Source organism: Chelon labrosus, assembly GCF_963514085.1.
Source record: "Chelon labrosus genome assembly, chromosome: 15".
In the NCBI taxonomy this organism is placed as follows: Eukaryota; Metazoa; Chordata; class Actinopteri; order Mugiliformes; family Mugilidae; genus Chelon; species Chelon labrosus.
In genome coordinates, this window is record NC_140348.1 from 21,805,554 (window position 1) to 21,871,139 (window position 65,586).

General features: G+C 43.4%; 3 protein-coding genes across 3 annotated transcripts; 2 read left to right on the forward strand and 1 right to left on the reverse strand.

Annotated features, from left to right (window-relative positions):
- The first annotated feature begins 9,968 nt into the window (after window positions 1-9,968).
- On the forward strand, window positions 9,969-14,839 carry dact2 (dishevelled-binding antagonist of beta-catenin 2). The gene is made up of 4 exons (XM_084561990.1): window positions 9,969-10,422; window positions 11,728-11,860; window positions 11,984-12,274; window positions 12,447-14,839. Exons 1-4 carry the CDS (start codon window positions 10,150-10,152, stop codon window positions 14,327-14,329), a joined length of 2,580 nt encoding a protein of 859 aa, XP_084418116.1. The 5' UTR covers window positions 9,969-10,149; the 3' UTR covers window positions 14,330-14,839.
- Window positions 14,840-31,834: 16,995 nt separating this feature from the next.
- On the forward strand, window positions 31,835-51,423 carry lrrfip2 (leucine rich repeat (in FLII) interacting protein 2). The gene is given in 29 exon segments (XM_084561661.1): window positions 31,835-32,370; window positions 33,788-33,948; window positions 38,769-38,855; window positions 39,188-39,247; window positions 39,809-39,868; window positions 40,014-40,052; window positions 40,249-40,320; window positions 40,932-41,018; window positions 41,021-41,071; window positions 41,073-41,075; window positions 41,079-41,156; window positions 41,387-41,476; window positions 41,864-41,920; window positions 42,298-42,351; window positions 42,521-42,577; window positions 43,068-43,139; window positions 43,375-43,488; window positions 43,929-43,970; window positions 44,525-44,656; window positions 45,048-45,119; window positions 45,936-46,106; window positions 46,234-46,326; window positions 46,749-46,841; window positions 47,529-47,630; window positions 48,500-48,632; window positions 49,173-49,343; window positions 49,440-49,519; window positions 49,631-49,735; window positions 50,583-51,423. Coding segments are annotated over 28 exon segments (2,376 nt in total). The 5' UTR covers window positions 31,835-32,370; window positions 33,788-33,858; the 3' UTR covers window positions 50,694-51,423.
- Window positions 51,424-53,089: 1,666 nt separating this feature from the next.
- Window positions 53,090-60,631, reverse strand: mlh1 (mutL homolog 1, colon cancer, nonpolyposis type 2 (E. coli)). Its single transcript, XM_084561523.1, has 19 exons — window positions 60,405-60,631; window positions 60,120-60,210; window positions 59,027-59,125; window positions 58,099-58,172; window positions 57,914-57,986; window positions 57,741-57,832; window positions 57,610-57,652; window positions 57,410-57,498; window positions 57,198-57,310; window positions 57,022-57,115; window positions 56,788-56,941; window positions 56,352-56,689; window positions 55,420-55,565; window positions 54,798-54,906; window positions 54,642-54,705; window positions 54,405-54,569; window positions 54,240-54,332; window positions 54,034-54,144; window positions 53,090-53,955 (listed from the first exon to the last, which is right to left on the reverse strand). Exons 1-19 carry the CDS (start codon window positions 60,509-60,511, stop codon window positions 53,800-53,802), a joined length of 2,211 nt encoding a protein of 736 aa, XP_084417649.1. The 5' UTR covers window positions 60,512-60,631; the 3' UTR covers window positions 53,090-53,799.
- Window positions 60,632-65,586: the final 4,955 nt, after the last annotated feature.

The window sequence follows — 65,586 nt, forward strand, 5'->3', positions numbered from 1 at the left end:
AACAATTTAATACAGAACGTGTGTTGCTACAGCAGCTGCTTACCAGACCCTTGTACAATGTTTAAACGCTACGACACACATGGAAACAATGACAGCTTTCTATAACATTACTCTCAGAAATCCGCGGGGCCGAGCACATTTGGCAGCTCACGTCTTCAGTTGATTGTATGATTGGTAGCTGTATTGTTCAGCCTGGAACTTCATTAAAAGAATAGTTTTTAAAAGACATGTTTGGGGGGAAAAAATGCTTATTAACTTTCTTGCCAAGAATTAGACCAGGAGAAGATTGATAGCGCTCTTCACCTACCTCTGAACCCAGCAGTCTGTATAGGAATAGAACCAGTTAGCTTAGGAGAAAGCTATAGAGTACAGTACAACCACATATAGGCCTTTTTACAAATACATTTACACTGCCTTGATTTTTTTAAGTACCTGACCAGTTCAATAGTTTGACATTTTGGGAGAATTATAATAATCTGGACATACTGTATATATCATGTGAGCCACTGAGCTTTAGGGGTACTGGCATGTGTCCACATCAAGCTAGCTGTTCCCCCTTTTTCCAATCTCCAAGCTAAAATAAACTGACCAGACAGAAATTAAACTGGTATCAATCTCACTTTCAACAACTTAAAGCAGGGACACACACTGAAATGAAAAACTGATGGCAACAAAGGCCGACTGTGTACTTGAGCACACTGCAAAGCCTGCAGCCAACTAGCATGTACAAGAGTGAGCCTCTTGAATCATGAAGAATTTCTTCATTCAAGATGGTCATGTTGGTATGAAAATATTTGCATTTTGCAATATTTAGATGAGCTTTGTCGTTGGTTTACTTTCGTAGGTTCCATTTTGCTTGCGTTTCTTGGTTTGCTGAGCTGAATTGGCTCGATCAGATGATCGCTGATTGAGCCAACATGGCCGACGGCTGACTCTCAGCTTGGTCGTTGACTTGGTGTGTCACAGCTCCTAAATAATAATCACTCTTCCTAAAACGTCATACTTTTCCATTGATGATGTTTATCGTGATTTGATTCATAGGCTTGTGTTGAGTTGTTCATTTGTAGAAAAGAATATGAAAACACGTTACAGTGATTTGTTAATGAAAACATAAATCAATTATTTCTGAATCAAACAGTTTCTTAAATCAGGGAGAGTTATAGCCTGAAAACATCTTTATGTGCAAAGCAAAATGTGCATGATGCTTCACAAATTAACAGAGTCAACATGTGGCTGTCGTGGGACGCTGTCAGTGACAGCACACACGGGTTTCCATGCGGTGCCGAGAGGTGACAGAGTTTCTGTGGTTGGCTCACCACACAGACCTGCTCTGTCCCAACCTGCCGAGCGTCGGGCTCCCTGCGTCAGACCTGGCCTTGGAGAGAAGGGCTATATTATGGGGCCTTGGCCCCTGCCTCTCCCCTGTAGTTCACAACTTTTTCAGCACAAGAAAATGTCAGGGATGGAGTTTTTTATTTCACCCGAAAAATTTCCCCTTCTGGTCACGTGTTTCGGCTCTTGGCTCGAGCGACTGGGAAACTCAGCACCCAGTCGTGTCCAGAAACACGTCCGTGCTATCAGCCACTCCATCAAATCTGTTTGCCATCCAAACACACAGCCATAAATTAATTCAGAACTGGGGCACTGATTTAAATAGTCGTTTGGCTGGAGCGTTACTCGGCCTGATATGTGATACTAGTGGGATTTACATAAATGCTTTGTAGGCCTTGTCAGGAGAACTACATGACCAATAAAGGCAGCACAGACATCCCTGCACATGACATCTCCAGCATCTCTCATGTCTTCCCGTCACACACACACACACACTGGTCTTGACTCTTTCCCCAACTTCCATAAACATATTGTGAGCTGAACCTTGAGAGCAGAAAGGACAAGCAGGGATAGAAGATTTAAGCCATCCAACAGATAAAAGTTTCCCACAGGCTCCACCAACCACTCTTTGACTTCTTATAAATGGCTCCATGTGCTCCACAGCTTGACCTTTGTCTTCCCCTATATAAGGTGTCAAGTCCTGGTCAAAGGAGGATATCATTCAGTAAAAAGGACTTTTAACTGTCTGCTAGTACAGTTTAGAACACTGACTCTTTAGATATGTGAGGAGTAATGCGGAGGAATTTGCAAACATTTGCTGCACATTATCTTGTTACAAACACTCCTAATCCTCACTCTTTGCCCGATAGGCAGGAAAGATAATTGCTCCTCCCCAGGGAGAGATTCATAGCAATTGTTTCTCTTGTTGTGCCGCTCTCCGTTTGCCAGATTCATTGTACCTCGTATAACAGACTAACTTGTTGATTTAATGTTTGTGAGTTGGCTTCTGAAATGAAAATACAGTAAAATTACAGTCTTGGGAAGCAAAATGCTCCGGAGTGGTCTTTCCTTCCCCGTATGGGCCCCCGTAGACGTCTGCTCACAATTTTAAAGACACGCTAGTTGCAAAGGTTGCAGGGAAACACCTCAGAAACACAAGGTACATTTTTCAGTGGACCCTCACTCTATGATGGCTCTGGGAAAGCAGCCCCAAGCTTTTGTTTGTGCAAAATCAAACTTTAATCTGGTGCTTTTGATAGATGTTGCCTTTTATTTCAACTGTTTATGGAAATACCCAACAACAGTCTTGTGTGGTCCTGCGTCTAATGAAACACACTCACGTACGCCTCTCGTAGCCATCAGATCACTGGCCAGCACACAATGTTCGTACTGAGGAGTGTGGTTTCCGAAGGGGCGAGCACATGGCGGGCATGGGGCAGTGGGTTTTCACCCTCTTCTGGGATCATCACATGTGTGAAAGAGTGTGCAAAGAGAGTCCCAATCCCGGCTCTCAACGGGCCAGCTGTGTTGGTGCTGTCAGCCTCATTGGCCTCTGGTCCATCTCCTCTGAGCTCCCATGGAGGGCTTCAGGAGGATTAGCACACCAGACGAGGGAGTGAAGGGTTCAGGAGCAAGTGTTCAGGGGTCACGCCGGGGTTTTTTCATTTGATCTCCTCAATTAATGTGCTCTGATGTATTAGTTTGATTGAACCTGCTTGCACTGATATGAGCATCAGTTCATTAACCTATCAAGTGCAATTCGCTCACATCCAGGCTCTCGCTGGGGCCTCTGCTTGTCCGAGGGGCACAACATCACCTGAGTCTGGTGTTTTTTCTTTCTAATGCAACCGACAAGGAGAGAGTTGCAGGTTGCTTTGGTCTGAGTTGACGGATCTGGGGTTGGGGGTGGTGGTCACAACTCTCGCAGCGCAATTGAGTTGTCATCATGTGCAGCAGCAATGCCTTGGAAGCAGGACCTCACTATTTTCTATGTCTGCGGAAGAGAAAGGGAAGAGGGCAGTCGGGTGCACATGTGATGAATGTGACAATTCTGTTTGGACAGATGTATTGTAAAGTCACCCTGGGGGCACGAGCAATTCTCTCACACTCCCCACAGGTGGAAAAACCTCAGGTGATTGTGCAAATAAAGAGGCCTCTTAAAACTGCACACCTGCACGGAGTCAGAGGCTGCAGAATTTCAGAACTGTATAGCCCGTGGTTATATTCCTACGAGGCCGACAACAGATCTCCAAGCAAACTGGTCACGCAGAGATCTGATGCCAGAATCAGATGCTGATCAGACATGAGGGAGGTTTAGACAGGGCAGGTTTGGTTCCTCCAGAGTTTGTGTTGCAACTTCATTGTGATGGCTAAGCGGATGTCTAAAGCCACGTCTGCTGGTGTTCCTGTGTGCAAGAAGAAACTTGCTCCGTCAAAATAGCTGCCCCTTTAAAGGAGGAGAGGAGAGGAGATTTAGTTGTTGCAGCCAGACCCAGCTTTCTTTTTTTTTTCTTTCCCCCTCTGTCACCATCTTGATAAACACGCATAAACAGTGTGCGCAGGACAAAGGACACAACAACGGACATTGTGTCGCAGTTCTCTGTATCTACAGAGCTTCCCTTTGCTGGATGATGATCACAGAAGCTGGCTTGGATAACACACATCCTCCCTACACGAGCATCTGTTTGTACGTAAGAGAAGGCGCGGGGATAAGGGACTGTTTATTTTAAATTCCTTCCTCTACACAAAGGTTAAGTTCAGTTCTTGATATTCTGTCGAGGCAGAGTAAAAGCACACGATACTGGTTTTGATTTGGAATTTATTCTGTCATAATTCATAAATCTGGCATCTGTACTTAGCATGTTGTTGAGACATTTCAATGTAAATCACTAATATGTACATTATGGCAGCGCAAGAGGAAAAAAATCAAGGGCTCATACTTTGGGCGCCATGAATATCTGCACCCCATTAAATGGCAATCCATCGTGTTTGCTGAGGCATTTCAGTCTGAACAAGAGCAGCGGACGGACCAACAGACCAAGTCACTGCTGGAGTCACGCCACCAGCATGGCTAATAACAGAAGCAATCCTGTCTTTAATACTGTAGCCCTTTATGTGCAGTTTCACAACACATGTCTTTGAGTAGCTCCTTTGAGCTGCAGTGAAATTTGCTGATTCAACCACTGTTGTACAATGAACGACCGACAGTAAGAAATGTCAGTGTGTGTGAAGAAATACGTCCCTCTTCATTACATGTGCTGCTCAAATCTGATCCAAATGTTAAAGAGCCGCTATAATAATAAAAATAATAATAAACCCTGACTGGTCTGCTCTGTTATTTGAGCAGAAACAGAGCAGACATGACAGTTTGGAAACCATAAGGGACCGGAGCAGTGTGTGGTCAGTCTAAAACTATTTCATCATTTAAATCTAATCAGCGCTGGAGTAAGAGCCCTGCTTTTATTAACCAATATGGAATTCGGGTTATTCCCTACTCTGTAGAAACTGGAAAGCAGCATGGGTCTCCAGGGCCCTGCAGACAGGGTCAGTTAAGTACGATGTCTAGGTCCTACGCTGCTGGTGTCCCTGCCTGTGAAAAGATACAGGTCATTTGAGACTCACCGTGATAAGTCTCCCTTGTATGGACTTTGACACTTTTACATTCATTCCTGAAATGCAGCCATCCCCAGGTAAATAGTGTCCTTCAGAGTCTAGTTTTTCTCCTTCAGAAGCTGGATACTGTACACACATAAGTTATCTCAGCCCTCTATAAAATTCTTGTGGGTGAAGCAGGTGTAAACATATAAATATGATAAAAACTTCACATCACATTCATGCTGATTGTGCGTGGCACACTGAGCCCCTTGACAAATCCTGTGGAGGTTACACAGAAAAAAAAAAAAGAAAAAGACATTTTCCAAACTGCTCTCCCAGCTTGTCACACAAGAGGTATAGACCATCCAGCGGGCCTTGGCTGAGAGCGGCACACTACATTCATAGGTAAGGCAATACTAAATCAGTTAATTTAGACTGAAGTCTTTATGATTTGCAGGAGTGCCGCATGAGAGCCAGTCTCCCCCACTTGCTGCACAAACAAAAATTTGTTCAGCTCAAATAAAATTTGATGAGGAGATAATTTTGCGAGCATGCAGCATAAAGGTCCCTCTCATGTGCGGGGGTGCTGCGCTCTGAGGGTAAATCAAATGAAAGTCTGAAGAGGTAGTTCAACGCACGGTGGACAAGATGATAGAGAGAGATACGGCTGGTCGGGGTTCACCACTGGGGACTGGCTCGCAAAACTAGTCTGCTGTCAAAGAGGCTTTTTGTACCTTTTAAAATTATCCAGTACTTCTTTTTAATCCGTTAGAATTTAACTAAATCTCATATGAGCTGCTGTACTTGAAGGAACCTGTTTTATTTTTAATGCAGATCCCACTTAATTATTTAATCAAATATCCTTGTTGCATTTAATAAAGTACCTTTAAGGATAATTTAACATTAAACAGGTCATGATCATGAGCAGCTCTCAGCTAAAACCTACAGAAGCGAAGCCTGTAATCTTGGATTTCATCATAAGATAAACCCTGGAGCTGCTCCACTGACAATGAATCGGAGACTGACATGGTGGGTTGTGCTGCCACTGTCTGAGCTCTTGCTCTCAAGTGTGTTTGACAGCAACTATATGCGCTACCAGTTATGAAGCAGAACATATCTCAAATACCTTGTAAAAACCCTGGGAACTGTTATACGTGAGGTCGACATCAGTCAATGTCATAGGAGCAGTGACCGCTTGTGTTTCTTGGATCCAGCCTTTGCTGTGGTTTTTGTTGTAAGCACACACACAAAAAAAAAATTGGAATAACAAATGTCAATTTGTTTTCTGTTTGAGGAATTTAAGACTCAGAAACTCCCAAGCCACCAACTGGAATGCCTGACACGTCTCGTGGGTGAGATCGAGTTGAATCTTTTTAGATTGAAAATCACTTGGGGTATTAAAAATAACTCTCAAAACATGCAAGACCACAGAAGATTTCCTGCAAGCCTTTCTCTAAAAATGTTTCTTTGTAGGAAGCTGCGGATAAAGAAGACGTGCATTTCACTGTTGGTAAAGCTCAAATAAAATTCTATAATATCCCTCTGTAACTCACAAACCGTCAGCGGTGAGTGGCTGCTTGTTGACATCAAAAAGCACGTTTCTGCGTGTGAGGTTCTTCACGATTCACTCCACCGGTGAAATGACTAATGCTTGTGTTGCGGTGGTCAGAGGTGGCCGAGCAGGGGAGCCACTTTGATCTCTGAAATTCCTCGTCTTTGTTACCTGGAAAAGAGATTTTCAATTAGCGAACCTGCATGGGAATCCCCCGACAAGATCAGCACACACACACACACGGAGGATAAATATGTGCTCCTGGACGTAGCTTAAAATCAGCAACACCCTTCATGGGAATTTTGCTTCTTTTCTGAGCGAGCATCTGAGTGTCTTGTGTATGATATCAGATTTTTCCTCCTTTGAAGTCAAAAGCTCAAAAAGCCATTCACTCTCCTGTTCTCCCTCTCGCTCAGTCCCACATATGACACCACCTCATGTTTACCCCCTCTGACTTCCATCCCACGCATCCTGTTTGTGGCTGCATCCTCCATTGTTCTCTCACCTGAGCAGGTACAAACACTCTTTCCACTGTGTCTGTTTTTGAGAAGTGTCATGGATACGGCAAGAGGGATCCCTGCCCATGGGCTTTTGTTTTGTTATCAACATTCGTCCGCTTAAGTGGATGGAAAAAAAAAAAAAAAAACGGATGGAAAAAAATGTGCTGATAAATCCTGGGACACAAAGAAGAGGCCTCACAAAGAGAAATCTAAAGTGAGACAAAGCAAAGGAGAAGTGGTAGAGTGGAGGAGGTCAAGAAGAGACTAAAAGAGGGCACCTTTTTGTTTTTTTTTGTTTTTTGCAACACCCCAGCTGATGTCACACTGAAGGAAGCGCTTTGAAGGGTATGGGGGCAGAGGGACCATCCAGGCATCACAATGCAGCGTTGTGCGTGACGCTATCCCCCGTGAGGAGTGGGCTTCACAATGCGCTGAATATTTACTACAATCTTGATGAGGGGCCTACCGAACTGCACCATCAAAGTGTTTGAGCAATCAGGGATGGGTAAACAGATGATTTCATTTTGCCATTTTAGAACAATCTTTGTGATCAGTTGCATAATGAAAGAGGGAAATGGCCCAGAGTTGCATTTCCAGATGAGCAAGATATGCAGCATCCATTAAATGCAGCAACATATAAAAGTATTAAACTAACAAACTTAAAAAGAGGTGTGACACTGCCCTCTAGCGTGCTGCTGTGACACTACTTTGCATTTTGTCATTGTGAACAAGGAGCTTAAATGCACTTCATCATGTCACCCTTATAGTGAACAGAAAGATAATTGAAAACCAAATTAAAAATACTTTAATCAGCTTATATTCTTTGTGTGTGTGTGAGTGAGAGAGCGAGAGAGATGGCGATATCCTCACACAGGTGTACATCTCCTCTGGTATTTTGGTATTTCCTTTGAACTCCGGCTTCAAGATAGCAGCAGATACCAGTTCCTCCCCACCTGTGGTGCGGTGTGTTAACGGCAGCGGTGTAAGTGAGCGGCCTCGCGTTGCTTTCGTCCGCGATGAGGGCTCGCTCGCTCCCTCATTTGTGTGTTATCAGATTATTGACAATGAGAACAAGTGCTCCATTCGTCTCAGTCAGGTGAACACATCTCAGGCGGAAAGGACACAAATAGTTGTCCCATGAGTCATTTTTGCTGTGAGGCTGCAAAACACGTGTTGCATTTAGATTTAAATCTAGCAGGAGATCGGGGCTTGTGAAAAAGACTTAATGGCTAAATGACAAATCCAAGACCTTCAAAGTGATTTACTGAATCTACTGAACCTGTAGCATAAGTGGTTTCGATTTGGAAGCTTTAATTTCAAGTAAAACAGACTATTTCTGTACTGAGGTGTATTTTTAAGCCACAACAGGGAGACCTTAAGCTTTTCCAATTTTCCCCTCATGCCGGAGGCTAGTTTTTGAAACTCTATGACCCAAATGAACAACACTGGGCTCAGGCACAGAATTTCTGTAGGGAAAAGTACAGAGAAACACAGACAGTTACAGAAGCTATGTCTGATGTATTGTACCTTTCTGACATGAGATCCTTCATAGCCATTAGAAAGCAATAATTAATCAGGCATAATATTATGACCACCTTCCTAATATTGTCTAGGTCTCCCCTTGTGCCTCCAAAACAGTTGTGACTCATCAGAGAATGGACATATGCCTTCTGAGGGTGTCCTGTGGTGTCTGGTGTCTGTGTGCCTGTGTCAGGCTGCATCCTGCTGGGGATGGCTGTCATTTCTATGGGGTGGGGGTGCCTGGTCTGGTCTAGGTCGGTGCTACATGTCTAAGTAACATCCACATGAATGAATGCCAGGTCCCAAATGTTCCCAGCAGAACATTGTATTGTGACAAGATGGTGTCACAGTGTTATTCACTTCTCCTGTCTGTGGTTTTAATGTTGTGGCTGACCAGTGTATGTTTCATTGCATAGACCTGTTACAAGCAGCCTAAAGTTATACCATTCCCCATCATTCCACATTTCTTCCAGCACTGAGATCCATATAATGATATCGTATTAACCTCTTTTGCAATTTCCACTCAGGTCATGACTTGCTTTTTGGCAGCAGTCTTTCCACATGTTTTTACTTTCATCTCTAATTCCCACTCTTCTCACACTTGACGTATCTGCTACCAAGTCAGCTATTAAGCTTTAGTGAATGCAGGGAAAATAACCTCTTATTTGGTGTTACTTTATTTGTGTTCTTTGTGAGTTCAGACACTACATGGATTTCGAGTTCTTGAGCTATGTCTCTGTCATGGATTTCAAAACGTCAAGGTTAGGGTTGGTATTTTTTCCACTCATCCTTTTTGAAGTAGTTGACTTGAGAAAGAGACATGCATGTGGTTCAAAGTAAGGTCAAGGGACCTCCAGTGCCACGTTTTGTTTAATAAGGTGTGCTGCTCTTGGCCGCCACAAGGGGGAGATATTTATCCATCGGTTTTGCCAGGAGAGTCTCATTTGTGTGTTGCCTTTATTTGGAAAACAGGGGGGGATTTACTGTATGAGCATGTTTAATAGTTATTTTTGTCACATTCAAGAGGATAAAAACATGGCATGCAATAGATCTATGGGAGATTTGAACAGTTTTACACAGAACTACAGCAAACAAATTCAGACCTTGCAGCAATGTGTTGATTTAAGAACCATGCTTTAGATGTGAATACGTTATTTTGCTTCTTTTTTTTTTATTTCTGTGAGGTGGTTGCAGGATGCTGTTGAGAAAACGTTCACACATTCCTTGAAATCGCTTTCAGACGCTCACAGAGACGCACTCATATCTCTGAGTAGCTCCTTACGGGGGGGGGGAATAATTACAAAAGAATGAAGGAAATAGCATAATAATATGCTCATCATGCCATGTGGCATTATGCAGATGAACTTAGCGCATGCCTGGGCAGCTACAGTCAGTGAGGACTTGAATGGGAAGGATTAATACCAGATGTTCGTTGGGTCTCAGTTTTCAGCCAATAGGGAGGAGGGCCATTTGGTCCGTGGGAGGAGCTTACTCTCTACTCTGCTCCCAAAATTTATTCTAACAGGTAGTTTAAAAACCAAACAGGACAACAACAGACGAAGCAAGGCGGACCAAGCGGTTATCCTGCGAGGAGGACATTTTCTTTCACAGCGTTTTGTTTCTGGATATGCCCGGACTGCGTCCTTCAGCATGTTGAGCAGGAAGGGCTCTTGCGCGGGGATGATGCGCGCTGCGGCCGTGGTGGACCGCACCAGGGTCGGGGAGAGGCTGCAGGCTGCCCTGGCCGGGCTGCAGGAGCTGCATCTGCTCAAGGACAGACAGAGCGAGATGGTGAGCTGGGCGCTGAGTGTGGACCGAGAGGAACCGGTCACCTCTGTCCACGCAGACCCGGAGGCTGCAAAGGGGATGGGGGCTGAGGAACAGCGGCTGGAGGCGACCCTGACTTCCCTGAAGCAACAGCTGGTATGAAGTTATTTCAATCCAAAGCCATAAAGCATATTTAAAATATCTCTCTAATGACATCATGTCTGTGCAGCTGTTAGTTTTCACCCTTATATTTGTTATTTAAATGTAGTTTTTAATTATTACTTATATTCGTCAGGGGGAAAAAACGAATAAGGACATTTGTCCTTGGAATGAAACGTTTGAATCTTCCAGTCAGCTGATGCTCATGTGCATTCCGCCTTCAATTATTACCAGACACACTTTTATGCTCTCAGCTGGGGGTAGGAAGTGGGATAGGTGTCATAAATCAAGGTTCGCTGCAGGACCCAGAGGACTCCTGGTTGTTTGTGCGTGCGCGCACTCTGTGCATGTGGACTGCAGGGGGGCTAACCACAATCATTAACCACTAATGCCAGGAAATTAAGAAAAAAAAAATGTGAATCTGCTGTTGATGAGAATCAGCGAGAGTCTCGTTGCCGAGAGCTGGCTGAGTGTTGAAGACAGCTGGCTCGGGGGAGTTTTCCATGACAAGCTTTTTCCACGCAGGCTGCTGTTATAATCATTTAGGAGAAGTACATTAAGGTACTATGCTTGACATACAGTAGAGCTGTGTTTAATGCATTGAAGGATACATCATAAGTACTCAGAGAATTTAAGGTTAAATTAGAATTTTAGGTTAATGCAAAATGGAGCAACAAGCACATCTTAAAAAACAGCAAAAGCCTTACATCATTTATTTTTATCATAAACACAAAGCAGCTGATCTCACATGACCTTATGAGAGAATTTGACTTTAATGAAATGGTGCATTCATGCAATGACCCTCTGATTTCATTTTAAGGACCACTGTAACAGTACTCCCCTGTTCTAGCTGCAAAGCAAGCAGTCCTTCATCCCAACCCCCAAGCTTTCCTCCTGTAGTAGTTTACACAATGGCCAGACCCTCCCTGTGGGGGAGAAATGAGTTACCCACCACTGCTTCTTCCATGCTCCCCCATGTCCTGCTGGGGTTAATCATCAGCCACAGCTGAGTTGCTTTTGTTTTTCTGATGGCTGTACATTAGGGCTTCTTTTATCTCAATAATAGGCATCATCTGGTTTAAATTAGAGCATTGCTGGCACATACTTTGACTTTTAGGACAAATGTTTCCTGTTCATGTTCTTGCGCAGAGAATTTCTGCGTTTGTGTGTGCAGGGTAGCTTTGCTGCACAACTCCTTAATTTCTGAGGAAATCTAATAAGACTTGGCCTTTGGTGGAGGTTACACACCACTCATATTTTGGGGGCACTCAACTAAGATTGTATGTGTTTCCTTTTTTACAGTCTCGTCTTCGGAAACAGGATGTAGGCCTCAAGACTCATTTGCAGCAGCTGGACCAACAAATCAGTGAGCTGAAGCTGGATGTGAGCAAGGCCTCCACAGAGCAGCTGGAGAGTGACAGCAGACCAAGCTCAGGTGTGTATGCACTTAGTGGTTGTTTGCTTTGTTGCAAGTATTCCAGCATACAGCCAAAGCACCTCACATGATGTTTAAATACTGAGAAAAACACTGACGTGCAATCGTTCCTGCTCTCCCCAGGTTTCTACGAGCTCAGCGATGGCGGCTCTTGCTCCCTGTCCAACTCCTGCACCTCTGTGTACAGTGAGTGTCTGTCATCTTCTCAGACAAGCCTCCTCCTCATTCCCATGAGCTCTGCTAATTGTCACATTAGCCCTCCACCACAAGTTGAAGTATGCCGCCGGCGTTCTGCTGATGAGAGCACTACCCAGCCCAACCCTCCTCGTGCCACAGGCCTCCATCTGGGCAGCAGCCGGATCCGCACAAGCACTACAGGCAATGAACAGGCGCGACCCAGACCTGTATCAACAGGTAATCACGTCTTTCAATCTCTTTCTTAAGACAGCCTCTCCTCTAGTAATGGGAACCATGCACGACAAACTGTTGATTCTAAACAACATCTAGTTTTGCTGCCTAACAACATGTCATTTATTTTAGTAGATGAGTGATTTGAAAAGTTGATGACTGTTTTTGTGTTTATCAGGTGATCTTGATAGAATGATGGCTCAAGGACTGAACTGCTACAAATCTGCGGATGCAAAGAAACCTCCAATGTGCCCCAACCTGAAGACCTCCGCAGTGGACCCCAAGTTCCAGCGCAATTTGGAGTCCCGCAGTGGGAGTGAAGTGTACCACTACCCCAGCCCCCTCCACGCTGTGGCTCTCCAGAGCCCGATCTTTTACAATGGGGGTGAAACTGGCTCATCTGGACTTCTACAGGGCCAAGGAGCCCCAGTGAACAGTTATGACACCCTCCAGAGGACTCAAATGGGCTATGAGACAAAGACCTATGGTTACATTGGCATGGTCCTCCAGCGCAGCTTGAGCAAAATCCAGACTGAAACAAGCACAGAGACGCTGGAGACACGCAGCGGCTATCACAGGAAGCCCAGTGAAGTTGTAACTGTGTTTCCTGGAGTGTCTCAGAAGGAGATGTCTGTGCTGCAGCCTCCTCCAGCCAAGACCACCAACATCATCCCAACAGATAGTAGACACTGCATGACATACTCCAGTCAAGACCCAACTGATAACCCCATCCACAAACAGTCAGTGAGGCCACCAGAGGGTTCATATAGATACTCCTATCCTGCTGCCATGAAGGAGTACAGCTCTGATGAGGTCACCTATTCATCCCTGAAGAAGAATGATAAACCCCAAGGAGAATATTCTAGTTTGGCACGGAGCCATGTTGAGAAAAGATGCGTATATAATCAAGAGTCAAGGCCACAGGAGAGGAAAGGTCACAGGCAAAGACCAGCGACGGCTCACAGCTCCAGCGCAGAAGAGAGTCGAGTCTTTGAGGTCCAGAGTGGTCACTCAGCATCTCCAGAGTTTGTCCATGCCAAATTTGTCCCCGCTGGGTCTCAGAGGGTGAAGGTTAGACAGGCAGACCGTAAAACCAAAGCTGTGAAACTGAAAAGAAAAAGCAGCGAGAAGCCAAGGGCGAGGCAACACCATGGCTACTCCTCTGGTGAAAAGACTCGAGAGACCAGTGGTGGAACAAAGGCGGAGCAGAGAAGACTAGGGAAGGGAAAAGTGACCCAGAAGGCGACCACCTGCCACACAGAGGAACACAGGCAGCGTTCAGGCTCAGACTCCAGCCTCTGTGGTCCGGGTGTCATGCGCAACCAAAAGCTCCACCCTAAGACACATCTCATCCCTGCTGTTGGTAAGTCCAGCAAAAGCCATCGACTGCAGTGCTTGGAGTATGAGCAGCCTGTAGAGCAGAGGAAGAGGAGGCAAGTGACTGCCAAATGGCCGTGTGACGTGGACATGTTCCAGGCCTCGTGTGCTCAGCGTCAGAGGTCAAGAGAGCTCCATGCTCAGGCACCAGGGAGCATGCAGATGGTGCGCAGTATGAGTGCCAGGGCAGGCCAGTGGATAGGACCTGCACACCCATTCCAGTCCTCAATGTCCTCGAATTCTTTCCTCCACAGTATGAATGCCAGATACCCTGCAGCACCCTTCCATGCGTCCAGCCACTACCCACCCAGATGTGAGTCCGAGTATTCAGCCGAATGCGCCTCGCTATTTCACTCCACCATTGCTGAAAGCAGCGAGGGGGAGATGAGTGATAACACCACCAACCGCTTCGGAGATAGCGAGTCCAGCCAGAGCTTCCAGTCCCACTCTGATTCCGACAGCAGCCTGTCGCTGGACGAGGGGGACCAGGTGGATATCTATGAGGAGGAGGGAGGTCTGGTGTGGGCTGATGCAGCACTGGGGCCCACCGCCGCTGGACAGCCCCTCAAACCGCTCCCACCCCGCCCCGAGCCACCAGCATGCCGCATCAAAGCTTCTCGAGCCCTGAAGAAGAAAATTCGTCGGTTCCAGCCTGCCTCCCTGAAGGTCATGACCCTGGTGTAGAAACGTTCCCCCGGGCAGAAAGAGAACTCTTGACAAAAAACAAAAAAAAAACACACATACAGAGCGGTGGGAAACTCTTTTCAGACTCATATCTCAGTACACCCTGAATCCAGTCTGGTCTGCATTAGGGAGTTTTGTTCAAACCAAAATAAATGTTAAGAAACTGTACAAAATGTTGCACTGTATAAAAGCATGAATAACACAATTATTACACTTAATTTTTTTTAAATACTTAATATTGTTGTAATTAAAGTTTCTCATAGCAAGTGGTCGCATTTGACAATTTTAATGGACATGTACCTGAAAAAAAAAAATCAATCTTTGCATTTGTGATTGAAAATAATTGTTTATAATTGTTCCTTATTTTGCCCAACAATTCCAACTATCCATGTTTATCTTATTAGAATAAACTGATATTTAATGTACATTGGGAAAGTTTGAGTTTTTTTTATGCATCCTACATTATTGACTATTAAAAGCAACCAAGTTTTTCTTATAAACACTGTTGGCAACATCTCATCTCGCCGTCTTTCTTCTTCTGGCGCCTATTTATCTGTCAGACTGGAAAACTTAATCCTCACAAACGCCCCACTGAGGCTGACCACTTTAGCATAGATACCGCTCACAGCTCCTCCTTATCTAGTTTCCTGATTCTGCCCAGCTGTTGGTTTAATAAGTCGCAGCTCCAACAATCAAACCAGACTGTCATGTTTAATTAGAGGGTGAAACTTATCAGCCGCATTCATGCTAATGAGAGCAAACACTTGAAGCGCCCAGTCGCACTCCTGCAGTTTCGCAAGGAGACATTAAGATGACGGCAGCAGAAGTTCAGGTTTCTGCGGGGAGACATGTGGCTTTAAAACAGTTGGTGCATATGGCTGGGGGGCACACTGGATTTAGAAGGAATGACAGATGATAAGAGGCTCCTCATTTCTGAGCTGTCATGAGAAGCTTAGACAGTGGGCAGCTGCACGGAGTTGCCAAATAATCTCGTTTCTAAAATCTGCCTTGGTATCTTTCCATTAAAATTCTTTCAGAGACGGGGGTGAGGAAGAGGGCACTCGTGAAGGTAGGCAGTCTAGTGACTCGCCCTCCAAACACCAGCCCTCTGTGCTGTGGTCAGCCGTAATAATGTGTTCTCCCACCAGGAAGCCGCGGTGACCTTAAAGTTCCCAAGTAAGAAGCTTATAGGGCCGACAAACATTTGCAGCATTTCATCAAATTTCCCTTTGAAGTCGCCTTCGCTGCAGACCCAATCGCTGTGGAGACCATTATTTTTAAGACTCATGAATCATTTATTTTTGCAACATTCTCACTCTCCTGCTAAATAAAAGTGCTCGCCAAGGAGCGTGCGTTAATTCAGCGACATTTTTCCCCTTTCTTCATTAAACACAAGGCAGGTTCAAAGGGCAAAAAATCTCCATTCACATCAAAGATAGCATTTTAAATTCCCAATGTTGCAACAACTGAAACAGCTTATTAGGATTTGTACATCCAACTGACCTCTGTCCTCTCCTTAACAGCGACGGCAAGCGGTCGCAGGGATTAGTCCTGTTGTTTTCATCCCTCGCTCATGACAGGCCTGGACTTGTCTTTGATGTTGAGCACGGCGGGACCATGTCGGCTTGACCTTGTGTGCTTGCTGACCTTTGCAGTTGTAGAGCTGGCTCATCTCTGGCAGAACCACTCCTCACAATAGAGAGAGGTCAGGGGCCTTGTTGTATACTTGCTGTCTCCTTTGTTGCACGTTCAGCACGTCTGTCATTTTCTTTTGACTCATTGTCTGAGTCTTTCTGTAAAAAGAAAGGAGTTCTCGTCTAATCCATAAAGTTTGTAATAAATTTTTTTTTGCAGAACTTTGCAGCCACTTAACTGCGACTACATAATTTAACTGGGCAAGAATGGAACACGAAACCTCTAGAGGTCGCATTGAAAGCGGCAACGGGGTCAGCTGGTGTACAGGTGCACGCCTGGCTCGGGATATTTTATAGGATTTAAAGATGAGCGCAGTGCCACGGCGTCAGTGGGTGTGGAGTCAGAGGGAAGCGCTGCAGATGTCATGTGGGATCTGATTACACAGGCTGCGACTCTGACTGACACTGAACACATGGTCAAGTGATCACACCTAATCAAGATAACCAGACCACATCTGCTAGTAAGGTGTCTTAACTGAGGTCTTTAAACCATTACAAATACAGAGAAATTGTTTCAGCATGACTCACGGAAACTCAGCTGTTTTTAATATAACTTTTGTCGTAGCAATAATATATAAGCAATGACGGTACTTCATTCTTGAAAATTCAAGATTCAAAGATTCAAAGAGTTTATATAGGTGCATATAATACAAACTCTAATATATGGCACTTTAAAAGGCTGCACATGAAAAAAAAACACAATAAATAGATATATAAACTATGTAGAGATACAAACTGTGCAAAAATATAAACTATGCTGCACAGAAATGTAACATCAGACCAGCAAGTTAAAAATAACAGATTACCGACTCTACTCTCACACCCAGTTTTCTTCACACACACTTTCTAAAACCGTCTGCAGTAGAACATGCTTGTCAATGTCCAGGGAGATATAAATAGCTGGGAGTGTAATGCTGATCTACTCTCAGCACTGGGACAGGTAAACAGTGAGGTAATGCAAAAGAAGGCATGCCACCGAGCTGATCTGGACAGTGATCTCATTACACGTTAGGTCACTTCACGTCTCTTTTATTCCTGTAGCACGCATCTCATTCAGTTACCGGGTTAAGGTCTCCATATTCTGGGTGACGCAAAGCAGGACTGTCCAAATATCGTGTTCAGCAGAAGGTTTAGCAGTTCAGTGACAATGCGACTTCCGTAAAACAAGAAAAACATTGCGAACAAACGTGAGCGAGAGCGGAGAAAGGCGCAAGAGCAACAAAGGGAGCACCGGAGACAGGTACTAATTAAACCTTGACTTGGTTCACATTGGGTCACAGTGTCACAGATGGAGAGTGGGGGAGGGCGCTCTTCTTACGTGTGCATGAGGTAATCCCAAAACCCAACACGCACCAGCCCTTCCCAGTCTGTCTCCATGCTCAAAACACATAATACCCCATCAATCTGTGTGTTTTATCTCTTCATCACAGTCATTTCACTTGACATCTTGTAGTTATCTTATAGTTTATGTGCTTTTGTCTTGTAGTCCTTAAAGATTTTTTTTTTTCACTGGATGTTCTTCAGGCTGGGTTGCTTCCCTGATGTGAAAACTGGAGAGAGGGTGCTGGGCCTCAGATATAAGATGTGGATTTACTATGTTGACAAGTGTGAGCTCAGAAACTCATTACCACCCCGATGAGAGGAGCTTTCCACTCCTACACAAAATGCAACCCTGGGAGGCTTTTCTGGGGTGTTGCAAAGGAAGATGGATTATCCTTACTTTAACATGTTCAGTGTCTGCGCCAAATCAGATTTACTCACAAAAACATACCGTATATAGTTACAGCCATATTTGGTCAGAGGCGCATTTAGCTTGTTGCTGGAACAGGGTCGCGAGAGATCTAAAGCAGGTTTTGCCGGCAGGAAAACGTATCATGTGCAATATTAGATGGAAAAAAATTTCACTACTGACACACTAACGCATGGGGATACGGTCAGGTGTCAAATACCACAAGATTTCATAGCTCCGATCAGACATCATTACAAAAAAATAAAAATAAAAAGACATTGCTATGAGGATGAGGGAGTATTATCTAGGAATAATTTGCAGTTTATATCTTTTTTTTGTTGAAAGTTAATTGGTTTTACACTGAAGTCTCTTTGCTTTCAGTGAAACCGGTGAGATTGACCCAGCTCCTTTGCAAGCCTCCTAATGGGGGATGGGGCTCCATAGTGTGTGTGGTGGCTTTTGTCCCTTTGCGTACTGTACATATGAATGGGGCTGGACCTGAATGTCCAATCTCATGAATGTCAATTGTCTGAAGCCCGGGTTAAGGAGCAGGCTTCTCGGAGAGACGAGGCAATGCAAAGCCTCGCAGGAAGTGAGCAGAAAGGGATGAGCAAACCGGAGACAAGTGTGAAAGATGGAGAGTGGTGGAGACGGAGCATGAAGATGGAGAAAATGTGTGGAAAAGCCTAGAGGAGGACGCGCGATGCACCGCTCCTGCGAGGCTTAACCGGCCCTTCCTCGACCACCACCTGCTCCTCTTTAAGCACATCCTGTCATTTAATACCTAATCCCTTCATTCACTGCGGTGTGTTTACTAACCATTGTCTCAGCTCGCTTCAAGCTGTGGTCAAGAGGTGGTTCAAAAGTTCGCGGTGTATGGAGAGCACGCACTCACAGTAACAGAGGGCATTGTGAGTGTGTTCGCCCCTGCCAAGCAATTGTCTGACACTGAGAGGGAGACTGTGCATGCCAGAGAGGGAGTCTTGGGGTCCTAGCTTTTGAAGCCGACGTCTCTTACTCTCTTTTTTTACACGACCAAGCCGACACTGGAAAGGCAAGTGGATGGACTGCAGTACTCTGCAACACGAACTGTATCACCGACACATGTACAGATAGCACAATATCAATTACAGAAATAGAATATTTCAGTTGGATACAAACATTAATGCAGACAATGGCAACGCTAAAATGATGATGTTTAGCAGGTACAATATTAGTTTAGTGCGTTTCCACAGCAACATCTCCTAATTAGCAGTCGGCACGGAGCACAGCTGGGGCTGAAGGCAATGTGATTAGTTTTTCAGGCATTTGCTCATAAATCAAAGTATTGAACAAATTGAAATTTTGATGAGGTGGTGCTAAATTAAAAGTCAGAGCATTGCCAGAGTTATTACAATTAATTCCCGGAGGAAGATTAATGTGTGCACCAGATTTACAGACAGGCCGCCCTAGATTCATTGAGATGTTTCACTCAAAACAACAAATGGCAAAAATTACAATTGGCTTACAATGTCTAAGTGGTATAGGTTTCGCCCTGTTGGGGAACAGGAATATCTGCACAAAACTTCGTTGCCCGTACAGCATCCTGAGCTATTTTCAAGACCAAGCAGACATACTGTACATTGGCTGACTTGTCTTAATCCCATGTAAAAGTGCTAACTGTCTGTGAATAAGCGCTCAGCATGGAAAGAGCTTTAAAGTAGGGAGTGCAGGAATCAGGAGGCAAACGCGGTTTCGACAGCAGAGCCACAAGATTAAACAAATGAGTGAGATCTGAAAAAATAAGAGCAGTAATCCAGTAATCCTCAAAATGTGTCAATTTACTTTTATTCGGCTCGCACATGCTGGTGCTACCTGAACCTCAAATTTCACAAAAAAAAAACAGTCTAGTCAACTCACAGATTTCATGCTTGGGTAGTCATAAATAATTGCCCCACAACCCCCCCGAACTCTTCCTAAAGTGGGCGATTTTCAAAAGAACTCATGAGCTCACGAGAGAAATGTTTTTTGCATCTGTGAAGACGTTTCAGGTGAATAATGTGGCTTCACCCTTTTATCAGTCCGAGCGTCTCCGTGAGGACGTCCTGGCGGTTTTATGAGCAGGATGTCCTGTGTCAGCTCAGAGGGCTGCCTCTCCTTTGTCAAGCCTCGGGCTCTAAACTACTAAACCAAAGCACCCCACATATCCTCTCCTCTCAGAGAGCTGTAACTATCTTGCTTTATCTTGCGCCCTTTTTTTTTTTTTTTTTTTTTTCCTACTGTGGGGTTTGTCAGCCGGCTCACCAACAAAGCCACCAATCCTCATTATGAACAAAAACAAGCCTCGACTCCTCTGAAGTGGTGTGTGGGTGAGAGCTCTGAAGGAGGAGATCAAAAGAGCGGCGAGAGTGACAGCTGGTCCTCCTCTTGGCCGGGCCCCCTGATAAGATCAGAGTGACAGGAGAACATGGGACCCTACAGGTACCTCCCTCTCGGCCCAGCACCCTCCTCGCTGCTCCCATATGGCTGCTAACAAGGCCCTCACCCGACAACATGTCAATTCTTCTCTGACTAATCAGACGTCATATGCCATCAGGCCTCTTTTAATAGCATGCATCAACATCTACAGCAATTATTTCTATTAGAATTATAATTCTGTTCGCCAACAGAGCTCACGGGACATTTTTTATCTCTGTCCCCGACCTGTCACTAGTTATCACCTCCACTGTTTGTCTGCCCTTCATGTGTGACTGCTCTCCTTCTTCAAGATGCCATAAAGCCGTTGGGAGCGTTCACAATGACCACTTGAAAGCTGTGGCGTCCTAAAGCTCCGAAACCTAATGGACTCTGGTCTAACACCTATAAAGATATTTCAGACTTTGGGCAAATACTCCCATTTGTCTCTTTCCAGCTCATGTGCTCCAGTAAAACAAGGGCTCAGCTGGCAGGTTTTTGAAGAGTCAGTATTCACTTAATTTTATGAGCGCTAAACTGGTGAGCTCACGGTTTTACAACAACTTCAGTTCCTCGTTCATTTCCACTGTTTTCCGTTTTTAAATTATTTTTTAATTGCTTCTTCTGGATAAGGGAAAAAAAAAAACACGTGTGGAAATAATGAGAAATTAAATTGGGAAAAAATAAAACAGATACACATTTTCCAAAGCATGGGAGACCATCCAATTAAATTTGATTCAGCTGGGGGAAACCGCTTGTTATGGGGGAAACTGCAGGTTTTCCTTGGGGTCAGTAGCTTGCTGTTTGGTTTGTTTGCTTTTGTCTCCCAGGTATAGTTAGCGGTTGGCTTGCATACCCCCATCTGAGACAGGTCCCAGCTCGCAGGTACAGTGGAAAAGATCCAACAAACGGGAAACCGTGGGAGATAACAAGGAGCTGTCCTCAACACACCCCGATCTAGAATTATAGTACAGTGTATCTCCTTTCTGTCCTCTTTGTTTTGCATTAGTCTCTATTTCACTTCTTTTTGTCTCACGGCAGAAAAGCAAACAAACGGAAAAACCGTGGAGCAGACAAATGTAATTTCAGCTGGCTCCACTAACACATTGCAGGACACCCTGAGGTCTTGTCTCGGAACTGATTTGGACAGGCCGGCCCCTCTCTCATCGCAGGGGTCAGGGGTCGTGCAGGGAGCAGACTGATCCTCCGTGAGGTATCAAGTCACCGCATCTATAGGAAACACGATGACGACAGACAGGTTCAGATAGCTTTCACCACCGCGCTAACCAGTATCTGTTTATTTTATCAACTGGCATAACATAAGCATACGTGGCTTATGACACACACGTGATTCAGCAGATAAAAATGAACCCTGGCTTATGTTGTGTTTGCGTAAATTAAACTCGGGGATGGCTTGTTTTCTCTAAAATGTCGGCGTAAATAAAGTTGTATGTCACGAGAAACTTGATCATTACACGTCGAAGAGGGCAAAAGTTTGAAATGATGCATGGTACTGTCATTTGTGTATGTTACACTGATGAATGGGTCTTTGAAACACGATACAAAAGCAACTGACGGGGGGAGGGTTAGATTTAACCCTTTGTAATGGGGTATTAGGGAAAGTTGAAGTGGAAGGCTTACAGACAGAGTAAGAGGTATTATGAAAGGGTTTATCCGAGGAAAGCAATGCAAAACAACCATTATTTAATTATATTAATTAATTATGTTTAAACGTAGGGTGTGTTTTCTCTGCTAACATATGGCAAGCCTTCCTTTGTCGCTCCTGGCTGTTAGCACCGCAGCTTCCTGGCATAAATATGTTAAAGGGGTGGCAAGTGAACTTCCCTTTATGGCTCTTAAGATAAACATTAACACCTGACAGAGAATGAGCTCCCAGATAAACCAGGATTAGTGCTATGATGTGGCAAAGATGAAGGTGCTCCTGAGGAAAATTTACCACAAGCTGGCTCTGGGTAATATTTCAAGATGTTAACAGCGGAGCGGTGGATAAATCTTTGAAATCTGGTCAACAGCTCCACGAAAGTCCCTCCGCAAGCCGGGATGATGACATGTGGATGATATGTTTATATGGGGTGTGGACATAGGCAGTAAATCACCACAGGGCTGCAGTATAAGGAGGGATGACAGTCGATCTAGGGCCCCATGTGTTTTTAGAGAGAAGGGGGCAAGTTTGGGGGTAAACTCTGTCACTTTGAGAGAGGTTGACCTGGCAGGTTTGACCCCAGAGCTCCTTTGAACAGGACAACCCGGGCTGACACTCCAGGCCAGTTTGTTGAGGGATTTGCACATGAAGGACAGGAGGATTTAAAGACTCTCAAAGGAGGACTGCAACTGGGATTTCTCATCTTTTTTTCCCCCTGCCTCATACATTAAAACAAAAGCAGCTGAGGTTCACCATAACATAATACCCTTGGAGAGGTAAAAATATGTTTGGATGTATTTGCACATGCACCCCGATGAGGTCAAGTTTTAACATCAAAGCCTCCATGAAACTCTATCTAACCTCAGTTAACCATATGTTCAGATGGCCGTCGTTGGCCCTGACTTTCTGCACAGCTCACAAAAAAGAAAAGAGATTAGTTGATAAAATGACATGACAGGTTTACCTTCCTAAAGAACTGTAAAACAGCCATAAACACTCTCCAACACTTTTTCAGTACAAAGTACAGCAAGTATCTGGATGTCTAGGCATTAAAACATGTATACGAACTTCTTCGTTCTTATTATTTCAGATTAAGTTCTAATTTCAAACAGTTTGGGGTTCTTGTACGTTAACGTAGGTGTTTCTGTTCATACAATAATTATAATATTTTCCGTGGGAACTTCGCGTACTATGGTCTCAGTTAGGATTATGCAGTCACGCTACTTCATGGCGCCGCTCAACAAATACCATAATCATTAAATAAATAAGGCAAAAGATGAAAGATATGGTGACACACAACCTTAGTCACTCAATACAATCAGACATCCTCACCCTCATGGCTCCCTACAGGATCTATTCTATTGATCGAAGCTTGGTGTGCTTTAGTTGGATCAATGCTCATCCCTTTTCACTGCTTTTTTTTTTTTTTTTTTACAACCTGCACCAAAAGCATAGGCGTCTTTGGTCAGCGACAATCGATGACAGCGAAGACATCCTCCGCAGGACGGGTGCACACGTTTCCTGCTCTCCATCGGGAAAGCTATTAAACCCCCAAAGGAGGAGGGCACAGAAAAGAAAGAGAAGGATGACGTAGAGACGGTTTGGGAAAGAAAGGCCAGCTTTGTGGCCGCCTCCGTGTGGATCTGGAGTCCAGCTGACCTGTGCTCGCTGAGCAGATTAGTCTTGACAGTTGTTTCTGGAGAGAGAGGGGCTAATCTAAAGCCTTCTGGAGATCCTCAGCCATGCAACATGAAGGCCAAAGCAGGTACGCGGTGTCAAAAACCCACAGAGCAGTTCATCTGGCCTTATCTCAAGACTCCAGCGTAAAGATTCATGGAACAGATTGGAGTGTTTACTTTTAGTTGAGATATTTATCTTGACATTCCTGTGGAATTAGGCATGTGTGAGAGCCAAGAGCAGATTCCTGTCTCAAACAAGTTGTGTGTCCACGCAGAGAGAGGCTTCTTATTTTGGTGGTGTAAACAGACAGCGAATAAGCTATAAGCTGCACAACCTCACTCAGAAGGGCACCGCTTGGGCATATCTCAGTGTGTATCCACCTAACAAACACCCCGGCTCTCCGGGAGATCCACTATGTGTTGTCATGGCAGTCCTCCAAACACAGTAGGGATGTATTTAGGGGCTTTGTATTTCCTGTGTTTACTGAGTTTCTTGGGCAATCCTGCAGTGAGGCACAGGATGCTGGTCTCCACAACAGCAGCAGTGAGATCTTTTGCTCCTCTTTGGAGGAAAAAGCACAGAGGCAGAGAAGGGAGGCTAATCTGAGATGACAATAGTGTGCAAGGGCCGAGCTCTTATGTCACTTTTTTCATGCAGAATGCTAATGACAGTCATCCTCTCTTCTCTTCCCTTATCCTTCCTCCTTATCACTTCTTACGTCATCCGTCACATCGGTGGGCAGACCCTATTCTCACAGGACTGGACATCTCTGTGCCATAAGTGGATTTGTCAACAAGGAAACCAGGCTGCATTTAGAAGGATCTAAGTGTCACAGTACAGTAATCTGACCCGTTTTAGCCAGACATCAGCCAGTGCAGCCGGCCGCAATCTGTGTTCAAAGTCTAAAGTGGCTTCTCCAGGTGTGACATCAGTTTCCCCAACCATTGTTCCCCCTCACCAAGCACGCATACGCACCCACTAATGGACTACTGTAAATCCTAAATGAACCACTGAGTCTGCCGGAGTGGTGGCAGGGGAATAACTGTCATCAATCACTATTGTAAACCCCCAGCTCAATTAAGAAGTGATATGAGCTGCTGTTTAGCATAATGAAAGGGCAAGACTGCCACCCCGTTGATGAAAAGATCTTCAAGGAGTCAGTAGGGTGAGGCCAGAAGCTCTCACTGGAGAAAATATATTCGTACAATGTTTGAAGAGAAGATATCTCTCTTCAGTTTGGTTAAAACAATGGATCACTGATTGTACTAGTTGTGTAGTTTGGGGATATTATTTGTTTGTTGACTTGGATTGCAAGTGCCATACCTGATTCCACCAGAAGATGAATCCTGAGGACTTTGGTGATCCTTTATCTTCTCCTCCGGTTCAACCATGAAGTGGACATGTGTTGATTTGAGCATTTTGCACCTGCAACATGTTCCCTAGCAGCTCGACCATCAGGTTATGCCAACAAACTAACATCAGTACCCAAGCATATCCACGGGGAGTCTACTTGCATTACTGATGTTAACATTTAAAGCACCGGTCTCACTAAGGACACCATCACGGAGCTGAAAGCAGCTGTACACTGTTTGTTAAACATTTTAGCCATTCCTCAATTTAATTCATGCTTGGGATCACGTGTATTAATGAAATTGTATCTGGGGCGTCAAAGGTCTTAGCAGTGTAGCAGGGCCAAAAGGTCAGTTGACCTCAGTGGTGTATTTATGCATATACTTACATCTGAAAAGTCATAAAGCAATGTCAGTCAGATACATATACGTCAAGAGAACAGCAAAGTCAGTTGAAAGAGCAGTCAGCTGACTTGTACTTCACTTCACATTCCCAGCTCTGTGCCATTTCTTTATAGCAACTTTGACATTGCAGCCCCCTGCAGTGTCCCAGCCTTCATCCCTGGACGAGTCTCTCGCCTAATGAGGGGCTTAGATTCCAACCCATTACTTCATCACTGACCACGGCCTGTCTCTCCCATCGTGTTGTTCAGCCTCTCTGCGCTCGCCTTCTCTCCGCTTTATTGTTCAAAGTGGTCTGAAAAAGTAGGCGCTGTGCGAACTGAGTGCAGGCTGAACTCCTGTCTTACTGTCTTACATACAGATTAAAGGATACGCTTAAAATAAAGTCTGCGAGGGTCCCATCAGTCCTGCACAGCATTAATCTTTAAAATTGGAAATGATTTCGTTCTTAGGAGTGCCTGAGTGTATGAGTTAAGTTGAATCTCTGTAGCGTGACACCATCAAGGCCGTATTAACTTTATCAGCCTCGGGGCCCACCGTACCTGATAAGACTTGATGTGCTGTCTGTATAAAATGTGCAAGAGCCGGAGGGTGAATAACTTTGTTTCAATAAAATGTCCTCAAATTAAGTAACGTACACTTTAATGTGCAGTAGATTCTTTAGTCAGGTTCACCACATCCTGAGAAGAAATCAGCTATTAATATGGGACTTGTTTTCTCACCTACTGTGTTTCTAAGTATTTGCTAGTTTATTTCATCCTTTTCTTTGTTTTTTGACACGTCTGTCATCGTGAAGAGTCTTAAAACATTTTTAAACTACAAGTTGAAGCAGAATATTGGCGACTTTAGCTCAGCATACCATATAAATCAAAATCAAGTCTGAAACATTAAACAGAAAAATTGTTTTATTTCATTGCAGGCAGCATTTTCAGTTGAGCCGCCCTCATTTTGTTGTCCGACTAAAGTAATTACAGGGCGAGCGACGTAATTAACCTGTGCCATTCTAATGATAATGCTAAGATAACAGATCCAAAATACAGGTTAGCAACGTGTAATTACATCCATTATGCTGTCAAAACAATGAAAAGAAGCAAACAAGGCAAATATATTCAACCTATATTTATTTACAAAAATCCAGTGAGAGGACTCTAGAGGCGCACGGCTCAAGACTCAGAGCGCAGAGCGTTAAAACGAGTTCCTCTTTACACACAAACACAACATGTCTGAATGAGTTTTGGTGTGAGGGTCCAACCTCATGGTGTGAGGTGCTTTTTTCATCTAACACCCTTTCACCAAATGTCAATTGGCAAATAAGCCCGGCCCACCCCCACAGAAGAGGCCCTGATTAGTCTACCAATTCTCTTTATAAAGGGTGGGAGGCAAGAAGATGCTAAACATTGGCAAATAAAGGATTATAGACATTTAAAAGGTTGCCACCTTACACAATTGTAATCATTTTACATCCCGCAAACACACAAATACACAAATACACAAGGCAAACATACAGCGGCTATCTTCATGACAGCTGTCTTATTTATGGTTTGCTTTTAAGATCCTCGCTCTGAATGCTTAAAATGTTATCATCCAGCGATCACAATATGAATGGAGACAAACAAGCGGAGGAAGCATGTCATCTTCACCACAAAAGGCCCTCGTCACTGACAAGATAAAGACGCTATGTGACCGGTGGGACTGTGTACAAGCTTTTAGAAGTAGACGGCATTCCTTTATTGGCTTTTTAACTTTCTCTGCTGCAGGCATTTTGTGCTACTGCAAGACTACCGTTGTTCCTTTGTGTGGTCATCAACAATGACATGGGTGTGTGTGCAGCCTTTCTGCAGCTCCACGCTCTCCTGATTCTTGTTTTGCCGTCTCAACAGGCCCGAACGAAACACCCCACGTCACTAATGCTCCCTCGGAGAAAGCAGGAGAGTGGATCAACCACAGACCGGAGGAAAACCAAGACATCCTCAATGGTTGACTGCCAAAGGACAATTCAATTCAAATAGAAACCATAAAACATACATCATTCATGACAGCTAACGGAAAAATATCTTTTATTTGCGCGGGTTGTGGTGAGCATGAACGTTTCCAGGAAGGCGTTTCCGGCACAAACAAATTAAATTTTCTTTTGTTTTAACAATAAATATGATGGTGGTGAGAATGTATTATTATATTTTTTGTCTCGCACAAAGCAGTTAAAAGAACATTTTCAATGCCTTATGCCTTACCTCCGGCTTTAATTCCGCTTCTTGACGTGTAATGACCCAATTAACTCCACTCACAATGTTCACATAGGACAGCCAGTCACCGGGTTCAACCCCACAGGTGTCCAGAGTGCAAGCCCAGAAACATCAAAAGACATCTTTTATGACAGTTTTTATGGTCTACTTAGTTTGCTCATTCTGTTGTGTAGAGATGTCTTACGCAATATTGAATGAAGTATCTTTATACATGTTCAGCTTTAGAGATTAAAGATTTGGTTACGTCTTTGGCTTCACAAAATCAGACAGTATTTCTTCTATTTCGTCATATGCAGTAACTCTATTCTCTGCACAACATTTTGTAAGTTAAAATTTGCAAAAATATTTAAAGTACAAGGCTGTAAAATGGATGTAAGAAATGTGAGAAAGAGAGCAGAACATAAGTGCAGGTTATGAGACTAACTACGAGTTTCAGGAAGGAGCGACTATTTCCCACGACGAACTATGTGTGGACTAATTTTGTGCAAACCTTTCCACATACTGTAGGTTTTGTGGTAAAAATAATGTGGAATCTTGGAGTGGAGTTTTGCATTAAATGCATGCAATGGCGGTCATATGCATGCGAGACAAAATAGACCCTGCACTGTATATACATATACAGTATATATAAATGGATTGCACATGCACAGCCAGTTGAGTGACAATGAATGCACTACTGCAATAAAATTATCTTCATTAGCATTATGGGATTCAGGACCTGTTGATGCAACTGTGTTTTTATATTTGTAGTACTACTGAATTGTATTGTTTTTTACAGGCACATTTCTATTACTTTGACAACCCCATTTTAGTCAGTGGGCTAGACTAAACTGAAACACTTTTGTATTAAATTCAATCCAGTTTAACGGCACCAACAAACACATCTTCCAAACTTACCGTTGAATTACCACCTTTTTGACGCTGTTTCAACCTAACCTGAACATTAGGACATGAAGGTGTATTTAGTGCAGGACTGTTGTATTAGTATATGCATTCATTATTGTGAATATGACACAAATGGTTTCCTTCTTCTTTAAAGCTGTATGTGTTTTATCTAAACCCACCGGCGCACCAGGTGCATTCAGTGATTAGTTCCTCCTCTTCCTGGCCAACATTGTACAAATCTGTGTGCTAATGACTTTGACTGGAGTGAAAAACCTGCAGACATGCACGGCCTTCCTTGACATATGGTTGCTCATTCCCGCTCCAGACAGTAATGAATAGCCACTTTAACAGACAGAATGAGCTAACCACCTGAAAAACAATGCACATCCAACTGTTTATTGGTTCTAATTTGCGTCTAAGGCTCAGGGCCATACTGTCCATCCTGCATCTGTACCTCCGGTCTATCTGCACAATCTTAAGGGGGTCTACCCTCCCCCCGCTGCGTCCAGTCCTTGTCTTCCTGGAAGACCGCGAAGGAGTAATCAATGAGTCATGTGTCCTGATTACAACCAGCTCCCTATGGAGCATCTTCAAAGGGCCCCAGAAGAGATGGAGAGAGGGAGAAACATTGCCCTCCATGGGGTAATTACAAGTTGAGGCTCAATGGTTTGTACTCGTCTTCTGTGGACAGTGGGGCTTAAACACAGGCCAGTTAACAATTCAGCCAGTCCTGTTAGCGCAGTGGGAAGCCCTTCCAGCCACTGATCACCAACTGGTAGTACATGTCATCCAAAATTATCCAAATCCACCCTCACGCTGGAATACAGTGTTTACTATGTGAAAGTAACAGATGAGAAAAACACTGCCAAAGACAAAGGATACCACAAACTGGCAGGGTGACATTCGGTTTTGGTGCAGCTGAGTACACGCCTGTTTATCCCAGGAAAACAAGCCAAGTGTTTGAGCATTTATGAGTTAAAAGGGCCATAAAAGTAGACAAACACACTTAAACGCTGTCTGGCTGCTTTCAAGCCTTCTGTTTTTGTCCAGTTCTTATAGCTAAGGGCTGGTCCAATAATATGCACACACACACACACATACATCTTTCTCTTTTAGATAGTCAAAGTCACATGATTGTTGACTTTGTCTTGTTACAGTGATGCACATAGTTACAAGTCTGAACAGAGGCAGCAGTGGCATTTTTACAACCACTTCCTTAACATCTTACTTAATAAAAAATATTTTTTTTTTCATATGAAGACATATTGTTCTGTCTGCACAACAGCTAAAAAGACAGAGAGCTGTAATTACTGTCATGAGTTTGATCAGCAAGTTGCATAACTGAGTCAAATTCTATGCAGCTGTTTTCTATTTAGACGTGATCCCTTATCCTTATGATTGTAAAATATAATTGAGTGCTTAAAGTGATGACTGTATAGAAAGTTATTCAGGAGCGGTGGAATGGAGACAGTGTGGCTGACGGTGTCTTTAGGTTAAGACTCCAGTAAACCCTGTCTGCACGGTAGCAAACAGAGAGGGGTGATCAGAGACAAAACAGTCATTAGAATTAGCTTCCTGTAATGAAGGTGAAGAGCACTGCGATGTGTGTGCTTGCTTGCATGTAACCTGTGTTATGGGTGTCAGTCAGGGAATTCCCATGGAGCTCGTAAAAGGGTCCTCTGAATAAAAATTCCCTTCCAGGTGTTCTGGTGATCTGCACCCCAAAAAGCCCAATATAAAAGGGATAAAACTTACATAATTCTTACACTGCTAAGAAAATATTATTCTGCTGTGTTGCACTCTTGCATAAATGTTGCCCATGTGTACTATGTAAAGGATACTGGCTAATATATTTATTCTTTCGTACCTTTTCGCTATGCCAGACTGCCACTTCTTACTCTGCAACAGATGACTTCAAAGCAATTAGAGTATCATAAGAAGATCTTTGCAAGCATATCATCAAAGAATGAAAAGGCTGGATTATGTGCTTTGAGCGCACACATGTGGTGGAGCAATATGCAGCATGACATGTCACACAAGTCAGAAGAATATATTATCCGCTACTGCCCTCTTGTGGACAAAGTCTATGCAGCCAATCAAAGACATTAGAATGGCTTTAGGGTTCTGAAATCATTCATTCATTCATTCATTCGTTTTCTGTACCCGGTTTTTCCTGTTAAGGGTCGCGGGGTCTGCTGGAGCCTATCCCAGCTGTCATCGGGCGAGAGGCAGGGGTACACCCTGGACAGGTCGCCAGTCCATCGCAGGTTCTGTAATCATATAATGTTTAAATTTTATATGATAATATGTGCATTCTGTGATGTTGTGTAGGTATCCTAAACAATATTTTGTTGGATATGTGCTTTTTGAGTTGTGAACAGTTCATATATAAGATAAATTAAGTAATAAACCTGCCTATTTTGAAAAATCCCCGGTGAGTTTATAATAAGACTAAGGGAGTTAATTGATTTGAAGTTAGTATTCAAATGTTTTTATTCTTAATTATCATGCAAATAAAATAGATGTCGTATAATTAGGCTATAAGTCGGCTATAACTTTTAAATACATATTCCCTGTAACTACTGTTTACTGTTTACATTTGCACTTGCACAGTCAGTTTACATTCTCCATGGATATTTTGGATAGTCATAACATTTATGCATGGTAACTTGTATATACTTTGTATTTTGTATCTTGTTCTGTTTCTGTTTTTTTTTTTTTGCACCTTAAAATGTCTGTACTTGCACATTAAGCTGCTCACTTGTGCCTTAAAGTTGTCGTAAAGTTTTCTGAATCTGAATCTGAATCTACTTAAAATACTCCTTTGTGTGTGCATGTTTATACACTCAGATGTTAGACGACCACAGACACAAGAAACTAGAGCATAGACCAGGGATGTCAAACTCATTTTAGCCACATAAATGGTAAATGGCCCTGCTTTTATATAGTGCTTTTCTACCTATTGGTACTCAAAGCGTTTTACAGTCACAGACACATCTACCCATTCGCTCACCCAAGCACTTACACATTCATGCACCAGTGCCACGCACCACTGCCACGCTCAGTGTCTTGCTCAAGGACACTTCGAAATGTGGCACATTCTGGGGATTCGGGGACAACCCGCTTTACCTACTGAGCCACAGCCCATCTTATCTCTAGGGGGCCGGCCCAGTAGCGTAATAGCATAATAACCTGTAAAAAAAACAACAATAAGCACACTATGAAAATCAACAGTCATTTCACATTACATTTTGTGAGCAACCTGAAATGTCTTAAGAAAAATAAGCACAATTGTGGCTCATTGCTTGCATCTAGAGTGTAGTTCTGGGTCCCAGTGTCCTTGCATCCCTGTCGAGGACAAATTGTTAAAGAAAAATAAATGTGTGAGTGACTTCTCTTTAAAAAATTGCAGTCAATACATCACGCGGGCCAGATTGGACTCTCATGCGGGCCAGTTTTGGCCCCCGGGCTGTATGTTTGACACCCCTGGCATAGACTGTCTATGAACTAGAGTAAGCTATTTATATTGTAAGAATAATACAACCAGCTTACGTCATGACTCGTTCAATTTATTTCCATGCTGTCAGCCCCCTATAATTATGTGGTTGTACCACAGACTGTATATGGTTTACACAAGAACTATTAAGTACCAGACAGTGGAAAAACCGCGCGCTACCAGGCGGGCATTGGCAGTGGACAATGATGTTTCTGACGGTCCCTGAAGGCAGCATCACACCCTAATTTTTCCTCAACATCCGGGACCTTTGGAGCTAACCAGTGTGTGTGGAAAGTGGGTGAGGAGGACAGCGGAGAGCGGCGGAAAGGCGGACTGATGACAGCTGTCAGTGGGGACAAAAACACTACCGATCTGTGACGAGAAGCCGAATGGCTTTCCCTTAAAGCTCCAGGAGAAAAGGAACAACGCCTCGGCAGTGTCGCGGGTTATTTAAAGCTGTCGCGGAGGTACGGTTTAGATTTTTTTGGGGTGGGGAATATGACGGGAGGATCAGTGCCAGTTTGCCCTGTCTGTCTCTCTCAGGAGAGTCGAGGTTAGCACTAACGGCTATCCAAGCTAACTACCCAGCTAAACTGGTCAACTGGGCTTGGCTGCCAGAGATTGTCTTCGTTGTTGGGAGGAGGAGGGGGTCATAGCCGTTGGAAGGACGCTTCTGGATACTTCTGGTTTTGTAAAACGTTAGCTTCAGTGGTAACCGCGATAGGAGGCGAATACGGCAACTTTTTAATGAGAATTCCATGAGGAAGAAATGCTAGTTAGCATTCCCAGTTAGCTCACCGGAGGACTGGCTAAGGTTAGTATATTTAGCTAGCTAATGCTAACGGCACTGAACATGGGTGTAACTTTATAGTTTTTACCAGTTAAGATCGTTACTATCACATTTTCCTTACTGGACGTGGTATGTAGACAGCAATGTTAGCTTTGTCAATGGTTTGAAATGTGTACGAGTTAGCGCTAATGTTTCAGCAACTTAATCTGGCTGAATGATTAACAATAGTTCGCTCGTAGTAAATTATTATTTGTCTAGGATTTTCCCAAAATATCGCTTTTCAAACACCGGTTTTTATTTTTATTTTTTTTTAATTTTATTTTTCAAATAGCACAGGTTTATTTTCCTTGCCTTTTTTTTTTTTTTTTGACTCAGCCGGCTCCTAAACTAGGCGTTTTCCCCCCATGTGTCTCTACCAGCCAGTCGCAGAGGGCTTTTTGTCTACTGCTGTGTTAACTTTCCTATTGTCTGGATATCCATCAACACATGTCAGTATGTTGATGTGCTGAAACGGTGTTATACCACCTACTGCTGCAAGCCTCATCCGTGAACAATGACTGGTTCAGTTCAGTTCAGTTCAGTTTCAAATAAAAAAATGACTGCTTAATTTAATTTCTGCAGCTGTCGTTTATTTGAATATCAAGTCCAGTGTTATGTGTGAAAGGTTGCAGTAGCCCTGCGTGTCCCAGTAAAGCTGGTTCATGTCTGCCACAAGTGTTTATCCTAAGCCCTTGTGGGTGCCATACATGAGTGACTGTCTGTTTTTGCAGGAATGGAAGTAGGAGATAGGAAGTGTGTGTGTGTGTGTTGTTAGTGAGGCTGCATAAAAGCATACGCCGGGAAATGTAGCTGAAACTGGAGACGTATGTCCGATTATATACTCATTCAGATTATATGCAAAGCAAAGCAGAAACAAAGGCAACTGGGCTTGTTGAGTTTCTTGAAGATGTTTCACTCCTAATCTAAGTAGCTCTTTAAGTTGTAAATGACTGGTGAAACATCTTCAAGACCCCCACTAAGTTTTGTTACCTTTATTTCAGCCTTGTTTTTACACACACACGTACAAATGCTTTTTTTTATTCCCCCCCTTTAAGGTATTTACACACAATCCTGTCTATTTTCCGGCCTTACTCAACATTGGCACGACAACAGTTGCAGAGGCAGCATGGGGACACAAGGCTCTGGCAGAAAGCGTGCTCCAGTGAAAGATCGGTTCTCAGCAGAGGATGAGGCTTTGAGCAGCATTGCTCGGGAGGTAAGTTTATCACACAGTCTAATTTTAAAGGATACCGTGATTAACCTGGGATATGTCCTCCCTAAATCCCTCCATTCATTCAGTGCATGAATCGCTGCAAATAAGATTTCCTCTAGCTCAGATGTTCTTGTTTAACCTCGTTCCAAATAATGGGCCCCGTTCGGAATATAAGTATGGTAATAATTTGTCAGTGTCAGATGTTGTCAATTTAGAGAGCATCACCAGCACTTTTTAAATAAAGGCAATGTGAGTAGATCATTAAAACCATTATCGGCACTCGCATGCCTGGCCCACACCGCACTGTAGTTGAAAGGGAGACCTCTTAAACTAAACATATTGATCAAATGTTTTCCCAAAGCTTGAAAACATTTATATTTGCATGGACTTGCTTCGTTTCTATTTATAACACTTAGTGGATTGTTGCTGTAACTCAAACCAAAGAACAGAATTTGGTCCTCCTCCTGCTTTTCAGTTGTATGAAACATCGAAACTATCATTTAGTTAAAAAGTGGATAATAGACTGGACAAATAGCAGCTTTTGGTCAGATATTTGTTCCATTTAGTTTCAAACATGTAAGCTGATGAACGATTTATTGACACGACTGTGGAAAGCATTAATCTAGTAACTCTAAAACATCTATTTCTTTAAAACTTTTGTATCGCATGCTAAATGTCAGATGTCAGAAACAATTTACACAAATGACGGTTACAGATTGAGTAAAATTAACTAATTGCAGTGGCTGTCAAGCAGAGTCTCAACAAGATATGTTTAAAAGTTTATGCTTAATTACAAAGTTTTCTTTCTAACACGTAGCTGTTAAATCAACCTGAGACAGAGAGGTGTACTAAATCTGTCAGGCATGTGCTGATTTGAAGCTTGTTGGTCAAAGTTGTATCAGTAAATGGGCCTCTGAGGCGTATATTTATATTCAGGTTTTTGTGTTTCAGCCCAAAGAGTGGAGACAGCTGGTTTTGGACTGCAGAGTTTGACTTGACTTGCAGTGTTTTTGTTTGGGGGGGAAAATACAGGCAGAGGAGAGAAGCTGCTTGGCCTGTAACGACATGCCCTGGGATTATTCCATTTTGTTCCACAGCAGTCCTTCCATTCCTTTGCCTTTTCCAGTACCGGGTGTCTAAAAAGATTAAATGTAAGGATCATTTTCCAGAGTTTAAGGTTTTTTTTTATTTTTTTATGTTTGGTAGGCAAGGGGGAGAGAGAAAATAGGCGTGCGGCAGATTTTCTGCAAAGGTTTCAGATAAAATCAAACGATTTCTTGCATTTAAAATCAGAACTTTAAGCCTGAATAAGTCCTACTTTTTAAATATTTGTTCAGGCCCCTATTGAGAACAGAACCTGTGCCGTTTGAAAGCTGTTCAGCGTTTCATTCTTGAGCACTAAGTGTAAGGCTCCATTCGCTCTCGTTATAGTCATGCAGGCTGATCATAGAAACATGAGTCATCTGACCCTCCCAGTCAGGTCCTAAATCTGAATCTCTTTGTGGAGCAAACCAGAGATTAGATCAACTGTGCAGAGAGTTCGTGGGGGTCACTGTCTAACTTGTTGCACATTACCACCCTCCCAAACATATCTTAAAAACACCGCGGCCACTACCTCATGGTTAAGAGAATCTACAGCCTGCATGCCTGGCTGTGCTTGGCACGGATCACTTCTGAGAATGACTGTGAATTTGAGCCTGCACCGTCACCAGCCTAGCTCTGAGGCCTCTTACATTTCTGGGCAGTCACTCTCTTTTTGAATACCAGCATCTTGCTTACATATCTGACAGTGGCCATGTGTTAGAATTAGATGATCATCCCATGCCTGTTGTCTCTCAGATTAGGCTCTAAGGGAGCTAAAGGTACTTGAACAAGGCGGTGATTGACTCTCCTCAGTGTACAGAGGGAGTGTCTTTGGTTGGACGAAGCTATAGTTCATAGTCCGTATGATTTAATTTGTGATGTCAACATGTCACTGCTGCAGTGGAAGGTGTGAAAAGTTTTTCCTCATTCCTTCTGGAGATATTTCAGTCAAGAGAGAACAAAGGACAAATCTGTCAGTAAACCGATCGCTCAGTCATGACCGCTGACTTGTGAAGAAGAACTAAAGGGTTGATTCATTTCTGTTCCCTAATAAAGAGGCTTTGTCACGGTTCATTTAATTTATTTATTTGTCTTGTTAAAAGTAATAGTTGTAACACAATGGAACAAGCAGTGATTGTTGTGGTTTTTAAGAAGAAGGAGAGACACAGTTGTCATTCACATTACAGACTAATGTAGTCCACCTACAGTGAACGTGATAGTCAGGATGTTAAATGTCACAAATTCCCTGAACTCATTCCCAAGTTTATTTTCTACGAATTTAATTACATAGCAAAGGACAGAGATAAGAAGAGTAACCTTGAACTGAAGATACATTCCCTCCACTTAATAGTAGAATGACGTTAGCTTCAGTTTTAATATACAGATTTTATTGTGGAGTATTGCCGACTCGTATAGTGAAATATTGCAGATTATTTACATATATTGATGACATTTTTCATTAATTATGTAGTTTGTCATATTTTCCTTGAAGTTCCAAAAACCCAAACTGTTTGAAATATCTTTTATAATGATATAAAATGTAGAAATATGGTATTTGTCATATTTCTGTCACGATTCAGTGAGGCTCAGGTGATCTTATATTGGATTGCTGGACTTTTATTGCCCACAGTGTTGGAGGTGTGTTTAATGGTGAGCTTCTGCTGCTCAGGTTACCTTCTCAGGCCCATGATGCAGCTCCAGAGAGCTGGGCCCGGATGGGCCAGTCTATAGATAGGACGGAGACAGAGAGCTCAGCTGTGCTGCTGTGCAGAGCAGGTCATACTGTCAGACAGCTCAACAGGTGCAGAGCACACGGCCAGCCGCCTCTCTCGCTTTCTCATTTCGTCTCTCCCCTAACACTCTTGCAATTTCCATTTTCATCTTGCGCATATCACGGCGGATTAATGTGGGGTTAACAGTAGATCATACTGTGGGGGAGACCTTAATCCAAATCTCTTAATATGTTATAATGTCTGCAAGCCCCATTTCATGTTAACCTAAATATGCATGTTGCACACTGAAATTACAGCTGCGGTTCTCTAAGAGTGGCACAGCAATTTTGACAAGATACCTGATCATAATATTGAATTCAATAATCTATTACTAATCAAAAAATAACTCATTGGTGAATTTGGAATAGGTGGAGAACCTAATTTTGCTAACCCAGTGTGAAAATCATTTATTTTCCCATATTCACACTCTTATTTTCGCTCTCATCTGCAGTGACATGCTTGCAGGGTCAGACAGCACAGCAACACTGGCAAGCTTTATAAAGGATCAGAGTTTGATCAGATTTATTGTGGCTCATACTGTTAGGTTATATGAGCCCAGATCATGTCTAGTTATTATCGATTGTCAAGACTTTAAGATAAGCTGTCCTGTCACTGTATAACAAGATTGTTGTGTCGCGTCTGTTCACTCCAGGCTGTTATTGAAACAGGAATAGCCTATACCCACAGGCTTTCTATTCTGGCCGTGTAGATAAGAAATAGCTGGAATGCGACAGCGTTTGTCTGCAGCGAGATACTGTACACACTTCCCCCAGTATTTATGGACTGTCTTTTAGTTCCAGATAAAGGGTTCCATGAGCAAGTGTGCTATTCTTTGTCAGTCGGATGTTTAGTTTCAGAGCATGTGCGCGGTATGTAACTGGTAATGAAGACATAATGAAAGTAGAGACTGCGCAGTCACCTGTGTGAGTCGTCAGGACTGCGTAGGCGTCGCTTAAATTAGTCCCTTCTGTTGAGAGTTTGTGTAAAATTAGCTCCTGCCACATTTTCCCCAGAGAGAAGAGTTTATTGGATTTAGTTTAGCTTTTACATGGACATGTTTGTGTTTCAGGGCCAGCTAGTTAGATATTGTGCAATCATCTCTTTGTGTTTACAAGCTGAGCTGAACCAAGCTTTGTTTGTGCGCTATTGGCATCTCCCCCACGAGGGCTTTAAATTAGTCCTCCTGAAGCTGATGGTTAGCACATGTTGCTGGTGATGAGGCATCCCAAGCACTAGGAGGACCACAGAGCAGTTGAACATGGTCAGCCGGGGTCCGCTGTGCCTTACGGGTTCTGTTGAGAATTTAATTCAGAGCGGTGTACGTAGTTTTGTTCTGGGCTGATATTGATAAAATTTGAGAATTTAAGAAAATGAAAACCATAAATCAATCAATGTTAATGTTCAAATGTATCTTTAGTATTTCTGTTTGGAATAAGAGACGTGATATATCATTTCAGTTGAGTGAAAATACGGTATATCAGCCTGCCAGATGCAGAGTTTGGGTTATTTCTGGTGAACTGTGTCGTTGACATGCCATTTTTGCTTCTGAGTCTGTTTTTACACATTATTCTGATGCTACATAGGATATTGTGCGATACACAACTGTAAACTAGACTGTGCCTCTGAGAAGACAAAGCAGTTTTGGTTAATATACAGCGTGGACAATGTTGTAATGTATTGAAACTTTGCATTGCTAATTGAATTACAGCTAAGGAAGAAAGCTGGGCCTGTGTGGAGCTTTGGCTCAGCAAACAAGCGAAAGTGAAATCAATACATGTGTGCGTTATGTATTTTTCTCTTACAGGAACCCGACCTGTTAACTCCTGTGAATTCTGTCAGATAATTTTTTTTTTTTGTAATGAACTCTTCCCCATTCTTGTTTGCTTTCACTGGGTGTGCCGTCGCAGAAGGCACCTTTTACAAGTTTCCATTCATGTCTAACAGGTGTGTTCATGTTATGTCTCACAGGCGGAGGCGAGGCTGGCAGCGAAGAGGGCGGCTCGGGCAGAAGCCAGGGACATTCGAATGAGGGAACTGGAACGGCAACAGAAAGAGGTATATAACTCAAAATGCCACTTGGTTGGGAAGTGGTTTGTGTTTCTCTTCCATTTATTCTTTGGTTAACTGGAAGCTGTTCATCTGTATTCAAAGTCCATGGTGCACAGACGCTGTTTGGCTTCATGCCACAAAATAAGCTTTTAGATTAAACTGACTGTTGATGCACAAAAAAAAAATTTTACCCACAGAAAGAAAATAAAAAGCGCTGCAGGTCCACCGATCAAACCACGGGTTCTATTCCTGAAGTAAATGTCACCCAGACTTTATATTTCAGCAGTTTCGAGTGAAGTATGATTGTATGTTTTTCCTGGCATTTCCTCCCTGTCCAGCTTTCTTACCGCTCGTCCAGCAGTAGCAACCGAAAATGGGGTCAGATCCACCAATGGATGGTAGGCGAGCGAGCGAGGGAGTGTTGTAGCATTTCCACTAACACGGCCTGTTGTGTGGGATTGAGTCTCGGTCAGCTCTGACCAGTTTGCTGCTCTCGACTCACAGACCTCTCTGTACCTCACTGTGAAAGTATGCCTCAACAGTGTATTTGCTTTGGAGACACCGTAATCTGTGACTGTGTGTGTGTGTTTGGAAAGTGGGCTTTGGCCTTTGACTTTATTTAGGATGGCTGCATGTAAGAAGGTGTTCTGGACGTTTTGATATATTCATCCAACCTCCTGCTACCCCCGTAGTTTTTAGTGTTTATGAATCACTTTTGCACGGAGTTAATATTTGTGTGTGTTGATTCAGAAGAGGCTTTTAGTGTGTGTCATTAGATGAGGCAGGAATCTGCAGTATATTAGCCGTTTCTTGTATATCATTAATCTTTGCGAGTGTTTATGATATTTATAGTTTATGTTATTTGGTGATAAACACGCGGTTGTTTTGCACGGTTTTGGGCTTTGCAACCTCTCTACTTTCTCTCTATAATTCTCACCAACTTTCCTTCCTGACTTCAGGCTGACGCAGAAAAAGCCAGAACCTCTAGTAGTAGTAGATCCAGCAGCCGTCAACACCGGGTTGGTATCTACCCCCCACACGCTTCCTCTTTGTCTCCCTGTATTTCCTTTCTTCTCTCCCCTTTAATCCTGCAGTTAATCTCTCATCATTCCCGTTTCTCTCTGTCTGCTTTTCTGCTGTGACTCCATGTTTCCACATTAACAGGGGCTGGATGATGATGTCATGTCAGTCCGCAGCTACAGGGTGCGTACATAATATGTCCTGGACAGTTTTATTAAGACTTCATAGGGGCACTCTGACGTGTGGAAGTTTTTTTTTCTTGTTAGGAAAGCACTTGTTAAATAAAACATTTGTATGAAATGCTTTTTATTTGGTTGCTTTACTTCTCTTTGAGCAGACTCCTCCTCCTCATGGTTTTCTTTGTTTTTTTCATTTGAAGTCGACTTCATCAGCAGTGCGTGACTTGGGGTCGAGCAAGAGTCGATCCACTTCCCGTAGAAAAGATGGCTTGGTGCGTTGTGTGCGTGCATGTGTATGAGAACTGAGAACACCTGGATTATGAGCATGAAACTGGAGTTCAGCTAACTTTATTGTGCTAAGCAGAGCTAACTCATATTTTACGTTAAGTGCAACACTTAACTTGCCTCTTGATTTTAAATTCCTCAGTGTGGCTGTGTCTACTTATCCTTTAGTTCTAACGTTTTTCATGAGGGATACATGTGTGTGTGTGTGTGTGTGTGTGTGTCACACAAGAAGAGTGAGTTACTGTTGGCTACATCTGTATTTCTTTGATGTCGTCATGTATCATCTATCACTGAAGGCTTAATTTTGTGATTCAGATTAACAAACCGGTGCCAAAATGTGGTGCCAAAAAATTCTCAGCTGCTAAATCTCATTATCTTTGAAAATGCATGTACCTTGACAAATCAAATAGATCAAAATCTGGCCAGTTAGCAACACATAGGAAGTTGCCGATTGCTGCTGCCCAAGGGGATTATGAGTATATACTCTATGTACACGTATGTACATACTAATGTGTGTGAAAATTGGCCTAACAGCAACCTAACAGCATCTCAGATGATTGATCGTTTTGTGATCATATGACTCCTGGTCTCTCCTCAGTCTGATGGCCTCTCCATTAGCTCCCTCAAGAGTTCCCGCTCCACTGTATGTAACTATGTTGCTCGTCCTTTTATCACTACATGTACGTTTTACTTCTAGTTCTTTTGCCTCATTATAGCTTTTTTTGTTTGCACTTTTTTTCCCTGAGCTGTGCAGAGTTCAGTGTACAATGACCTGCATGGCCATAAAAAGGCTTCGTCCAGCTCCTCGAAGAAGGATCTGCTGGTCAGTGCTCTCCCCTCAGTGTGGTTGTGTGGGCTGAAGCCTCAAGCATTGAGGCGGCGTAGTCTGTTGATAGCGGCTTGCAGGGGTGATTCACTGTTGACCGACTTTACCCTTGATAAGACTGATTAATCATTGCTTTATGAAATGGCACAGTGTATCTGAAATAGCGCAGGCTAAAATCTGTAACGTCACCACTTGTTTGAGGTCGTATTATGTTACTACCCTTCCAGACCGGACTGTACCACGATCAGAGGAACTACACCAGCCTAACGAAGACCAAACCTCCACCTCTGTCGTCCACTTCCACCTATCAGCCACGGGTTGGTTCTCCTGAAAGTGCTCTCCAGCTTTTTGTTAAAAGACACCCGTGAAACTAGGTCTAGCTGAATTTGCATAACCGTATAGATTGTGCATTTAATTGGATAGTTATATAATTTACATAACAGTAAAAAGAAAAAAACTGTCTTATTATCTTATCAATCTTGTTATGGCATAGAAAGCTTAAATTATTTGCTGACCCAACTATAGTCGTGCTCTAACAGCAGCGTTAAAGCAGTGAACAGGAACGGTGATACAGGGTCAGCGAAACATTCATCCTGTTTTCCCTGGCTGCGGCTCTTTAGTCTCCTGCCGTCTCGTATTCCTGTTTCAGCATCCCTCTGTCCTCTAAACTGACATTTCCCCCCCGCACCCCTCCTCTCCGACAGGCCACCACTTCCTCGTCCTCCACCACTGGCACGGGGCTGTCTCGCAGCTACAGCATGGTCAGTTTGGATCCACTGAGTAACCAGCATGCCTTTAGTTACCTTCAGAAGTAGACCCCCGTCCCCTCCTCTCCCCTTGTAGCCACATACATGTGATAGGATGCCCAGGGTGGCTGGGGGCGCTTATATTTAGCTCCTGAACACTCTGAACACTTGGCTGAGACTGAGATTTGCTCTTCAGTTGGATAAGACAAGAGTTTGAGTGAAGCCTTTTGTTAAAGAGCGCTGAAACAAATGGCCTACTTAATGTTTTTTTTGTGTGTTTATTGTATTGCCTACACAAAGTCATTCTGCTCAGTGTGCTTGAGTGCATCAGTGATTTATGTTCCCTCTCGTGTTTTGCTGAGTCTTGCATTGTCTCCCACGTGTGCCCTCAGGCCTCTATTTGCGACGACACTGGCCTTTACGGGTCTGGCTACAGTTCAAGAGCTGTAAGTCTTCCGAAACTTTGTCAAACTGTATTTTTTTTATTTATTTTTTTTGCATTGTCAACCCACGTCAGCCTACTGTTGTGCCTGTAGTGCCAGATGTCTGGCTTCGTGTTGATCCTATGTCCTGTCCTCCTCCTCCTCCTCCTCCTCCTCCTCCTCCCATCCACAGCCCTCTGAATACAGCTGGTACTCCTCTGGAGCCAGCTCCACTCGCAGCAGCCCTGCGGTGAGCACCTTCAGCCCACCGTCACCCTGCATGATCAGACCACACAAAAAAAACACCCACAACTAACAGGCACCCACTCGTCCCCTCTCACCCTCCGAAATCCCTTCTACGAGGGACACTGATCATAACTCATACCAAACTGGCTACAGCTTGTTTCAGGAAACAGCATTGATGATAGACATTGTGTGGAAAGTGTGGAAATTAAGCCTTTCTTCTGCTGTTCTGTGCAGAATGAGATGCACATGGTTTTCTTAGTTGACTTGGATCCAGTTGATGCGTTGGCAACATTTTTCTAATTGCATGAAATGTAATAACTCATTGGGTTGCAGTTATAAACTTAATACAAAGGCCTTTGAAAAAGAAGTGTGTGTGTGTGAGAGAGAGAGAATTAGAAAAAGCTCTGGGCATGTCAAGCAGCCATCCTACGTTACTTTGCCTCCTCATCGTGTGTGCGTTTGTCTTTTTGTATGTGTGTGCATACTCCTCTCAGTCTTCCTCAGATGATGACACTGTCAGCAGTGTGTCCCAGGAGCGCTTCAGCAGAGGCCGGAGGGACAGCACGGTGAGCTGTAGTAGCGGGGCTACATAAAACACATAGACTGATGGTGTGCTTTCACGTCAAAGCCTGTTAGGCGGTTTCTGGGAGATCATACCATTCATCCAGCGTGCTTAGATCTGTGACTCTGACTGTACATATCATTGTTTTCCTGCTCTCCTTTTCCCACCTGATACATTTTTCTCTTCTTGTCTCTTCCTGTATTCTCTTGTCATCTTTGTCCTGTACGTGCTGTAAGTAGTCGTCAGACTTCTCTGACATTAGCGAGTCAGCCGCTGATTATTTCAGCCGCTCCAACCGACGGGGCAGTATTGTGTCTGACCTCGATGATTTGAGCATTCCCGACTTGGACGCTGTAAGTGGCTGAACCGAGTTCAACAACAGTGTGCTTGGAAATGCAGTGCCGCACCGATGATGGACGAATTAAATAACAGATGCATGAGTGAAAACAACATTTAATATTTAAAACTCATCCCACAACCTGTGTTTTTATTTATATTGACAACCATAGTGTGAAGCTGAAGTGGTTTTTACGTAGCGCTCCTGTGCGTAGAAGCATGGACTAAGGAAATGTATCTACCGTAATAAAGTGGTGTAGTCCACTCATTGTTTCTTGTGCTTGTATGGTTGTGCAATTTGTGAAGATGCAGCACTCATCCTCGAGTCACATTAACTTAACTAACTCCTTGATTTACAGATGAAGGAACGGCTCCAAGCATGACCACACTGGATGTGCGTTGTCAACACAGTCTGTTGTACATTTTTGTAATACAGTATTCCTTCTCTTCCTTGCAGCTGGATGAAAAATGTGACAAGCAGTACACAGATTATAGCCGGGTAAGTGCACTATTATTATTATTTTTTTGTTTTATCATCAAGGAGTTTTTCTGTACATTTTATTACACAGGCATGTAGAAGCCGCTAATAGAGTTCCTCAACAACTTAACTACAAGTAGAAAAAAAGATATGTGGAGAATGAGTAATTGCTTTTTTGTGGTCTAGCAAATCTATTTCCTGTGAAATGGGGTGAAATGTATGACACATGTGTGAATATTATTAGTTGTCAGCAGATTAAATCATGCCAAGAGCTGTAAGCTGACGCCTCGTTGATTTCTGTGACATTTAGACAGCAACCACGTTGCCACAACAGAAAAACAAGGAAGCATCGTTTTTCTTGTATCCTGTGGAGATTGTGAGCTAGTTTATCAAGTTTGCAAAATGCCCCCCGCAGCTGACAGTGACAGTGCCTCCTTCAGGAAGATTTGAATAGGAAAGGCTCCCTTACAAGCCGTATCAGATGCCGGCGTTGAATAACGTGTTGGAGTTGTGTTGCATTGTGCCTTGCTTCTTCTTCTTCTTACCCGGGGTTCTGTAACGCTTTGTGTCCACAGCCATCTTCCCGCTGTGCCACCCCAGGCCTCTCAGCAGCCACACTGGCATCACTGGGTGGTACCTCGTCACGGCGAGGTAGCGCAGACACGGGTAGCGTCTATGACCCCGACACCAGTCTGAGTGAACTTAGGGTAAGGTGTTCAAATGCACACAGCGTCACCTTTCATTTCATATTCTACGCTGACTAGAAATGTTGACATGTGAATGTATACTTTCGTTTTCAGACCTGAAATGCTAGTTCATGTGTATGAAATATTGAACATATCCTCTGCATATGAACCTCCCACAGCATTGCCTCTGTTATGCCCTCCCTACTGCTCTCAGTGTCTGCTTTTCTAAATGTGTGCACGGGAGGACTGGATGTGACATGTGTTCCCGTTCCTTATATCTGGGTGGTGATGTGTATGTCTGCTGGACAATCTTTGAGATGGCAGCACGGGTGCTTTGTTATCTCTCCTTTATACCCCCTGTCCTCTCTGATGCCCCGGTTCACCCCAACCATTCCTTCCATCTGCTCTACAGGATATCTATGAACTAAAGGACCAGATTCAGGATGTAGAAGGGCGGTACATGCAAGGGCTTAAAGAGCTGAAGGTAGAGGGGCTTGAGCTCGCAGCATGCCTTCTCTTGTCTTCTGGGAGCTGTAATGCATCACTAACTCCCCCTGCCTCCCCACTCACATCCCCTCTTGTTACCCCCCCCCCCCGTTCCTCCTAACACCACAGCCACGTCTCTGCGTGCTCCCAGTATGAATTGCGTAATGACCCTTTTTCTTCTGCATGGTCTTCCCTCACTTCCTGTTTTGATCTGTGTTGGAGACACTCCCACAGTGCCGCTGGGCTCAGAGTTGTGAGAAGAAGAGTTAACAAGCTCCACCTGCTGACAGATAACAGCTATGCTTTCAGTTTTGACTTCAACAGTGTTTGGATGGCCCTCTGGCTGACTGACCTCTGCAGTCACCTTCGGCATTTTCCTGTTCTCTTAGAACGGACACTTTGTTTTATTGATAAGGGTAGTTTACTAACCAGTCTGAATCTTGACTCGTTCTTGGTAGAGTTTGATACCAGCTCCTGCACTTTCAGTGGATTTCTTGTTTCCTGTAGTTCTCTCTTTCAGATCCCCTTTCCACACCATTGTTTTGTTTCACTCCTGAAGTGATTCAACACACTCTGACCGTGTGATCATTGTCACCTCTTGCACATCACATATTTGTCCCAGATGTGAAAAAAAATAAAATAAATGCCATTAAAATGCCTGAAACCTTAACTCGGTCTTATATTTCATTACAGTGTGTAGCATGTTTTGCTGTGTTCCAATATTAGTTTTTAAATTAGAGAGGCCACCTGATGCATGTAGGTGAGCTGTGCTTTAACTCTGTGTTCTGTATTAACATGTGTCCAACCCTATTAGGAGTCACTCACGGAGGTGGAGGAGAAGTATAAGAAAGCAATGGTATCGAACGCACAGCTGGACAACGACAAAGGCAACCTCATCTATCAAGTGGACACGCTCAAGGACGTCATAGAGGAGATGGAGGAACAGACGGCAGAGATGAAGAGGGAGCTGGAGGACAAGTCAAAGGTAAAATGCCACTCAAGCAGACGTGTCAAATCACCTGTCAGAAAGATGCAATCAAGTTCACATGGTTGGAGTTGCAAAATGTTTACACAGATGGGTTGTGGCTAAAACTTTGTCTCTGTGATTTCAGGAACTCGAAAGACAAAAACACACGTGCTCAGTTCTGCAGCACAAACAAGAAGAACTGAAAGAGGGAATCCGCCAGAGAGATGAGCTTATAGAGGTATGGCTGGCCTTGCATTAGAGAGACCGCTTCTAGCAGTGTGACCACATCAGACCACTATTCTGTCAGCACCTTTTGAAGGTGTTGGTGCCTCTGGGAAGGCTGCAGGAGACTCTCTGTTCTGCAGGATGTTGATAAGGATTAACTGGCGCTGGCCTTCCTCTGGTCCTCTCCCAGTCTATTGCTCTATCCCTCCTGACATTTAGCTCTGTTCCACTTCTCTATCCTCTAACTCTGAACACTCTCACTCATTCCTCTTTGTGCAGTTTCTGCTCAGATTAGTCTATATTTACAGTTTCAACCTCTTATTGTGTCTCTTTATGTGCATTTTCACTTCTTCTTTTCATTCGTTCCATTCAATTTATCCTCTTTTGTTCTTGTCCTGTACTGTGTCATCTTGCTGTGGCTCAATTCCACTCCAGGAGAGACAGCGAATGCAGACTAAGTTAGATGCCCTCACCAGAGAGGTGTTTGACCTGCAGGAAACGATAAACTGGAAGGACAGAAAAATTGGGGTAGGAGGTCCCACGAAAGTGCCCTGACAGAAAATGAGAGGCAAAAGGTGGTTGTGTTTTGACAGCCTTTACGTATGGTGACCGTCGGGCTCTTTTGCCTCTCATACTGTCTTTGCATGATGGAGACCGTTAGGCATTAGCACGTGATTGGACCCATTCACATACACAGTTTGGATTTTTGCATGTCAAAATAACAAAGAGTTTAAAGTTTGATCTAATCATGAAAGAGCGCTGGTAGTGTTTTAACACCTGCAGCGCTCAGCCTGAGATATACAAATATGTTTGAGGTTTACCATGGAAACCGTTATAAAGATTTATAGCATGACATGCATGTTCCACCTGTGGATCAGTTAAAATGTTAGATCGTGAAGCTAGACTCTTATTGATGAAAGTTTTATTGTTATATGTAGTTCATAAATAGTTCAAAATCAGAAGAAAGGATCTCCCACTGTGCTCTAGCTCTCCTCTTGACTTTTCCTTTAAAGATTCTGTTAAAGCATGTCACCATCTTCCTTGTCTGTCTGTGTACAGTTTGCTTCTACATCCCTCTTCTCAGCACAGTGCATGGAGCGTGTGTGTTGCTGTAGCACGCGGTGTTGCATGTCTGTCCAGAGTCTCTCCAACTTCTGTGCCTCCTCCTTTCTCTCTCTCTCTCTCTCTCTTGTCTTCTCTCATCTGTGTGGCCAGGCCCTAGAGAGGCAGAAAGAGTACTTTGATTGCATTAGGATTGAGAGAGACGAGCTCAGAGATGAGCTCGCCGACATCAAGGGGAAGTCCAGAGCTGGAGAGGTAGGTCCACCGAGTCCCGGAAAAAAAAAAAGGTTACGAGCAAGAGTCACTCAATAAAAAGCTGCTTTTTATAGCGTCTCTTTTAGTTGGAACTATACCAGTCAGTTGAGTTGTACTTTTTTACCTCTAACACTTTATTTTTTTCTTCCTTTTCACATTTTCTGCTTTTGCTAGCATTATTTTTCCTTGCTAATTGCATATGACTCTTTGTATAACTCTGACCATGACTACAGTGGATTAATTTTCTTTTAGAGGGTATGGAAATACTGTAATTACTGATGTACATTCACGTTCAGGTGGTAAATGATGTATGTGTCTAGCAGCTAATGTGCAAATCACTGTGCAACCGATTTAAATTAAATTAATGACTTTTTTTTAAAGACATGTAAAGCAATATAATAGTACAGGGTTCTATGAAGACAACACTTGCAGTTATATGAAAGTATTTTTGCAAAACCGTCCAAACACAACCAAGATATAGTTTAAAGCCTGTTGTTTTCAGCTGGCAAATTCAGCTTCAGTCCATAATTTGCGCTTTGACTAGTGCAGCCGTAGTTGTGTCAGGCCACACTCTGCGTGAGTAAATGTGTGTGAAACCACAATTCCTGGCCACATTTCAACACCCACAAACCACTGACTGTTCAGTAAACTTCACTGTCATTTATTTTTTCAGTTTTTTTTTTCCCCACCCCTCCGTTTGTTTTGGTCCCAGCATCACAGCTTTGTTTAGTCACAGTAGCAGACTGTGGCGCTGTCTCAGCAGGTCACCATGAGGGGATAAAGAGAGATTAGTGCGTCCTCACTGTACTATAAAGATTTGTAAACTGTGATTGGAACCAGTGCTCAGTAATCTGCGTTTTATCCCGCAGAAACATGGGCTGGTCATCATCCCAGATGGCACACCAAACGGAGACGTCAACCATGAGCCTCTGTCCTCAGGGATCACTTTGGTCTCCCAGGAGGCCGCCCAGGTGCTGGAATCTGCAGGAGAGGGCCCGCTGGGTGAGTCAGAGACGGGAGATTTTTCAGTTTGAGATATTAGCCTCCTTTTTGTGTGTGTGAGCTGAGCATTAAGTCTTTTTAAGCTCTCACTTTAGGGTGGGTCCCAAAACAAGAGGAAACTTTGGTGGCATAAACATTGCTGTGGAAACTTGTTATGTTAGCCTTAAACGGAACGAAACGCAAAGAAACAGCTCAGTCCTGGCTTAATCGAGCCTCAGTGCAACGTAGATGTATGTTGTGCAGAACTAGGTGCAAGACAACTATCATTTAAAGTGTGATTTGAAACGGTCCCCAGTGGTAGTTGACCTCAGGGAGTCTCTAATATGTCTTCCAAATATTTACCAAAATGTGAAAACCTTTTGACTTCACAATGAATGAATCTAACATGCTAACATCCTGCACATGTTCCTGCGTTGTCCCATGAACAAGTGCAGCGGAATAGATTCCTCCTGCAACCAGAAAACACCAAATTTGTCTGCTAGACGCAGTAAATAGCATCAATTAAATGTTTTTTTATTATTATTATTTCTGTTTCTGCAGATGTCAGGCTACGGAAGTTGGCAGAGGAGAAAGATGAACTGCTGGCTCAGATCAGGAAGCTGAAGAATCAGCTGGAGGAGGAGAGACAGAAACACTCGAAGGTGGACAGTGCTTACACAGACGGGGAGAGGATGGAGAACGGTACAGACCTGCACTTTATCGAGATGCAGAGTGAGTTAACTTCCCGTCCTGGCCTCTGTGCACTCATCATAATAATCCTGTAATCGTTTTGTATTCGCAAACTCTGTTCTCTGATGTTCTCTGTAGGAGACGCCAACAGACAGATTAGCGAATACAAGTTCAAGCTTTCTAAAGCGGAACAGGAAATGGGTACGATGGAACAAAATGTAAGTTTGGCTAATACTTCCCATCATATTACAGAAATCTGATAGACAGTGATATGTGAAAATCTGGTCTCCACATCAACAAATGTTCTTCTTTTTGTGTCTGTTTTCCAGATCAATAGACTTGAAGGGCAAGTGTCCAGGTACAAGGCATCAGCAGATAACGCAGAGAAAATAGAAGACGAGCTTAAAGCAGAAAAACGGAAACTTCAAAGAGAGGTAAAGACAAACTGAAGACCTATTCACACAAATGACCTCTAGTCATAACGTCGTATCTGAACCTGCACAAATAGGGCATGTCTGTAATTTGTAAAGTAGAACTGAACTGCAGATTTCCTTTCATATTTCTCCAGAGATCTTGTGATAAAATTAATCCACTGTGAATCAACATCTCTGTGATTTATGTCTGCGATTATAAATTAAGGTTTGGACACCTGTTTGGGTGCAGAGTCAGGGTGTTGCTGCACAGAACTGAGATCCATTCACAGAATAAAACAAACTCAAAACCATCACAAGCACAGATGGCGTTTGATGCATTAGATGCATGGCAGCACATTTTGACGCATTGGATTTTATTTATTGATCCATTAATGTGTTCATCACATTATTGAAGGTGGAGCTGATTTATGCCGTTAGGTAGTTCATGAATTATCCCCTGGATACAGTCTCATCACATCATGTTTGAAGCCGTTTCCTGCATCCTCTCATTAGAAATCTCTCTGTTTCTCCTGCATGGCTAGTCTCATGTGGTTGCACAAAAAAACTGGTCCACATGTGAGGGAGATCCAAAAGCCATAACTCTGAGTGCACCATTAGGAATGAAAGCTGATGTGTGGCAGCATTTTGAATTTAAAAAATTTGACGAAATCTCTCATAACTAAGCAAAATTATTTAGGCTCTAAAATATCTCCAAATAAATCAGATTGACGTGCAACACAGAAGTAAATGGGTCATTTCTAAATCACATTATGTGCCCAGGTAATACCCACCCTGTGCAGTTAGTGCGTAACTTCACAAACATCATCAGGCTGAACGTGTGACATCTTGCGTCTGTTTCCCTCCACAGCTGCGCACAGCTCTAGACAAGATCGAGGAGATGGAGATGACCAACAACCACCTAGTAAAGCGCCTCGAGAAGATGAAGGCCAACAGGAACGCCCTTCTGTCGCAGCAGTGAGGAAGAGCAGCGTCACCACAGAAGCCCTTAAACTCGCACCTCAGACCTCTGACTGCCATATTGCGCCTGGAGCACATTTCCATTTTTTCCGCTGTAACACTTTAAGATCTGTAGCTAACCAAAAACACTTAAATACGTGTAGCACAGGGAGGAAAACAGAACTTTTTTTTTAGAAACAAACTGGGAGAATTGGTTTTGTCTGGCGAGCTGTCGGTGTTTTGGGAGGAACGACTCGGAAACTAATGAAACTGTAAAAGTTGCTGGGAGATACATCTGAGGAAATTTCTCTAGTCACTACTTTATTTCTCAGAGCTTTGTACTACATAATACTTTTCCCTGGCTGGGTGCTTGGCTGTCCTTTTTTTTTTTGTTTGTTTTTTGATAAGTTGCATGAATGAATATAATGATGCTTTTAAACTATACAACCCTCGTGGCTGCTCCGACCCCCCCATCGCCCCTCCCTCCTCTCCCCTCACCACCTTCCCACCCCCCACCCCCCACCCCCTCCCCTCCCTCACACAGTGAAGTGCCTTTTTCACACTAGGAGACTGGGGGTCTGCACCACTCAATGAGACAATAATTGTTTTAACAGGTACAGTATGATGTATTTAAAGAAGAAGGTGCAGTCGTTATTTGAAAATATATAGAACCAGCTGTGTCTGCTGCGGTTTCATGGAAATTTTTCAAATATTTAAAAGATTTCTTGGAAAATAAATGTGTAATTTACAGAACTGTTTATACAGTCTGGGTCCTTTCTTTGCTGTTTCATCAGGAAGTTTGCAGAAGTTTCATCATCAGCCAAACAAGAACAGAACAAAACAACTTTACATATACACTTCTTACATTTTTAACATATCCTATTGGACAATTGCATCATTCAGCAATTGAGCCGTCATCCTTGCATTTTGAAGTTTTTTGCACGTTGTAGCACCAAATTAAGAAATACCTCAAGCTAATAGTGTTCATATTACCAATTCACTTGCATACATCGATCTGCCACAACATTAAAGCCACTGACGGGAGAAGTAAATAACATTGACCATCTTGTGACAATTCAACATTCTGCTGGGAAACTTTTGGACCTGGCATTCATTCATGTAGATGTTACTTAGACATGTAGCACCCACCTAGACCAGACCAGACACCTCCACCCCATAGCAATGACACTCCTTGATGGCAGCAGCCATCCCCAGCAGGATGCAGCCTGACGCAGACACACACATAAACGCTTTAGGAACAATTGGCCTCCAAATTCACTAGATCCCAAACTGATCAAGTATCTGTGGGATGATCCTCAAAGGCCCCCACTAACAACATTTTGTTGCCAGACACCACAGGACACCCTCAGAAGGCCCATGTCCATTCTCTGATGAGTCACAACTGTTGTGGAAGCACAAGGGAGACCTACACAATATTAGGAAGGTGGTCATAATGTTATGCCTGATCTGTGTAAGTTGGCTAAGCTGTGATTCTTTCCAGCTCAGTTTTTCAGCTTCTGCAATAAAGATAGTGAGGAACTTCTGTTCGAAAGTAAAAATCACATAAACCTAGTTTTGCTGGTTTCTTTTACTCGTTCAGCGTTCCAGTCTTATTCAGGTGTTAAAAGCTTCTTGCTGCCTATTAAGGTGTGTCTGGAATCATCAGCGAAACTGTCGGTGTCCTTCACACAGCACTGAACCCCTCCACACGTGTCTCAGACTGACAGATGAATTGTAGACGCAATAAAACCTAAGCACATGTGTTGGCACATTTTGGCTATCGTTAAGGGACTCGTGACACAGATCTATTTTTCCTGGCTGCGTGTCCCCGAGTCCATGTGGTGCCTATAAAAAGTATTCACCGCCTTGGATGTTTTCCACTTTTAATACTGAAAATGATTCAAACTGAAACAGATTCCTGTTAAGTAATGTCAGTTAATTAAAACCATACGATGTAAAATAAGTGACTGCGTAGATATCCACAACCTTTTAAAGTGACTGACCGAATTCAATAAAGGTCCAGCCAACTGGTGCTGGACGTCAAAGTGAAGTGGAGATCACCTGAGGGCAGTGAATGCATCTCTAGTGGTATGAAGACACCTCCAGTCACTGGTTAATCGGCATTCCTGGCTGCAGTCACAACATGAAGACAGAGGAGGACACCGAGCAACTCAGAGAAAAGGTTGTTGAAAAGTTTAAGTCAGCGGATGGATGTTTAAAAAATAAAATAAAAAAAAAACATGCAGTTTTGCAAAGAACAAAGACCCAGAGCTGCGACTTGAAGGGCTCAAGTACTTATGCATTTCACATTATATATTTTTATTTAATTGACATAGCTTTGTATAAATCTGCTTTAATTTTACAGTAGAGTTTGTAGTTGTTTTTTTTTTTATGGGCACTGTACACCGATCAGGCATAACATTATGACCACCTTCCTACTATTGTGTAGGTCTCCCTTGTGCCTCCAAAACAGTTGTGACTCATCAGAGAATGGACATGGGCCTTCTGAGGGTGTCCTGTGGTGTCTGGCAACAGAATATTGTTATTGGGGGGCCTTTGAGGGGAGGGTCCTCTGTGGATCATCCCGCAGATACTTGATCAGTTTGGGATCTAGTGAATTTGGAGGCCAGGTCAACACCTTGTGCTGTTCATGTTTTTTTTAGTTGTTCCTAAAGCATTTTTGTGTGTGTTCCTGTGTCAGGCTGCATCCTGTTGGGGATGGCTGCTGCCATCAAGGAGTGTCATTGCTATGGGGTGGGGGGCCTGGTCTGGTCTAGGTGGGTGGTACATGTCTAAGTAACATCCACATGAATGCAAGGTCCAAAAGCTTCCCAGCAGAACACTGAATTGTCTAATCGGTGGTTTTAATGTTGTGGCTGATTGGTGTAGGTCATTCAGAACAAGGGTTTGCTGTGACAGAGATCATTCTATACATAACAGAATATTCACATCTATATTTCCTGGCTGCATGTCACTGTGTCGGCACCTTTTCACATTTAAATACAGCACCTATAAAAAGCATTCACCTCAGGTTTCATACAAAGTATTTATTTACAACATCATTTAACATAAAGAGCAGCTTATATGGTGGATTTTGTTTCCCAGTCACATCTCGATCAGTGAGTGACTCAGCACCTCTCAAACACTTTATAGAGATCAGGTAAGTTGGCGATCTGCAGCACGGTGCCGTCCTCACTGAAGCTCTTTGGAGGACTGAAGAGGCTTCGGAAAGCTTTGAAGATGATGTGCTCCACTTTCCAACGCCACGAGTTCCCCTCAGCATCCTAAAACATAACAAATAACGCTCAATAATTCAGCTTTTGTCATTAAAAGCTGTAATAAATGCTAGAAAGTCTTCCCACCTGCTCTTCTCCTGGCTCGGCCTCCAGGATGTACTGCTTCCTGATGGAGTAGAACATGCTGCACTCCTTGCTGAAATCTTTGAAACAGTCCCTTTCATTGTCCCAGTTCACCTGCACAAAACAAAAACAAAAATTACCACGCTTTAGCCTTTGGATAAAGATTACCTTTCTTGTCATGAATGAGGAGAAACTATGGAGGACTTCACCTCAGTGGCCAGGCGCAGGATGAACATTGGAAGACCCTCCATGACAGGAGTGTATTTATCAAGGAGCAGTGGCAGTCCTGTTAGGTTTCCTTCCTGTGGTTGACATGGTTATGGTTAGTTTTAATGACAAAGGCAAAAGCGATTAAATAAAAGAGCCCAACTAACCTGGTCTATCTCCACAGAGAAGTAGTCCTCCAGCATCTCAGCTTTCTTCTTCAGGAAGTCCACTATGTACTGAGCCAGGCCTTCTTTAGGACCGTCCTCCTCCGTCCAGCCGCTCTCCTCCGAGTCCAGAGCCAGCATGGCCAGATCATAAAGTGGTGCCGGTGTCTGAATCCACAGAATAACCCATTAAAACCCGTCCAGTAAATTCTAACGATTCACTTTGAGGACTTTACTTACAGAGAGTCTGAGTACGCCGAAGTTCCCGAAGTCATAAATGAGTATTTGGTAGAAAAGCGCCTGGCTGTTAACAGAAGTAAAGGAGACGGAGGTGAGACGTAAAGCAGCAGGTTGGAGCAACTAAACTGAACGACGTGCGTTTCTGGTGTCTCTGACCTGAGTTTGGTGGTGTTGAGCAGGTACAGTTTGGTGTGGTGTTGGATCAGAGTCCACTGGGGATTGACGCAGCCCACAAACGAGTGGTTCTGCAGCATTTCCTGAAGTCCTGGAGAGAGATGAGTAAAATAACTCTGCATTTGAATGATGTTTTTTCTTTATTTTCTTTATTTGTTTGTTTATTTGGTGTAGGACAGTGCAAATTAATGAACACCTGGTGCAAATACATGACGTTGTGTAAATATACCGGATTTAGCTACGAGCTAATTTCCATAGCAGCACCGACAGAACATTAGGCAGGTGGTAATAATGTTATGTCTGATTCTTTATTTTGTCACCCCACCGCTTGTCACGGGCGGCGCCCTATCTCCTAGTTCTGATCTGTTTTTAGATGATTTTCCTTTTATGAGAGCCATGCTTTAACAATGAGAGCTTTGTGCAGGACTGGTTATGGAAATGGCTTTTTTGCCCTGGAGCAGAAAGTCGGGTCATTCAGAAAGACAAAGCAGATGATTGTCTGCGCAAGTTCACACGTAAAGCGGCTCAGTTTGCTCTAAGAGATACAAACACACATATATATATATATATATATATATATACGCGGCGTTTTGTTGGCCTGTACCTTTGTGCGTGCCCTCAGTGATCTCAGCCCTCAGCTCTTTGATGCTGGTCAGTTTGATCGCTCGTCTCTTGGGCGTGGCCGCAGCCGTCAGGTCTTCGTCTTTTTCCTCTTCCTGCTGCTCGTTCTGCTCTTTCCTCGGTCGCTTCCTGCCTCACAGTAAACACACAGACTGCTGGCTCACCTCCCGCATACAGTACACTCAGCAGATAATAACTCATAGCAGCTTACAGGAGAGGCACTGTGGGAATTAATGAGGCGTCAACAGGCAAATAAAGCCTCTGTTTGGGGCCCTGTGAAAAGAAGTTTCAAAAGGGGGCCACAAGATAAACCCCCTTAAACCTATGAAGGCCCAACAACAGCACAATTGAGGGGGGTGGAGGGACTGTGGGAACAGCACATGTATATATTGGCCACTTGGGGGCAGCGGATATCAAATATTTATGAAACATGACATTTTCTTTAAGCAGGAATTATGACTGTTCCTGAATTCATCTGTTTCAACCATTGAGCTCTTAAGCTGCCAGGCTTCTGACTTTTCTTGTCTAATTTCTTGTCTGCTGTTTGGTTTTGTTGTTGTCTCTGGATTCTGTCGAGAGGTTTCTAGCAGCAAACTGCGTCAATGAGAGTTGAGAGGATTAAGTAACGAGTAAATTTGCTTGCCGTGAACCAAGAGGTGTCACCCCAGGCAACCCCTATCAGCAAAACAAACCACACGCTCTAGTTTTCGAACATGCAAATTCACTGCATGTCAGCAGCAGGTAAACACAAGTTGGTTTGTTACTGATTGGCCTGAAGGAGGATAACGCCGTTCATGTTTACTTTAACCTTCGTCCTCCTGCTCCTTTACCCGAATCATTCCTCAGTCATGAGTCAATGTTCAGATTTCCTCACACTGTCGGATCAGTCATACATGAAGACCTGTCAGAACTCACCTTTGAGCTTCCTGTTCACCCACGCTGCTTCCTTCATCGTCTTTTGGCGCCTCAGCCTCCTCCACAGCCAGGGCCTCCAGCATGTCCGCATCATCTGTGTCAAACATCTCTGCGGCGTCCGACTGAACGGTTTTTGTCACGTCCTCCTTGCCGCTGGGACCAGCTGGCTCAGGACCGGGAGCCGGCTTCTCTTTCGGCTGGAGGAAGGCGTCCAGCTTCTGCGCTCGGCAGTCGGTCCTCACCATCTGATGAGCGTACACTCGCTCGCCGGACTCCGCTGTGGTGCCGGAGGGCTTCACATCGGCGCCACCGGAGGCCGACAGCCCTGGAAGCAACGTCTGCACAAAAACACAGTTCTCTGCATCTCCAAGGAACAAGAGTTCAACCAAAAAAGATGCACCGTATCATCTTCAGGGACACTGCGACCACATCATACCTGAGTGAAATATGTACGCGAAGAGTTGGAGCCCAGGAGTTTGCTCTCGACGTGCTTCTGGACGCTCTCGATGACGCTGTCCTCGTGTAAGAAATGCACCTCATGCTTTGTGGGATGAACGTTCACGTCTACATTCTGTGGAGCGATTTCTAAGCTGCGATTAAAAAGCAAATGATGAGTTTAACAGTAGCAAAAATCTATTTGCTGTGCAGAAACCACACAACTGTAAGTTACCTGAGGTATAGAAAGGGGTGTGTGTTCTTGGGAAGGTATGCAGCATAAACCGTCTCAATGGCTTTCTTCAAAGCGCTCGACTCCACCAGACGATCTGAGGCATCACAGACGACAGGGTCCATTGAGCACAGAGCTAATGAGATTAAATCAACCGCTGAGATTTCCTCGATACGTACGGTTGATGAACAGGATCAGGATGCATTTCTTGACCGAGTAGTTTGCGTTCGAGATGTAGCCTTTCATCTTGTAGGCGAGCTTCTGATCTTCACAGCCAACTTCGATCAGCTCCCTGGGAACATACCACAGATCCAGTCATGCAGCCAGCGCCGAGGCGATAAAAAGGTCCCATAACAGACCGGAGCTCTTGAAAGCATGTTTGCAGAAATACCTGCTGACTGCATTGCCAAAGACTGCTCGTATATTATCCACCACAGAGGCGTTGGGTAGAGTCCTGACATCTGCCACAGTCTCTCCTTGCTGGAAAAGAGGAGTCAGGAGACAGACAGTAAATAATAAGGCACTCAAAGCAAAGGGAATTCAACTTTATTCCCTAAAATTACCCTGCAATCACACATGTAGTCGTCTCACCTTTTTGACAGAGAAACTTTTCCCCGAGTTGTGTATGGCGTACCTTCAAAGGAACAGGATAACACTGAACGTAAGAAGTTATCGGAATAATACCATGAAAAGTGCAGGAACTGTGAGGAAAGAGCCCAGACCTGCTGACCACATCTACAATCCTGCTGTACTCATCACTGGGGCTCTTTAAAGCTTTCCTCCTGGTGGACACGTTATAAAAAAGATCCTCCACCTGCAGCCACGAGAAGAAAGTCACTCAGCATCCATAAACTTTATTATTTATGCGACAGCTGATCCACTCCAAAGAACTTACAAGAATCTGTGTCCCCTGGTTGCCAGCACACGGTTTAGGAGGGCCTTTCAGTTTGCTGTCGCTGTAGCTGGCTCTGCAAGATCGCAGAATAATCAGTCAATACATTGGAGAGCAATCCTGTTATTATGTGCATTAAATATTCAGAGGCAACAGAGTGGATGAGTGAACCACAATTTATAGTATACCTGTAAGCACACTTAGCGTCAGCTGTCTTAGTGGTTATGGTCACATGGGCGACGTGGCTTACACTAGCAAGGGCCTGCAGAGAGGAATACAGAAATGTGACGAACAACAAAGTGAACAGGAAGGTCTGTGTATTTATGGTTTTATTATTTATTTATTGCAGTAAATGTGTAGTAACCACCTTTATACACCATATCCTGTTTTCAGGCTTGCAAATTAGTGGCCACGTTAACACAATTGACTGACAGAAGTCTGGTTAATGTGTGTTTCTTATGTCCACAAAGTCCAATCAGGCCTTTCTATTCCTGAGGTCTATGAACAGTTTGCACTTTCTGGTGACTCCTTTGCATTTTCCCTTGTGCAGTCTTCCCTTAGAGACTTGGATAAGGATATATCTATCTCCTGCAAAGTGTTTTCACCTATCTGGATGCTGTGAAGGGGATTTCTTCACTATGCAAAGGATCCTGAGACCACCCACCACTGTTGTCTTCTATGGACATCCAGGCCTATTTATGTTGCAGAACTCACCAGAGTTCACTGGGTTTTTTTTTCCTCGAAAAGAACCAAACTATAGATTTAGACACTCCTAAAGATGGACATCTTTTTTTGCAGCCTATGTACAGCCTGTTTCACATTGATAGTTTTTTTGGACTTAGCCCAGACTTAGCTGCTTAAATGATTCAGAACTGATAGTGATAATATCCCACAACAGTCCATAATACAGCCTCCGAGTCAATTGTCCAATTACATTTGGTCCCTTGAGAAGGGGCGGGGGCTACATAGCAAAGGGCTAAACCATTCCTACACTTTTACGTGAAGACCATATGTTACTATGGTTTCAGTATGTTTAGGTAAATGGCTAACGTAGTAAACTGTCTTACTGTCTATAACTGTGTGTTTATCTTTGAATCCCCTAGCAGCGCTACTCACCTCTCCTCTGAATCCGTAGGTAGATATAGCTGAGAGGTCCTCAAATGTCTGGAGTTTGCTGGTGGTGAACCTTTCGCAGACGATTTCCATGTCCTCTCTCTGTGTTAGAAAGAGCAAGTCCAGTCAGAAACTATCAGATCAGAGTGTTAGCGGCGTATTTAGTCTCACAGAGGCAGGAGAAAATCTCATGTCATAATTTGAAACTGAAAAAAAAAATCCTTGAAAGACTGAAGATGAAATTTCATCTCTGCAAATACTTCATCAAGGTCATGATACATACAACTGGACTAGTTGAGTTGTCTTAAAGACGTTTCACCATTCATCCAACTAGCTTCTTCAGAAGAACAGATGTTCTCAAGAAAACCCAACAAGTGCAGTTGACTTGTTTTTAGTTTTGCGTTTATGGTGTTCATATTAGAGTTTGTAGCACCCTTTTTACAGTGCTCAGAGTTTCACATTTGTTCAATCATTCATTCATTCATCTTTCTGTAACCGCTTGTGAAGGGTCACGGAAGGGCTGGAGCCTATCCCAGCTGTCATAGGGTGAGAGGCGGGGTACAGCCTGGACAGGTCTCCAGTCTATCACAGGGCTAACACAGAGAGACAGACAATCATTCACACTCACACCTACGGCCAATTTAGAATCACCAATTAAGCTAACGAGCATGTCTTTGGACGGTGGGAGGAAGCCGGAGTACCCGGAGAGAACCCACGCAGATACAGGGAGAACATGCAAACTCCACACAGAAAGGCCCCAGTCGGCGTGGATTCGAACCCAGAACCTTCTTACTGTGAGGCATCAGTGCTAACCGTTTCACATTTGTTCACCCAGGATATTGCTGGATTATTATATGCATTACTTAGGAACATTTCTGAACCTTTTCTTTATTTTGGTATGACATTTATCTCATAATAAACGAAAAGGAAAACACTACAAGCAGCAAAAAGAAGATCCATGCTGTGAAACTTCTTTAAGCTCAATTAAGGACACTAACTAACTAATTAAACCAGATTGCTAGTAACAGACACTCAATTCACAAGGACGGGTCCCCCAGGTCCCCATCCACCTCATGTGGACGCCCCTGTCACCCACCCGGATGCCAGTGCCGTTGTCCTGAATCTGTAGGAGCTTCAGTCCGCCGTCTTTTACCGTCACCTGAATGTTGGTGGACTTTGCATCCAAACTGAAACAGTTGAGAAAACAAACTGTAGTTATTGAGCCACCACATTACAGTTTAACTGGAATTACCCAGTCAGCTGGAAGCTGCACAGGACTGTTGCTATGTAAACAATAACCCCCACCACCGTTATCTGTCAACCGCTTAATATTTAAACCAACAGTGAAATACGTAAGTTTAAGTTACATAAAGTTTAATACCAGTTTTCAATCATTTCTTTGACAGCGTTGGCAGGACGCTGGATAACTTCTCCTGCAGCAATCCTGTTGACAACAGTCTCGTCGAGCCTCCGGATAACTCCCGCCATGTTTACAGTGGCGCTGACTTAGCTTCGGACTAGTTTAACTGAATGTAGTAGCTGTAAATATATATATATACACACACGTGGGTTAAAAAGGTAAACATCTAAGCTAAAATGTAGCATCACTTCTACTCATTGCTTCTTGCAAAAGAAACAGAGCACGCACGTAACCAGAGCTAAGGGAAAAAAAAGAAGAAGTCTCACTCTCACTGAAAGTCATTATCTCGCTCAACTTTCCATTGTTTTAATTTAACCATACTCCGTAGTATTATGGCTCAATTAAAACGATTGTATTTACCCTAAAATCGTCCAGATTAAAATAGGTTGACTGGTCTATTCTATTGTATAGTTGTTGATTAAAACAAATGTCTCAGACATGAGATGCTCTTTTCTTGCCATCAAGTGATGCAGCTTCTCGTCAATACACGATCTTTGTTGACAGCGCGGGGAGAAGGGAGAAACCTGCGTCCTGCCGTAAGAGAACGTGATTCGCTGAAAGTCTTCTTCGTTGGTAGGTTTTTGTGAAACATTTTTGCACAGCGCCGTAAAACGATTTTTTGTTTTTGTTTTGTTTTTTTCTTTAGGAATATCGAGTTCTCCATACTATTCCACATAATTTACCACAAAAGCAGAAAAATAATTAAAGAAGAAAAACGAATTCAACGCAATGTGTAAATATAAGCTTGAATTTTTTGTTTATTTTATTTATTTATTTATTTATCTGTATTTATTATAGACACATAATTCCATTCTTAAATATTTAATCCATCTTGAGTTGCTTAAATTATTTTACCATTTGCTGAGTTTTTGTCCTTTTCATTTCATAATAATAAAGTACAGTGAAAGACATGTTCAGCTCTGGATTTTACCATTTTAAACTGTGTACTTAAGCTGCGTAGCATATCTTTATCTTTTGCTTATTTTGCGATAGAGCCAGAGGTCTGTATAACCTTCAGAACAATTCTGTTCAACGACGAATGTTCGTCATTTTAAATGTTTAGATTCTTAACCGTAAAACAGTTCCACTGGGGAAGCATCTGATTTCTGCCAAGTCCACTCTGTACCTTGACGACGACTATCTCCAGCGACTTTTTCAGTGAAATATTTTGTGTGTTACACAAACACAAATAAAGTCCAAGTTCCTACTGCTTTAATTGACATGGATTCCAACCAAATCCTGTCTTTGTCAAGTGGCTTCATTCCCACCACAAAATCTGACCAGGACCTGCATTGTCTACAATCAAATGTATGGACAGAATAAAATTATTATAAGATAATCCTTTAATTTATCCCACAGAGGGGAAATTTGCAGTGTTACGGCAGCTTATAGTTTAAGGGCAGTGCACACAAGGGAGGAAAAAAAAACAGTATTCAAGTGTTAACAGTCCTGTCTTGTCTTCTTGAGAATGCTCATTTCCAAGGGCTTCACTGTAATCTTCAACTGTGCACATAGTTGGCCAGACCACATGTGTGCCTGCATTCCTCACAGAGTCTATTGTGAGGAGGTTTTTAGCGGATCTGCACTAGTCTGTAATCTGCAAAAGCACAAATGTTCTCAGATATTTCAAGGGGATACTAATGCTTTATCTTCTGAAATCAAGACAACAGTTGCCAAAATTATGTTGCTAGGTTACTAAAGTTTGCCCTCAGGGAGGATGACTTCAACAGAGTAAAATGCTCTGAGGCTGTCCGGGGAGTGGCGCTGTTTGGATATTACAGGCAGGCAGAGTGTCTCAATGCCGTCCAACCAGAAATGAAGTTCTGACTAAATGAGGGCTGTCGGAGGAACACAAGTTCCACAAACAGCTGCAGATAAAAGTAAATAACAAGTTTCTACTACTTGATTTGTTGTGTGGGTTGAGGGGAGAGGGCTTTGTGGATCAGGCTTGTTCCAGTGCATCCCACGGATAATAGATCAGTTTGGGATCTAGTGAATTTGGAGGCCAGTTTAACACCTTGTGCTGTTCTTCATGTTTTTTTTGTTTGTTTGTTTGTTTTTTTGTTGTTGTTCCTAAACTGTTTTTGTGTATGTTCCTGTGTCAGGCTGCATCCTGCTGGGGATGGCTGCTGCCATCAAGGAATGTCATTGCTATGGGGTGGGATATCCTGTCAGTGGTTTTAATGTTGTGGCTGATGGTGTATTTCTTTAATGCAGCTTAAAAAAAAAAAAAACTTAAGAAAGCTTTTGATGATTAAATCCAGGTGCAGTGAGGAGCCGACTGTACTTTTGACCTGTTATCCTTCTTTATCTCGTAAATCCCACCACATACTGGGACAGCAACTCAACCAGGCTGTTTCTGTGTTAGTTACCAGTACAGACCTACCCCAGGCAGCACTCAGAGCAAACCTGGCATGGTTTAGGAGTTTAGCGCCTTTTCGCTCTTCTTTGCCAGCGTGATTTCAGTGCCATGAGCCAACTAACCACAGGCGCATGCGAACACAGGCCGCAAAAGAAAAACAGCACAACCTGAAAGGTCGCTGGAGCGATAAAAGGAAGTCAGCTTGCACTGACAAATAAGTGGCACAAACGTAACTACGACTACTCCACGTCCAGACTTGTATATTTGTCAGTGATCTGCTCAGTCAGCGTTATGCAGGCTTGTTCTGCAGCTGAACGTCACCCAGAAAGAGTTCAGTGACATTAAAATGATGTCAAGCACATTCTTCTATATTAATTGTGCTCTCATTGATTCCAGATGTGGGCTACACCTCAGTCTGACTGCTGAAGTAATACTAAGCCTCTCCCTTATTAGGCCGAAGGAAAATTATTGTGTCTTTGCATCGAAGATTAATTACAGGGATATGACGTCAATCCTGGGACGTGTGTCCCTGACTCAATGCAGGACATTCCCGTATTTGCTTCAGCTGCAGGATGTGCCACAGGATACAATACAATAGAGCTGAAAATAGCTCATATATGTAAAGTAAAGCTGAAAACTAAATAGTATAGCACAGTTTCGACTCCTTGTTTTTTCTTGCTGCAGTCCAGCATTTATGATCTCGTCATAGTCTCCATCAGGTCTGTGTAAATTTACTCAGAGAAAGGACGAAGCGTCGAACGTTATCTTCAATCAACAACAGTCTATGAGGGACTGTTCAGCCCTCAGGTCACTATAGCATTTTTTTTTCTGCTTTTTGCTCCAATTTTTCTCATAGCAGTTTTGTATTTCCTGCCACAGACTACAGTTTTAAACACCTAATGCTCCAGTGGCAGCTTACAACACGCAAAGACAAGTGCAAATATTAATGTGATTGTGCATGCACCGGCAGGTAGGCATGCACACACGCTGAATATGAGAACCAAACGTGGAATGCAGTTGCAAGGGATTTGTCTTCAGTACAAATCCCTTGCAACAAATACACAGAGCAGATTCATTCCCCGACAACAAGCAAGACGACAGTCAAATTAGATGCATGCCTGCCGCTGAATAGAGCGTCTGGCGTGTGTAACGAGGTCATATCAACTTGCCGCAAAGTCTGCACTGACCCAGTATGACCTGCACATGCACTAAACACCACCTGGAGTCATTCTACACCTTCATACTTTTGCTGTTGTTCATAAGAGGCTGTTGTTTCTGCTGCTGCTGTGGTTTTGTCTCACATGCGTGTTTGGTCACGGAACAGACTGCACCATCCCTGCCATCAAAGCCCATTGACAGTGAGGCTAAAATGAGCGCAGCATCTCTTAGAGACACAAAATGTTATGGGTATACAATCTGGTGTGGAATTTGTCACAGCCTCTCCAAGTGACAAATATAGATGAGCTAGTCTTTTTCTCTAATGATAAGGGTGGTCTCTCACACGTTGGTTATTAATATAAAATCAAATCAGATGAGTTCAGCTCCAGACTCTAATCTTACCCAAGACTTCAATGTACTGAATCACTGCTGGTATCACCCAATGTCTCAGGTCCAGTCATTACAACTTCACAGATACTCCGGTTCTTGTGTAGCGGCTTGCACTAATTTGCAACTGTGTTCATTCATCATTTTCCTACATTCAACCTTCATCATGTCTCTTGGCAAGCATGATCTCACCTTCTTGAGAACTGCAAAGACTTCCTGTGACCTTCAATTGATGCAGCCAGTAATGGATTCTGCAGCCGCTGCTCTTCCTTTTTCCCTTTTTGTTTTCTCTTCCTCTTTCTTCTCCAGTGACAATCTTCCCTTTCCGATTCCCTCCTTATCAACGGCACAGTAGCCTCGAGACATGTTATAAACAAAAGATGAACACATACTTTCCTGGATGAACATAAAAGCAGTGGGGGAATTGTGAAACAGGAACTGTACAAGAGAGACTAGGCTGTGCTTTGAGCTTATTATTTACAGCATCACGCTAGTATGCTGTGGTTAACATGCAAACGTTTAGCAGGTTTAATGTTTACTGTGTTTGCTATCCTAGTTTGTCACTGATACTCCTGTACTCTTCTGCAGAAAGCCCAAATTGATTAGCCTGGCAGAGCGACCCCAAACCAACCATCCACCACAATAATTCTGTGGGTGGGGAAAGTTCGTGTCGGCTTCCAGGCTTTTAAACAGTTGTTGTGAAAGTTCAATCTGAGCCAACCCACGAGCACCGCTACACCTGGAGACATATTGCTGACGTGCCCAAAAACCATACGTGGTTTAGGCTCAAATGTGCCCACATGAAAAAGACCTGCAGACACTAGTCCAGCCCCACCCTCCGTTTGAAGCTGGGCTTTTAGATTAATCTGTAAAGTATTTTGTGGTGAGGTACAGCTTTTAAGTCACACTAAAAGGTTTCCAGTGCTGTGGTTAAACGTTTGAATTTGAATATTAACATTAGCTGTGCTTTTATTCGGACGAGTTATAACCAATTGTTAAATATATACACAACGATCAGCCACAACATTAAAACCATAAAAACAGGTGACATTTCAATGTTCTGCTGGGAAACTTCTGGACCTGGAATTGGTGTAGATGTTACTTAGACATGTAGCACCCGCCTAGACCAGACCAGACACCTCCACCCCATAGCAATGACACTCCTTGATCCCCAGCAGGATGCAGCCTGACACAGACACACACACAAAAACGGCTTAGGAACAACTCAAAAGAAAC

Coding starts and splice junctions, on each gene's coding strand:
- mlh1 (XM_084561523.1), bottom strand. CDS start 60,511: ATGGCGGGAGTTATCCGGAGGCTCGACGAGACTGTTGTCAACAGGATT. Junction 57,499..57,609: donor AAAGTTTCTCTGTCAAAAAG/GTGAGACGACTA, acceptor CCTCTTTTCCAG/CAAGGAGAGACTGTGGCAGA. Junction 54,145..54,239: donor TCCTGCGCCTGGCCACTGAG/GTGAAGTCCTCC, acceptor TGTTTTGTGCAG/GTGAACTGGGACAATGAAAG.
- dact2 (XM_084561990.1), top strand. CDS start 10,150: ATGTTGAGCAGGAAGGGCTCTTGCGCGGGGATGATGCGCGCTGCGGCC. Junction 11,861..11,983: donor TGACAGCAGACCAAGCTCAG/GTGTGTATGCAC, acceptor TGCTCTCCCCAG/GTTTCTACGAGCTCAGCGAT. Junction 12,275..12,446: donor ACCCAGACCTGTATCAACAG/GTAATCACGTCT, acceptor TGTGTTTATCAG/GTGATCTTGATAGAATGATG.